The sequence below is a fragment of the Hemitrygon akajei genome, chromosome 27 (genome assembly GCF_048418815.1).
Source record: "Hemitrygon akajei chromosome 27, sHemAka1.3, whole genome shotgun sequence".
Lineage (NCBI taxonomy): Eukaryota > Metazoa > Chordata > Chondrichthyes > Myliobatiformes > Dasyatidae > Hemitrygon > Hemitrygon akajei.
The window spans coordinates 12,126,203-12,198,291 of NC_133150.1; the positions used below are offsets into that span (position 1 = coordinate 12,126,203).

At 41.8% G+C, this 72,089-nt stretch overlaps 1 long non-coding RNA gene across 1 annotated transcript; it reads right to left on the reverse strand.

Moving 5' to 3' along the window:
- Positions 1 to 550: 550 nt before the first annotated feature.
- Positions 551 to 43,914, reverse strand: LOC140717128 (uncharacterized). Its single transcript, XR_012096453.1, has 8 exons — positions 42,525 to 43,914; positions 39,429 to 39,542; positions 35,511 to 35,665; positions 23,149 to 23,267; positions 17,515 to 17,631; positions 13,499 to 13,653; positions 2,077 to 2,419; positions 551 to 1,967 (listed from the first exon to the last, which is right to left on the reverse strand). It is a non-coding gene; the product is annotated as an uncharacterized lncRNA (long non-coding RNA).
- Between the last annotated feature and the right edge of the window lie 28,175 nt (positions 43,915 to 72,089).

A 72,089-nucleotide genomic window follows, 5' to 3' on the forward strand; every position in this document is an offset into this window, starting at 1 on the left:
TGTGGCTGGTGGCCTTTTGGAGCAAAGGAAGGCTGGAGGACGACTGTAGAATATTGGGGGTAACAATTGGGCTTACAGCACTGTGTATTGTACTCGTGTTTCATGCATAATTTAGTTGGGAGTTCATGAGTCATGCTGGACTGAGGGTTGTGGGACGTGCCTTATTCTGCTTGTGGAAAGTCACTTCTGTTGTGACGTTAGTTTAGAAACTGCAGCTGGTCCTCCCATTGGATAGCTGACTGGTATCCCATTTCAAATATCCTGGGTATGTAAAATAACACGTGGAAGGGCCTTGCTCTCTCCTTCCTTTGTTTAAGACAAGATAATCACACACTTTTAACTAAATATGTCTGTTGAATATTCCAGTTTCTAGTGTCTGTAACTTGGGGGAACATTAATGTTCTGTGAAATTTTACTATTTGTAATTAAATGATTAATATACCTATTCACAGAGATTACGTTCTGTATCTGTTGCCAGACCCACAAACCTGATTCAACATTATACTGGAAGACCACAATCTGTGCAGATAGGTAATAACATCTCCTCCTCACTATCAATCAACTCTGCCGCACCTTGGGGATATGTGCTCAGCCGATTACTCTACTCTCTCCAAGGCCATGGCTATGTGGCTATGCACAGCTGAAATGCCATCCAACAACTTGCTGATAATGACAGTTTCTCAGATAGTGAAGAGAGGGAGTAGAGGAGTGAGATATACCAGCAAGTAGACTGGTGTTACAGTAACAACCTTGCACTCAACGTCGTTAAGACTAAAGTACTGATTGTGGACCTCAGAAAGGGTAAGACGAAGGCACACGAACCAATCCTTATTGAGGGATCAGAAGTGGAGAGAGTGAGCAACTTCAGGTTCCCAGTGTCAATATCTCTGAGGATATAACCTGATCTCAACATATTGATACAGCTATAATGAAGGCGAGACAGCAGCTATATTTGATTAGGAGCTATATTTGATTAGGAGTTAGGTTTGTCACCTAAAACACTCGAAAACTTCTTCAGATGTACAGTGGAGAAAATTCTGACAGGCTGCTTCAGCATCTGGTATGGGAGAGGGCTACCACACAGGATCAAAACAAGCTACAGAAAATTGTAAAATGAGTCACTCCATCATAGCTGCTAGCCTCTGTAGTTTTCCAAGACATTTTTAAGAAGTATTGCCTCTGAAAGGTGGAATCCATTTTTAAGGAACCCCATCACCCAGGCATGCCCTCTTCTCATTGTTAATGTCGACAAGGAGGTACAGAGGCCTGAAGGTACACACTCAGCCATTCAGGAACAGCTTCTTCCCCTCTGTCATCAGATTTTTAAATGTTTATTGAACCAATGAAGACTACATCACTTTTCTATTATTTCTTTCTTTGCACTATTTTAATTTAACTACTTAATATACATATATTTACTGTAATCAATTATTTTTCAATAGCTTTTATCATGTATTGCATTGTACTGCTGCCACTAAGTTAACAAATCACACGACACATGTTGGTGATGTTAAACCTGACTCTGAAACTATAAATATACCTATAACCTACTAAAACATTATGGTATGTTATGCAGGACTCGCTGTTAATATCCCTTACATACACTCCTGAGACATGCTGCCTGGACTCTGCGGGGTAGCCAAATGAGTGGCGCCCTCTCTCCTCAGTGTTTCGCTGATAGGCCCATGACATCTCCAGAAGGTTCAGCAATGAATCCTGGCGTCCCAGGCTCACCTCCTTGATGCCATTCACTCACTTGGGTGCCCAGATGGAATCCCTTCTCTACATCAAGTGCCTCTGACTACCCTTTTCAGCAGCTCTGGAGAGGTATTTCACAGCTTGTCAGTGTGTCTTCCCTCGCACTCTCAACTCCCGGAGTAGCCTCAATGTTGATCTGGCTACAAATCCTCTGCAGCCGACTTCAACCAGTTGCACCCTTGCTTTCCAGCCACGTTACTGCACATAACCTATGATAACATACATATCAATTGTATCAAAAATACTGAAACCACTGCATTATTGTCTAATGTAAGGAAACATCACTTGGATGGGAGTTTATTCCCATGTGCCTACTACCTTTGCTCTTCCACACAGGGTGGGAGCAGACTTGGGGGCTGCCGTTAGTGCAGATATTGGGTGAAGTGGCACCCTCACTCTGTGGTGTACCCCCTGGCACAGACCACAAACGACGTTGGTCCAGTCGCACTCTCCTGTTGATGCTGCAGTCTCTTCTTGAGTTTGGTGAAGACATAGATCCAGTAGCAGGCCTCTGTGCCATTGAGGGTCACCAGGTCTGTGTTTTCATTCCTGCCTTTGAATACAATAGTGAAGCAGCAGCTGGTAGGCATCTCCTTCGCATACCGCTGCATGACCTCTGACTGATGACCTGGCTTCAACTCCTGCATGTCGTAAATCAATGCTGCAGGGGTTCAGGGATGGGGTTGGGGGGGAGGAGAAAAACAACAGCAGAGATCAGAATAGGAGATTCAGGTTCATAAAGATAAGAGATTCTGCTGGTCCTGGAAATTCAGAGTAACACACTATTTGCTTATTATTTATTTAGAAATATAGCACAGAGTCGGTCCTTCTGTCCCAATGAGCAGCACTGCCCAACAGCCCACCTACTGAACTCTAGCCGAATCACTGGACAATTTACAATGACCAGTTATGTTTCTGTAGCACAAATTCTTCTCTATTCGTGATGATGAGAGTCTCTGTCAGTCAGAGTTGACCATGGATATCATGTCTTCACTATCTAGGTACAGAACTCTGGGTGGTATATGGAAAGCAGGCTGTAGCAAACTCCCCCTCTCCACGCATCTGATGAATTCAAAGGAATGGCACAGACCAATACAGTTTGGTACCAGCAGCGTCACAGGAGTTACTAGCACTGAACTCAATGGAAGACTGCCTTAGGGGAATCCTGCTCCACTTTACTCTGGCTTCTGCACACTTCCTTTTCAATTCTGACGAAGGATCTCAGCCTGAAATGTTGACTCTATATTCCAATCTACTGATGCCACCTGACCTGCTGAGTTCCTGCAGCATATGGTGTGTTATGCTTGTTTAAACAGTGATGGCTGCATTGTAAACAAATATCAAATTAGTTTACACCCAGAATCTCAGCAAACACGGAAATAAACAATCAATTCAACATAATAAACAGCAGCAAAATGACTGCCTTTGGACATCAGACCTGCTCCACCATTCCATCATGAGTAATTTATTAATCATCTCAATCCCATTCTACTGCATTCTCCCCATCACCTTGGACACCCTTACTAATCAAGAACCCATCAATCTCCACTTCAAATATTCCCAATACATCAACCTACACTACCATCTGTGGAAATGAATTCCTTCCATTCACCACCCTCTAGCTAAAGAAATTCCATTTCCTCTGTCGTAAAGGGATGTCTCTCAATTCTGAGTATGTGCCCACTTGTCCTGGTCTCTTCAAATATTGGAAACATACTCTCCACGTCCACAAGATCTAGCCTTCCAATATTCAATAGTTCTAAATAAGATACCCCCTCATTCTTCTAAACTCCAGTCAGTACAAGCCCTGAGCCATCAAGTGCTCTTCATATGTTAATCTACTCATTCCCAGGATCATTCTAGTGAACTTCCTCTCGACCCTTTCCCATGCCAGCACATTCTTACTTATATAAAGTCCCCAAAACAGCTGACAACACTCAAGAGCAGTCCGACCAATGCCTTGTGAAGCCATAGCATTACATTTATAATTTTATATTGCAGTCCTCTTGAAATGAATGCTAACATTGCATTTGCCTTCCTTACCTCTGACTCAAGTCTGCAAGTTACTGGAAGAAACTGGTCCTGGTACCTCCTCATTGAGTCATTCCCTACACAGTTGAACATGCTTACCAAAACCTGTTTCAATCAAACAAGCGTTCAGAATCCCATCAATTAGTTATCAGCTAGGTTATCACTTTGCAGTGCCAAACATCATAATTGGGGTTTGATTCCCACGAATGTCTGTAAGGATTTTGTATGACTGGAATAGTTCCTTCTGGGTGCTATTTAAACCATTTAGAAATTCTTGGACTGTGCTGGACCCTGACACAAATTCAGCCATTTCACTGACCATTTCAATGTACATGTGATAAATTAAGCTAATCTTTAAAAGGACAGCCTAGATTGCTTCACAGAGAGATAAAAAGAGAGGAGGCAGCCAAGAAAGAGATGGCAATCAGAAAGATGAATTCAGCACTACCAAAGAACAGAATCAGCGTTCATTTTTGAGTCACAGTCTTTTCTACTTAATAATACTGTTTAAACTTGAATTACACTCAATGGCCACTATATAAGGTACAGCTGCACACCTGCTTGTTAATACAACAATCTTATCAGCCAACCATGTGACAGCAAGTCAATTCATGAAAGTATGCAGACATGGTGAAGATTTCAGCTGTTATTCAGACCAAACATCAAAATGCAGGAAGAAACGTGACCTCAATGACTTTGACAGTGGAACAATTGTTGATGCCTGATGGGGTGATTTGAGTATTTCAGAAACTGATATTGTTTTGGGATTTTCACACTCACCAGTTTCGAGAGTTTACAGAAAACAATGGGATAAAGAATAAAGACATCCAGTGAGCGGCAGTTCTGTGGGCAAAAATGCCATGTGAACAAGAGAGGTCAGAGGAGAATGGCCAGATTAGTTCAAACTGTCAAGATCATGGCAGTAACTCAGATAATCATGCGTTACAAGAGTGGTGTGCAGAAATGCAAGTGTGAATGCAGAGTATGTCAGTTTGAAGTGGGTTGGTTCCAGCAGCAGAAGACTGCGAAGATATAAATTTGTGCCGATACATTAAATTTCTCAAACTCTCTCAAGTAAAAATTGAGAGATTTATTTATATAACCCTTTTTTTAACCTTCATCTACTCCATAAGAATTGGGATTCCAGCCATCTGATTTTGATGAAATATAAGGACTCATCTTCTCAATTTCTTGATTGACTGTCCTATCTTCAGACACTGGTTTTCTAACTCTGGAAGCCCCTCTGTTGCTTTTGTGTCACCCCATTCCACTTCTCTGCCTACCTTAATCTTCTTGCTTTTCGGAATCATCTTGGTTGTCCCCTTTTGCATCCTGACCACCCTCTCCTCGGTCGCTTCCACTCCCCAGCCGACCTCACCCCCACAGAGATCTTTCGCTCACTTACTGGCCTGTTGGCCACAGATTCCATTCTCCCACTCAACCACTCAATTTCTGGTCCAGCTTCCTACTTCTGGCCCTTCCTACTGAACTTCCAGCAGGTTAACCAGCCAAAGAAGATGGCAGCCACGCATGGCGACATTCCGAGGACCATCAGCGCCGTGAGTATGTGGAGTTACTTCGGTCAGATACAGAACTGCTGCCTATTTCAAGGGAATATGGTCCGAGCTTCAAACGATATTCCAGAGACAAAGTAATAAGACATCATCATCTTCAGCATAGAGGGGAATGGACTTGTCAGGTACAGTTTCCATCCTGCAGTTAATGGACTGTTGAATAGCTCCATAGTATTCTTCACAATCTACCACATTGTGATTCAGCATGTGAATACAAGAAATTGAAGCGTGTTGTGGAAACAGCTCAGCACATCATGGAAACCAACTTCCTGCAGTACAATAAAAAAGAGTTGTCACTTCACAATCTACCTCATTACAATTTCACATGTAATGGCAGGCAGTGACTAGTGGGGTACCACAAGGCTCAGTGCTGGGACCCCAGTTAGCTGTGAGGAGGATGCTAAAAGGATGCAGGGTGACTTCGATAGGTTAGGTGAGTGGGCAAATTCAAGGCAGATGCAATTTAAAGTGGATAAATGTGAGGTTATCCACTCTGGTTGCAAGAACAGGAAAACAGATTATTATATGAACGGTGGCCGATTAGGAAAAGGGGAGATGCAACGAGACCTGGGTGTCATTGAAGGTGGGCATGCAGGTACAGCAGGCGGTGAAAAAGGCAAATGGTATGTTGGCATTCATAGCAAAAGGATTTGAGTATAGGAGCAGGGAGGTTCTACTGCAGTTGTACAAGGCCTTGCTGAGACCGCACCTAGAATATTGTGTGCAGTTTTGGTCCACTAATCTGAGGAAAGACATTCTTGCCATAGAGGGATGGCAGGACTTTCATATGAAGAAAGACTGGATCGACTAGGCTTATACTCACTGGAATTTAGAAGACTGAGGGGGGATCTTATTGAAACGTATAAAATGCTAAAGGGATTGGACAGGCTAGATGCAGGAAGATTGTTTCCGATGTTGGGGAAGTCCAGAACGAGAGGTCACAGTTTAAGGATAAAGGGGAAGCTTTTTAGGACCGAGATGAGGAAAAACTTCACAGAGAATGGTGAATCTGTGGAATTCTCTGCCACAGGAAACAGTTGAGGCTGGTTCATTGGCTATATTTAAGAGGAAGTTAGATATGGCCCTTGTGGCTAAAGGGATCGGGGGTATGGAGAGAAAGCAGGTACAGGGTTCTGAGTTGGATGATCAGCCATGATCATACTGAATGGCGGTGCAGGCTCGAAGGGCCAAATGGCCTACTCCTGCACCTATTTTCTATGTTTCTATGTTTTTTTTCTATGTGACTCCATTCATTGTATCCTGTACCATGCATTTTGACTGGTTGCATAAACTTCATATATGGAGGTGCAATTGCACAGGATTGGGAAAAGTGACAGAGTGTTGTAAACTTCATAATGAGCACTAGTTTCCTTGGCATCAAGGACTTCATCAAAACGTGTTAACATTAAACTGTGGCAGCCCCATGAATCAGAATATGCCTCTTCTCATTGCTACCATCATTGAGGAGGTACATGAGACCAAAATCCCACACTCAACATTTTAGGAAGAGCTTTTTGCACTCCACCATCGGATTCATGAAAGATCTTGGAATACGACCTCACAAGGCAGTCTGCAGCAAAGCCAGTCAGCAAGTCTCAAGCTGGAGGCTGGTCCAGTTGCCTTCCCACTGACACATGTGTGTTATACTTATAAAATGTGACATGAAGGCTGCAATTACTGCGGTGGGATCATCTGCCCCTAATGACTAAATTGCAAAGAGGTGAGGATCCATGCAACATTATCTACCCCTACAACCTCCATTAAATCCCTGACACTTATCATATTTTGAAAGGAACTTCAATTCAGTTTTCTTGACAAGTCCACATTCTTATATTGCCCCATAGAATTTCAATATATTGTAGCACTTTAAAAAATATTTATGGCATGTATCTCAGAAACACTAAAAAGCTAAATTTATTTTTCTATGTATATTCAATACTGAAACTATGTTTGAAATCAAGAGCTATTTCTTCAAAAAAAAATCCCCTGCAAAATATGTCTTGTGTATCTTATAAGGCTTTTTCCTCTTTGCTTATACCTCATTTATATTCAGTCCTTTCCGACTCTACTAAATGGGTAAGTTGCTACAATCTTTTTCTTAAGCCTCTATTTTGCTTATTCTTAAAAAGAGTAAGGATCCAACTGAATGCTCTTCTTATAAACCTATTTCCTTACTTAACGTTACTAAAATTTTATCTAAACTTTTGGCTCGTAGGATTGAAAATATTTTGCCAACTATTATCTCTGATGATCAGACTGGATTTATCAAAAATCGATACACCCACTTTAATATTCATCGTTTACTGATTGTTATTTATTCTCCTTCTAAAGAGATTTTGGAATCTGTGATATCCTTAGATGCTGAGAAAGCCTTTCATCAGGGTGAATGGTATTATCTATTTAAAACTTTAGGAAAATTTAACTTTGTGCCCGAGTTTATTCAATGGATTAAATTACTTTATTTATCGGCCTCCGTTCAGGTTCTTACTAACTCTCAGTACTCTAAACCATTTAAACATCTTTATAGAACTAGAGAAGGTTGTCCTTTGATTTTTGATTTGGTTTTAGAATCTTGAGCTACTGCTTTCAGGGAATCTAATATCACTAGTATTTGAAGGAGGGGTATTACCCACAAAGTTTCGCTTTATGCTGATGGCATTTTGCTCTACATTTCTAATGTGGAGTCTTCTTTACCTTCTTTATTCTCTAGCTTTAGTCAATTAACTTTCTTAAGAGTGAACTTTATCCTTTGAATAATTTGGTATTAGTTAATACTAACCGTCCTTCTAAATTTGTAAGAAATCATATTACTTATTTGGGTGTAACAATCACTAGGAACTCTAAATTCCTTTTTAAAGAAAATTTTTTTACACTTCTGAGTTATGTTCAGAAGGTACTATCTAATTGATCACTCCTCTCTTTATCGTTGATTAGCCAAATCAATTCTATTAAAATGAATATTTTGCCTAGATTTTTATATTTATTTCAGTCCATACCTGTTTTTATTCCTAAATCCTTTTTTGATTCTTTGGATTCTATTATATCTCCTTATATAGGAAATAATAACATTTCTCAATTAAATAAAGTTCATCTGCACAAAGCTAAAAAGAATGGAGGTTTAGCCTTACCCAATGTTAGGTTTAATTACTGGGCAGTCAATATACGGAATCTTACCTTTTGGTTATATTAATCGAGAGGACTGTCCAGTCTGGGTTTCTTTGGAAGCCAACTCTGTTATAAATTTTCTATTACTTCTCTTCTTGGATCCTCAACTATTTTAAGTAAATTAAAAGATAATTTTGTAGTTAAACACACTTTGAGGATTTGGGTATAATCTAGAAAATATTTTGGTTTGTTGAGTTTTTCACTTTCCAGTCCCATTTTTCTAACTATTTATTTAAACTTTCTATGTCTGATGATGTTTTTAAAGAGTGGAATAGATTGGGTATTAAACGTTTTCATGATTTGTTTGTTGGAGATAGTCTCCCTTCATTTGAACAACTGTTACTTTAAGTGTAGTCTACCGAGAACTCACTTTTTTTGATATTTACAAATTAGGGTCTTTTTGCTTTCTCAAGTACAGATATTTCCTAAGAGTCTAGATAAAAGTTTACTTGATATGATTTTTAATTTGAAACCTTTCTATAATGCATCTATATCTAATATTTATGGTACGTTGTTGGGAATGAGAAATATTCTTTTAGATAAAATTGAAAATCTTTGCAAACAAGATTTACAGATTTCAATTTCTGAGGACACATGAAATAAAATTTTTAAGTTGGTTACGAACTGAGGAAGGAGAACGCCGTCCGCCATTTTAAGTCGGATCGCGAAGTCATCCGCTATTTTAAGTCATTGCCGTTGACACTATGTTGAGTGTTTAACTTTGTATTTGGCTTAAATTAGGAGCAGAATTAGGCTATCTGGCTGATTGTGTCTATTCCACCATTCATTCATGGCTGATTTACTTCGCTCTTTCAACCACAGTTTTCCTGCATTCTCCCCATAACCATCAATGCTTCACTAATCAGGCACTTATTAACCTCCACTTTAAAGATACCCAATGACTTAGCCTCCAGAGCTGTCTGCAGCAATGACCTTCACAGTTTAACCACCCTCTGGCTAAAGAAATTTTCCCCCTTCTCAGAATAGAAGCGGTGTCTTTCAATTCTGTGCCTGTGTCCTTTGGTCGTAGACTCCCCTACTATAAATGCCATCCTGTCGACAACCACTCCATCTTGCCTTTCAATATTTGAAAGGTTTCAAGGAGATCCCCCCTAATTTTTCTCAACTATTACGGCCCAGAGCCATCAGCCACCAATAATGTTAACCCTTTCATTCTTGGGTTTACTCCCATGTTCCTCTGGACCCTGTCCCAAGCCTACAATGCTAGCAAATCCTTTATTACCTGGGGGCCACAAAACTTCTCACAATGCCCAGAATAAGGATCAGGCTTAATATCACTGGCATATGCTGTGAAGCTTGTTAACTTTGTTATAGTAGTAGAATATTGGTAATACAGAAAGCAAACTGCTGATTACACCAAGTTTAAATATGTATACCAAATAGTTAAATTAAGTAAGTTGTGCAAAAGCATTAATCAAAAAGTAGTGAGGTAGTGTTCATAGTTTCAATGTCCATTCAGAAATTGGATGGCAGAGAGAAATAAGCTGTTCCTGAATGGCTGAGTGTGTGCCTTCAGGTTTCTGTACCTTTTGTCTGATGGTAACATGAGAAGGGGGCATCTCCTGGGTGGTGGAGGTCCTTAATGATGGACGCAGTCTTTTTGAGACACCCCTCCTTGAAGGTATTTTTAATACTATGGGGGCTCCTAGCCATGATGGAGCTGGTTCATTTTAAAACACTCTGCAGGTTACTTCAATCCTGCGGAGTAGACACACCCCGTACCAGTTCGTGATGAAGCCAATCAGAAATCTTTAAATGTTTCAGGTAACATTCCAAATCTCCTCAAATTCTGACTGAAATATAGCCATTGTTTTGCCTTCTTTATAGCTGCATTGATCTGCTGAGACAGAGGTCCTCAGAAACTTAGGAACTTGAAACTGTTCACTTTCTCTCCACTTCTGATCCCTCTATAAGGATTGCTGACTTTTCCCTCATTTCCCTCTCTGAAGAACACAATCAGCTCTTTGGACTTACTGACTTTGATTACAAGGTTGTTGCTGTGACACCACTCAACTCGCTGGTACATCTCACTCCTGTACACCTTCTCGTCACCATCTGAGATTCTGCCAACAATGGTTGTTTCATTAGCACATGTAGAGATGACATTTGATCTGTGCCCAGCCACCCAGTCAGAGGTACACAGAGAGTAAAGAAGTGGGCTAAGCCACATCCCTGAGATGCCCCAGTGTTGATTGTCAGCGAGGTGAAGATGTTGTTACCAAACTGCACAGACTGTGGCCTTCTGGTTAGGAAGTCCAGCATCCAGTTGCAGAAGGACATGCAGTATCCTCAGAACAAAAGCCAGGGTACTCAGCAGATTAACAAAGGGAGAAATTGGGGCAAAGTGAGGCATTTAGAAATAGCTCATTCATCTCAAAGGTATAATGTGACAATTCTTGTGCATGCTGATGTCCTGGGAAAACCAGCTCAAAGACTCAAGAGATGATGTAAATGCCATGTTTATCAAAGCTTCCTTGTTATAATATAGGACCTGCTTGCAAGTTTGGAACACAACCAATGCACATCCACAGTCCATTATCATTCCCTCTCCCACCTCATGGTGAAGCAGCTCACACCATCGCCTCATAGGAGGAATGTGGAAGCAATAGAGACTCTGCAGAGGAAATTTATAATGATGGTATCTGGACTAGTGTACATATGTCATGAGGATAGGTTAAGCAAGTAGGGTGTTCTCTTTGGAGCGAAGGAGGATGAGAAGAGACTTAATCGAAGTGTACAAGATGATAAGAGGCATTGATTGAGTGGATAGCCAGAGACTTTTTCCCAGGTCAAAAATGGCTAATGCTAAGGGGCATAATTTTAAGGTGATTGGAGGAAGTATAGGGTGCATGTCAGAGGTCGTTTTTTTTAAACTACACAGAACAATGAGTGCGTGGAACACACTGCCAGCAGTGGTGGTAAAGGCAGATACATTAGGGACGTTGAAGAGATCTCGTCCACATGTCACCAATCATCACAGTTCATCCTTCTTCTCACATCTCCCACCTTTCCCCTGATCATGTTCACCTCTCACCTATCAGTTTTTACTGTTCCCTCTCCTCTCATCCTCTTCTCTGGCTTTTGCTTCCTTCCTATGCCAGACAATTGAAGGGTCTTGGCCCAAAATGTCAACTGTTTATTCTAGTTTATAGATACTGCCTGACCAGTTACATTCCTCCAGTATTTTGCTATGAGCCTGTGATGCTCACCAGCTTCACCTTAAGTCTCCCTAGATTCCACCACTCACCTATCCACTAATGGCTATTGACAGTGACCAACTAACCTAAAGTCCTTGAAAGCCACCGATGTCACCAGAGACTCCTCCCACATGGGTCATTCTCTCTTCTCCCCGTTCCTGTTGGGCAGAAAATATAACCGCTCAAGAACAGAAGGACAGCTATAGAAGGATGCTATAACATTCTTGAGATGTCCTCTTATGCAATAAAAATGTACTTCAGATCTCACAATCCACATAACTTGAACTGATGCAAAATGACATATTTCACTGCATGTCTCAGTGTACATGTGACAAATACACTCCAGGGCCACTTTAATTGTTCCTGTACCCTAATAAAATGGCCACCGAGTGGACACCCATGGTCTTCTGCCACTGCAGCCCATCCACCTCACGATTCAATGTGTGGTCCACTCAGTGATACTCTTCTCATACCACTGTGGCAACGTGCTCAGTTGAGATATTGTCACCTTCAAGCAGTCCGACCATTCTTCTCTGACCTCTCTCATTAACGGGCATTTTCTCCCGCAGAACTGCTGCTCACTGGATGTTATTAGCTTTTCACATCACTCTCTGTAAACTTTAGAGACTGCTGTGCATCAACATTTAGGAGATCAGCAGCTTCAGAGATACTCAAACCACATCATCTGGCACCAACCATCACCAATGTTCAAATTTACTTAGATCACATTTCTTTCCCACAATGATGTTTGGTCTGAACAACAACTGAACCTCTTGACCATGTCTGCATGCTTTTATGCATTGAGTTGCCGCCACATGATTGGCCGATCAGTTATTTGCATTAATGAGCAGGTGTACAGGGGTGCCTAATAAAATGGCCATTGAGTGTATGTTATGCATTTTGGTATTGTTTTTCCTTTGTACGACCTCAATGTACTTACATTTTTAAATAATCTGTGCAGCTGTCAGTTGTATTCATTGTCATATGTAAAGTACATGTGTGAACAGGGGCAATGACAAACTTACTTGCAACAGCATCACAGGCTCATAGAATCAGATCAGCAGCATTCATTAGAAAATAAAATTATTTGCAACGTATTGAAAAAAGAACATAATTACAAAAAATCAAGGTCCATTTCAGTGCAAAGTGAATTATACAAAACACAGTTGTATACTGTATCTCGTCATGTGTGAGAATAATTCCCTAATTATTAATAGTGGAAGGAAACTGAAGCTCCCAGAGTAAACAGATGCAACAGGGAGAAGGTGCAAACTCCACACAGACAACATCAAAGGTCAAGGGGTGCAGTAGTTAGTGCAACACAATTACAGCTTGTGCCGTGGGTGCTTGGACCTGTAACCCGTCTGTACAGAGTTTGTACGTTCTTCCCGTCAGTGCGTGGGTTTCCTCCGGGTGCCCCAGTTTCCATCCACAGTCCAAAGACGTACTAGTTGGTAGGCTAGTTGGTCATTGTAAGTTGTGCTGTGATTATGTTAGTGTTAAATAGGTGGGTTGCTGGGCAGCACGGCTCAATGGGCCAGAAGGGCCTGTTCCACGCTGCTTCTCTAAATGAAATAAGTAAAATGTATACTGGTGCCTTGACGTAGAAACTCCACTGGCTTCAGCATGGAGCCATATCAGGAATCATGGACTCATCACAGGCAGGGTTGTTGCTCTGGACAAATACTTTTGTAAGCTTTCTTTAAACATGCTCCCTCTCCCATCATCCTTCCAAAGCTTGTCAACACTCACAGACTGATTCCTGGCCAACCAACATCAGGATCTTTTGGAAATTGTACAACACTGTCAGACAGTCATCCGGGAGTTTGTAAAAGTGGGATTTCGCCCATGAGCCAGATTTATCTTCTGCATGTGGTTACCCGTCAGCATGGCTTAATATCTTCATCCTTGATGAGGACAACAGAGACTGAGCATCAGTCAGAGATGTTGTCAGGGAAGGGGAGGGTGGGATGCAGGGTAGTGAAGAGAAAGAAGACGAGTGGGGGTTCAGATGGGGCGGGCAATTCAAGAGTGAGGAACTGATAGCCATAAGGAGTTGGGAATGAGGAAGGTAGGGGTGAGCAATGGAGAGAGAGGAAATTTGTTAATGTACGGGAAGTTGAAGAAATTACAATGAATGAGACTGAACACCACAGCAGTGTGGGCCTTTCAGCCAACAATATTCTGCAAACCACTTAAGCTGATCGAAGATCAATCTAATCTTCCCTCCTACAGTAACACTCAATGTTTCTATTTTCCATATGCCTATGAGAGTTTCTTCAAAGTACCTAATTTATCTATCTCCACCTCGATCCCTGGTGTGGTTCAGCACACATACCAGGCTCTGTAAAGAAACCCTTCTTACCTCTTTCTGCCCTGGGAAAAAGCTTCTGGATATCCACTCAATCAATGCTGGTTATGATCTTGTAACCTCTATTAAGTTACCTCTAATGCTTCTTCACCCTAAAGAGAAAAGCCTCAGCTCACTCATCCTATCCTCAGAAGACAATATGAGGATAGGTTGAACAAGTCCAGGCAGCAACCTGTTGAGCATCCACTACACAACAGATAGGAGAGAGGAGGAACAGTAACAGTTTAGTGAAAATTGTAAGCTTTTAATTGATCTTGGAGTTGGTTAATAAGTTGGCACAACATCGAGGGTCGAACGTCCTGCTGTAATGTTCTATATAAGAGTTCAGAAGAGACTCAACAGAATGATTCTGGGAGCAATTCCTGAAGTTGCAGGAGGTGAGCAGCTGGGCGACTGTCAGGAGAAATAGAAACAGGCAATTAGAGCAGAACACACCTGTGGCCATCCCCTCAAAAATAAGTATACTGCTTCGAATACTTTTGTGGGGAATGACTTCCTGGGAGAATGTCACGGTGACCAGGTCTCAGGCACTGAGCATGGGTCCGTAGTGCAGAAGGGAAAGAGAGAGAAGAAGAGAGTAGTAGCAATAGGGGACTCAATAACAAGGGGAACAGATGGGAGATTCTGTGGACATGAAAGGGGATGCAGTGGATGTGGTCTATCTGGGCTTTCAGAAGACCTTTGACAAGCTGCCACACATGATGATGTCTACCTAGTTAATAGCCCGTGGTATTCCAGTAAGGTTACTAACATTATTAGAGTATTTCCTGATTGGTAGGAGGCAGCAAGTGGGAATAAAAAGATCATTTTCAGGTTGGCTGCCAGTAACTCGTCCTGTTCTACAGGGGTCGGTATTGGGACCACTTCTTTTTATGCTGTATATAAATGATTTAGCTGATGGAATAGAAGACTTTGTTGCCAAGTTTGCAGATGATATGAAGATTGGTGGAGGCACAAGTAGTGTTGAGGAAACAGGTAGGATGCAGAAGGACTTGGACAGATTAGGAGAACAGGCAAGAAAGTGGCAAATGACATACAAAGTTAGAAAATCATGGTCATGCACTCTGGTATTGGAAATAAATGTGCAGAATATTTTCAAAATGGGGAGAAGAGCCAAAAATCTGAGTTGCAAAGGGACTTGGGAGTCCTTGTGCAGAACACCCTAAAGGTTAACTTGCAGGTAGAGTAAGTGGTGAGGAAGGCAAATTCATTGCAAAAGGTCTAGAATACAAGAGCAAGGATGCGTTGCTGAGGCTTATCAGGCATTGATGAAGCCTCAACTTGAGTATTGTGAACAGTTCTGGGCCCCTCATCTTAGAAAAGATGTGCTGGCATTGTAAAGGGTCCAGAGGAAGTTCACAAGGAAGATTCCAGGAATAAAAGGGTTATCATACTGTTACGCCTGTGGGTAACAGTAGCCCCCTCCGTTTTGAGAATCTCAAGATCGCTATTAATTCAGGTCAGGAGACCCAGGAAATGAGAGAGAGACGCAGAATCCACAGGGGGGTTTGGAATGTCCTGGCCCCTCAATGATACAAAGATACGGGAAACGGCCATTGTCTCTTGGAGACGGAATTGTGTATTGAGCACTGTGCTATTCATCGACGCCCTCAAGGAATGAGCAACGTGGGCTGGTTTGGGGGGGGGGGGGTGGCATCATCCCAACCTGATTGACATCTGAGACCCCGTGAGTAAGGATAAAAGAAGGTCTGGGGAAGAACCCCTTTTAGACACACCAGGAGAAACGCTAGAAATCCCGTGACAGCATTTAATAGCGACAGCCGGTGGAAGGTCCACGTGTGTCCTTTCCCATTGCCCGGGATTGAGGCCTTACCATGGAAGACGGCTTAGCTAAAGAAGAGATCACCACCGACGACATTTCAAAGGATCGACATCATAAAAAGGAAAACGGGCAAGTTCTAAAAACATCGTCTCTCTCTCCAACCAAAAGCTGCAGCTTGAATGAACTTGAGTGACTTTTATATTTCCATTGGACAATACATTATCCCCTAGACAACGATAGAGCTATTTCTTATTATTATTATACCCGCGCTTTTAGATTTAGTATTGACGACGTATATTATCTGTATGTTTACATTGATATTATTTTTGTGTATTTTTATCAATAAATACTGTTAAAAATAGTACCATCACACTTCAAAGGACATCTCTATCTTTGCTGGTAAGTGAGCCAGTTACGGGGTTCGTAACAATACGAGGAACGTTTCATGGCTCTGGTTCTGGAATTCAGAAGGACGAGGGGGGAAGAGATGATTGAAAGATAAGGGTGTGAAAGGAAAAGTTAGGCAGGAGCAGAGAGTAAAGTGGAGAAGGTTAAAAGCTGCAGCGGAGAGAGCAAGGAGCTGAAATACTCTCATCATATATGACAATCATATATTGACTGCTTTCACCATGTGCAGAGTCGAGCCACTAGAGGAACTCAGCAGGTCAGGTCAAATATATTCAGCAGAATGATCTCAGCCCGAATTTTCAGCCATCCATTTCTCTCCTTGGATGCTGCCTGACCTGCAGAGTACCTCTGGTTCTCCCTGTTTTCACACTCCACATCCCAGCATTTGCTGCCCCTTGTGTCTCTGTTTTGATGAAGACCATCGTGCATCATGAATAATCTGTGGTACTTTTGGCTGAATGTCATTGTCTATATGGTAACAATCAGTTACCCGAAGCCCAGCTCTCACAATTGGAAGTGAACAAGCACCAAGATATCTGGTGTCACTGAGATGGTAACGTCTCAATCCGAGGGAACACAAGGCCTTTTCAGCTCTTCTGAGACCCTGAAGGTTCTGGTCCAAACACACAGACACCATGGCTAACAAAGCCCCCCAGTACCACTCCTCCCTCTGGATGTTAAAGAAATTCAGCAAGTCCCCTTTGACCATCACCAATTTCACTCAGCACATCACGTAGAAAGAATCCTATCCGGGATGTATCACAGTTTGGTACAGCAACTGCTCTGCCAGTGAATGTAGGACACAGCAGTGAGCTGTGCACACAGCTCAACATATCACAGAAACCAGTCCATGGATTCAGCACACACTTCTCACTGCCTCAGTAGAGCAGCCAACATAATCAAAGATCCACCCACACCCAACAATCTCTCTGAAAGCATGTACCATCAGTCTCAAGAACAGTCTCACCCCCACTGTTATAAATCTACTGAACTACTACTGTACGAATTGCACATCCCCACACAACCTACCACAACATGGCCTTGCACCTACACACTTTCTCTGTAACACTTCATTCTGCATTCTCTTATTGCTTTTCCCTGGTACAACCTCAATGCACTAATGTCATAAAATGATCTACATGAATGGTGTGCAAAACAGTTTTTACCAATGCAACTTGGTACATGTAACAATAATAAACTACTTACAGTCATGGAACCGTCTCAAATTGTCGCCATTTCCAGAGAAGTGTGAGATGCCATGTGCTGTCAGTACTTTCAGTTCCCAGTCCAGGAACTTCAGTTTATGATAGAGGATGCATTCTCCTGCATGGTGGGGAAAGGAAGGGTTAAATAATGGATGGGTATGGCGATAAAGACCACTTGATTGGACACACTAGTACTGAGATATAGATCACGTTAAAGGACAGTCCACGGAAGGTGGATTTCCGCTAAGGTACAGAGTAAAATTCTGGATGATTAGAAAACAAAAAATGTTGATTTTACAGAATGTCCCAAGATTGCAAAACAAAGCACATTCAAAACAAAGGATCGGCAGTAAGGAAAGTGAATGCCCTGTTGGCATTCATTTCAAGAGGAATAGTGTATAAGAGTAAGGAGGTGTTGATAAGGCTCTATGGAGCACTTGTGAGACCCCATTTGGAATACTGTGTGCAGTTTTGGGCCCCCTATCTTAGAAAGGATGAGCTGATATTGGAGAGAGTTCAGAGAAGATTCACGCACTAGGATGATTTCTGGAATGCAGGGACTAACATATGAGGAGTGTTTGTTGGCTCTTGGATTGTATTCATTAGAGTATAGAAGAATGAGAGGGGATCTCATAGAAACATTTCAAATGTTAAAAGGCTTGGACAGAGTAGATGTGGAAATGCCGTTTCTCTTGGTGGGTGAGTCCAGGACAAGAGGTCACAGTCTTAGAATTAGAGGGTACCCATTTAAAACAGAGATGAGGAGAAATTTTTCTTAGCCAGAGGGTCGTGGATTTATGGAATTCGTTGTCTCATACACCTGTGGAGGCCCAATCATTGAGGGCGTTTGAGGAGGAGATTGATAGGTATCTAATTAGTCAAGGTATCAAGGGGTATGCGGAAAAAGCCAGAAATTGGAACTAGATGGGAGAATAGTTTAGCTCATGGTGGAGTGGCAGAGCAGACACGATGGGCTGAAAGGCCTACTTCTGTTCCTTTGTCTTGTGATCTTGTGAATTGGCTGCCATTTCGTTCAGTAGCTGTCAGTTAATGCAACACTTTACAGTGCCAACATTCTCTAAATGGGGTTCAATTCCCACCGCCGTCTGTGAGTTTATATGTTCTACCCATGACAGTGTGGGTTTCCTCCGCGTACTCCCATTTCCTCCCACATTTCAACAACAGATTATGGTCAGTACAGTCTGGGCCTGCCATGTTGGTGCTGGAAGTACGGTGACACTTGTACACTGTCCCCAGCACAGTCTTCAGACTGTGTTTATCATTGACACAAAAAACATATTTCACCGTATGTTTAGGTGAAATTGTGACAAATAAAGTCAATCATAAATCTCTCCTCTCTTACCTTAGACCTCTAGTTCCTCATTCACCAAAGCCGGGAAAAATACTGAGTACATTCACCCTATCTGTGCCCACCATGACATTTTACACCTCCATAAGATCACCCTTAGTCTCCAATGAATAACGCCCTCAGCTGACCAAAACTCAAGATCTAAGATGCAGTACAGCTTATATTTACATCTGTCTTCACTATCATTCAGCACTCTTGATTGAACTCTGATGTTTTGTAGTCACCACTGTACTTATTGCTGGAATTACTGAGCAAGCAATTTCAATGTTTTTGTCACATAAAGCAAGATGCAAATTGTACAGAGTGAACCTTAAGCATTTTCCCTTCACTGATATCAGTGGTGTTCTAGATGAAATAGCGCCAACCTAAATTTATTAAACAGAAAAAAAGATTTCATTTATTTCTGACAAATATATCAAAAAAACAGGTTTTGTATCATTTTTGTGTCAATCACCAACAGTGTGAGAATGAACTTCCTTACCACTGACTCAAACTACAAGTTACCCTTATGGAATCTTGCACGAGGTGCACAAGTCCCTTTGTAACTCTGATTTCTGTAAATACTCCCCATTTAGAAATTCCTTGAACATTACAAAGCAGGGCACTACAAGAAACTGGTACATCCTTATTGAGTCCTTCCTTAAGCTCATTTGAACTTGTTTACCAGGACAGTTTCCAAACAAACAATAGTTCAGAACTCCCCCTTCTACTGAATGGCTCGGGTATCACTATTCCATAGTCAATAGTGAAATCGCTTTGCATTGCCCACGAACATAAATAGGGCTCATTTCCCACCCATGTCTGTAAGGAGTTTGTACGACTGCATGGATTTACTCTGGGTGCTCCGGTTTCCTCCCACATTCCAAAGATGGATAGGTTCAGGTTGATGAATTATGGAATACTATGTTGTTACCAGAAGCGTGGTGACCCTTGTGGGCTGCCCACCAGCACATCCTTGGACTGTGCTGTTTGTCATTGCAAAAAGATGTATTTCACAGAAGGCTTCAATGCAAATCTGAAAAATAAAACTAATCTTTAAAAGACTGGCCTCAATTACTTCTCTGAGCAAGGTAAAAAGGGAGAAGCAGTTCGAGATTGAGATGTGTAAAGAGAAAGATAAACTCAGCATTACTCAGGAACAGGCAAGTCAGCTTCGTGAAAAATGTCAAACCTTGAAGGGATGGGCGACGGTGACAGAAGACCGTGAACCACTTCATTCGACACAGGAGACTACTGCATTGATTTCATATTAAAACTAAACTTGATGCATTTTTTCCTTGACATTTACCTGCTCACTCTCTCACGCACACAGACAGATCTATTTTACTATAATTTTTGCCTTCATCTGCTCCATAAGAGTTGGGATTAGACCACCTCTATTTTTTACTTGATCTCTTCGGGCACTGCGCCGTGTTGTTCTGTGTTTTATCTGGACCCCCAGCCTCTCTTCGTTGTTCAGCTCCTGATCATCTCCGACTCTTCCTCTGTCTTCACTTCACATTTTCACTCTCTCCTCACCAGGATCCCAGTTTCCGTCCATCCTGTTCATCTTTGGGCCAAATGCCAGTTCCTGAGGTTTGATCCCCTGCCCCTTTCCTCAGAGCCCGTCCCTGCTTCCATATTCCCGCCTGTAAATTGTGGCATCCAGGCTCCGGATCCATATCCAGATTCAGTCTCCCCTCACCCACATGCACGTTCCCAACCTCCTGATCTGATTCCCTCTCCCCTGGATCCAGGCTTCCAGCCTCCTGATTCTCCAGTCTCCCGGCTCCGCTCCCCAACCTTCCGACTAGGCCGTGCCGCCCCAGCTTGGGGTTCCCCGGTCGCATCCTCTCCCCCACGGGCATAATTCCCTCAATTCCTGACCTCTCGGCCACCGACTCCCTTCTCCTGCTCACACTCCGGCTCGGCCGCCCCAGCTTGGCGACCCTTCCTGCCCCACATCGGGCGGCCGAACAGCCGAAGCCGAGGGCGGCCCCACCGGCAGACAGTCGCAGCCGCCAGCGCTGGGGGTCTCCGGACTTCCACCGGTCGGACGGGGCCCATATCTGGGGAAATGTCCGTGTGACGGACAGCAGTTATCAGACTATTGAACCGAGTGTGGCAGACACGGAGGGTGAGGGAGTGTGGGGGGAGGATTGGGCCGGGAGAGCAGCTCACGGGGAGCGGACACAACCGGAGAGTGTCGGCTCTGGCGGTTTGCACCGCCGGCAATGTAAGTGAGGGGAGCCGATGGGAGGAAAGTGCTGGGTTTTGGCGAGGAGAAAGAGTTGGGGCTGGGCGGGTTCCTGACAGGTGCAACCCACCATCAGTACAGAAGAAGAATAGTCTATCGAGACATTCTACAGCACAACCAGATGGACTCATGGCTTCACAATCTCCCTCATTATCATCTTGTCCGTGACTACAAGACATTCAGAGGATTATGGAGACACATCACAGAAATCAATCTCCCCCTGGGAACTCTGTCTCCACTTCTCACTGCCTCGGGAAAGCAGCCAGCAAAATCAACGCTAATTTCTAAATAGAAGAATACAGAGTTCAAGAAAATACATATTATAAAACAAAAGAATGATGTAATAATACCAAATAGATTATATTTGAATCACATTAACGAATTCCTTACCCTATATTGATGTAGATTACATTAATTCATATGTTGAGATATGAATAATTTTTAATATATATAAAACAATCTATACCCACTACCAAAGCCAAAGCTGTTTGTAAAGAACAAAAAGGAGAAAAACCCTTATCAGATAATGAAATATGCTATTAACAAGCATCTGTACTTTAATGAGAAATCAAAGGTTTTGAAAATAATTCAAAAACAGCCCTCGAAAATTTTGAAAGTCTTGGTTAGATTCAGAAATTGAACAACAAATCTTTTCTAAATTTAAGTATGCCATAACATCCCGTAACCAGTGAGCGTGAGTAGGCGGAGCAGCATCCTTCCTTTTAAGCAAGAACGCCCTCCGAGACATAACAGAGATAAAAGCCAGAATGTGCTAGTCAGATGTCTTCAAAATGGTATCTTTCCCTCCAACAATACCAAATAAAGCAGTCAATGGATTAGGCTTAAATTTTACTTTAAAAAGAACAGAAAATGATTGGAAAATTTCCTTCCAATATTTTTTAAGTCTTGCCATGTTCAAAACATATGAATGAATGAAGCTTCTCCATTGTTACACCTATCTTGGTAGGGAGATATATCCATATAAAAATGAGATAGCTTATCCTTTGTCATTTAAGCCCTATGGACCACTTTAAATTGTAGGAGGGAATGACAGGCACATAACGATGAAGTATTAACCAGTTTAAAAATGTCATTCCAAGTTTCTTCAGAAATTGAAGTCTGTAAATCTTGTTCCCAAAGATTTTTGATATTATCTAAAGAATCATTTCTCATCCCCATCAGTGTATCATAAATATTGGATATTGAACCATTATAAAAAGGTTTCAAATTAAGAATTTCATCTAATAAGAAATTATCAGGACTTTTAGGAAATGTACATAATTGAGATCGCAGAAAATCTCCAATTTGTAAATATTGAAAAAAGTGGGTTTTTGGTAAACTATATTTAGTTGACAGTTGTTCGAAAGAAGAAAGACTAACTCCAACAAACAGATCCTGCAATCATTTAATACCTAATCTATCCCACTGTTTAAAAACTGCATCAGTCATAGAGGGCTTAAAAATAACTAAGAAAAATAGGATGAGAGAGGGAAAATCTCAATAAACCAAAGTGTTTTCTAAATTGTATCCAGATCCACAAGGTATGTTTAACTACCACATTTTCAGTTATTTTACTAAAAGATAAAGGAAGTGAAGATCCCAAAAGAGAGATGATAGAAAATTTATTAACAGAGTTAGCATCTGAAGAAACCCACCCCGGACAGTCCTCATGATTAATATAATTGAACCAAAACGTAAGATTCCGTATATTAACTGCCCAATAATAAAAGCTAAAATTTGGTTAAGGTAAACCTCCACTCTTTTTAACTTTCTAGAGATGAACTTTATTCAATCGAGGATGTTTATTTCTCCATACCTAAAGATAAAAGAGTCAACAGAATCAAAAAAGGATTTAGGAATAAAGACAGGTAAGGACTGGAAAAGGTATATAAATTTAGGTAAGATATTCATTTTAATAAAATTAATTCAGACAACCAATGATAACGAAAGAGGCGACTAATTTGATAATGTTCTTTTTATATAATTTTAAAAAGTTCAAAGTAAATTTATTATCAAAGTGCATATGTCACCTTATACAAACGTGAGATGTATCTTCTTACAGGCACACTCAATAAATCCAATAACCGTAACAGAATCAACGAAAGACCATGCCAGCAGGATGGACAAGCAGTATACAAATGACCACAAGCTGCAAATACAAATAAAAGAAATAATAAGATAAAATATTTATATAATTATAATAAATAAGCAATAAATATCAAGAACATGAGGGCTATGTCGGGGGAAGATTTAGATGGAACTTAAAAGGTTGTTATAGGAACGTGGTTTGAATGGTCTGTACTGTGCTGTAATGTTCTATATTTTCTTGATGGAATACAGACCTTACAATTTACCTTATTCTGATTTTGCATCTTATTGTTTAACTGCACTGCACTGCTCTATCTCTGTAGTTGTTCAACTTGCTTATTCTAAACTCGTGAAAGATCAATAATTACAAGATCCAATAGTTTTTGCCACACAATGTGGGACCGGTTACTAAAAAGAAACAGAAATCGAAGAATTCATTGGTCAAAGAAAGCAATTTTTGATGCACATCCATGAGATAAGAGAGCTTCTTCCGTTCTTGAATTATCAGAGAAATCATCCAATTCTGCTTCAGCACAGCATTTAAAGGGAGTTCATCAGTGAGAACAAAACTGTATTTTACTTTGTTTGTGGTGGATCCAGACTGGGAAATTACGAGTTGCAACTCTAATGGGCCAAGATATCAGCCTTCATAAATTTATGGGTTAAGAATAAGTTCTGTGGCTGAGAAGTGGCAGATGCAGTTTAAACAACAACACACATAAAATGCTGGTGGAACACAGCAGGCCAGGCAACATCTATAGGGAGAAGCGATGTCAACGTTTCGGCCCGAGACCCTTCGTCAGGACTAACCGAAAGGAAAGATAGTAAGAGATTTGAAAGTAGAGGGGGGAGGGGGAAATGCAAAATGATAGGAGTAGACCGGAGGGGGTGGGATGAAGCTAAGAGCGGGAAAGGTGATTGGCGAAAGTGATACAGAGCTGGAGAAGGGAAAGGATCATGGGACGGGAGGCCTCAGGAGAAAGAAAGGAGGGGGGGAGCACCAGAGGGAGATGGAGAACAGGCAAACAACTAAATATGTCAGGGATGGGGTAAGAAGGGGAGGAGGGGCATTAACAGAAGTTAGAGAAGTCAATGTTCATGCCATCAGGTTGGAGGCTACCCAGCCGGTATATAAGGTGTTGTTCCTCCAACCTGAGTTTGGATTCATTCTGACAATAGAGGAGGCCATGGATAGACATATCAGAATGGGAATGGGACGTGGAATTAAAATGTGTGGCCACTGGGAGATCCTGCTTTTTCTGGCGGACCGAGCGTAGGTGTTTCACGAAATGGTCTCCCAGTCTGCGTCGGGTCTCGCCAATATATAAAAGGCCACACCGGGAGCACTGGATGCAGTATACCACACCAGCCGACTCAGTCGATGCAGTTTAAACCAGGTAAGTGTGAAGTGGTTCATTTCAACAGGTCAAATTTGAAGACAGAATGTAATATCCATGCTAAGAATCTTGGCAGTGAAGGATCAGCGAGATTTTGGGTTCATGTCCATAGTACAAAGCTGCTGAGCAGTTGACATTGTCGTGAAGAAGGCGTACGGTGTGATTCATCAACTGTGGGATTGAGTTCAAGAGCCATGAGGTAATGATAAAGCTATATTGACTTTACTGAGGCCTCACCTGGAGTACTGTTCAGATCTGGTCACCTCAGTACAAGAAGGATGTTGTTGCTATAGACAGAGTGCAGAGGAGGTTTGCAAAGATGTTGCCTGGGGATTGGAGAGCATGCCTTATGAGAATAGGTTGAGTGAACTTGACCTTTTCTCCTTGGAGCGACTGATGATGGGAGGTGACCTGACAGAGGTGTAGAAGATGATCAGATGCACTGATTGTGTGAAAAGGCAGAGGCATTTTCCCAGGTCTGAAATGGCTAACACAAGGGGGCACAGTTTTAAGGTGCTTGGAAGTATGCACAAGGGGGATGTCAGAGGTAAGTTTTTACACGTAGAGCAGTGGGTGCATGGAATGCACTGCCAAGGACATTAATAGAGGGAGATACAATAGGATCCTTTAAGAGATTCTTAGATAGATACATGGAGCTTAGAAAAGTAGAGGACAATCCGCTAGAGAAAATTTTGGGCAGTTTCTAGAGTAGCTTACAAGGTCGGCACAAGTTGTGGGCATAAGGCCTGTAATATGCGGCAGATTTCAATGATTCTGTGAAGTGACAGCTGCTCGGTGGTCCAAGTATTCCACCGTTCTTGTGGTAACAGGGAAAACGACATCACTACTAGAACCTCTCGATCTTAAAGTTGCTGATATACACATTGTCTCAGAAATTTTGTTGATTATTGTGTGAAACTAACCCAAGTTGTTTAGTCTATTTCTCAACAGGATTCAGCTGCTTGAAGTGGTCTGTTGGAAGGAGGACACACCTTGATTCCTGGTGAGTGGGTCCGGGTCAAAAAACAATACAAGGAACCACTGGGAGCTCGGTGGGAAGGTCCTTAGCAAGTTATGTTAATTACCAATTCAGCAGTGATTGTAACGTACTACCTTATTGAATCAAAGGGAGGACTGTTGGAATTGAGTTTTTTTATACAATGCAAAGAAACAATTCGGAAGGCTAATAGAATGAACTCAGTGGAGTTCAAGTCAAGAAACATTCTCCTTCAGCTGTATAATGCATTTGTGAGGCCACACCTTGAAGGCTATGGACAATTTTCATCTCCATACTTTGTCAGGGATGTGAAGGCGCTTGTGAGAGTCCAGAGAAGGGCAACTGGACTCATTCCAGGTCTGCAGGGTATGAGCTATGAAGAAAGATTGAAAGAATTTATAGCCTAAGTAGATGTAGAATGAGAGGAGATATGATAGAAGTGTTCAAAATAATTCAGGGCAACTTCTTTAAAATTGATCCATCATCAAGGACATGGGGCTATCGGTGCAGTCTGGTTAAGTTGAGATTTCAGACTACCATCAGGCAGCATTTCTTTACACAGAGAATTGTGGACACATGGAACAAACTATTTGGTTGTGCAGTTGAGAGTAGTATTGTAGAGGCGTTCAAATCTAAACTCTGTAGTTCTTTCAACACACCATGTGAATATGAATTGGACAAACGTTGTTGAGCCAAATGCCTTGTCCTTGTCAAAAATTTGTAAACCCTTTCCTTCCCACACAGCCCTCCATTGTCCTATCATTCATGTGCCTTTTCCAAACGTTGCTAATGTATCTGCCTCTACCAGCATCCCTGGCAGGAAATGTGTGCACCACACACTCTGCTTGAAAACAAATCTACTTTGAATATCATTGTAAAATAATGTACCATTTTATTAGCCATTGTCACCTTGTGAAAAAAGCATTGGCTGTCCACTCTATGCCTGTTATCATCTTGCACACCAATATCAAGTGCTGGCTGGTGGTGTGGTGGAATCAACATGGCTATTCCAGAAGAATGATCCCAAGTTCAAATCTGGCCAGCACCCTGCACGCTTTCCATATATGCTGGGTTGAGTGTTGAGCTTGTGACCTAACCTTGTAAGAAAGTAATCGTATGCTATGCAACCGGCAAAATGCCACCCAATGTACAGAAGGCGTGAAAAGGAACAACACCACCTAGATCAAGTCTAATTCCATTCACCTTCCCTCAAAGACAAAAGCCCAAGCTCACAAAATCTTTCATCATAAAACATGATCTCTAACCTAGGCAGCATCCTGGTAAATTTCCTCTGCACCCTCTCTCGTCCTTCCGTGTGCTTCCTATAATAATGCAACTAGACCTGAAGACAATAATCTAAAGTGTTGTCTATCAAGAGTTTTATAGAGCTGCAACATCACCTCATGTCCTTAGAATTCAGTCCCTTGACAGGCCCCCTCTGTCCGCACTAATCCGGACCTTACCATCACACCCGGAGACCAAGGAGGTGCTGTGGCAAACAAGACCTCTACCTTGCTAAGGCACAGTGACAGCTCTCTGACACCTCCTTATACCTACTCCTTGAAGAGGACCTCACTGCAGACCATCAGAAAACTGCAACTCTATCACTGACCTCACCAACTGCTACCAAACTCCTAGTTCTCAGACCCTGCACTGCTTGCTTCTACTTCCTACCCCAAATCCACAAACCTGTCTGTGTAGGCCTATCTCTGCCTGTTTCTATCCCACAGAACTCTTGTCCTCTTACCTCGACTATATTCTATTCATCTTGGTTCAGTCCCTTCCCACTGACATCCACCACACTTCCCATGCTCTTCAGCTCCTCAGTATGTTCACCATGGATGTCCAGTCCCTGTATACTTCTAACCCTATCATGAAGGCCTCAAGCTCAATATAAGAACCAATCATTTCCCCTCCACCACCACTCTCCTCCATCTGGGACGTTTCCTTTGGCTCCTCCTATTTTCTCCAGACTCAAAGGAATAGTATGGGCACCTGCATGGCCCCCAGCTATATCTGCCTCTTTGTTAGTTATGTAAAACAGTGCATATTACAAGCCTTCCCTGGTAATGCTCCCCAACTCTTCCTCCGCAACATCGATAGCTGCATTGGTGCAGCATCAGACAGCCATGCTGAGCCTGTCAATTTAATCAACTTTGCCTCTAATTTCCACCCTGTCCTTAAATTCACTTGCTCCATTTAGGACACCTCAATCCCCGTTCTCGATCTCTCTTTTTCAATTTCTGGAGACAACCTGTTGATGAACATCTTTTATAAGCCAACAGACTCCCGCAGTTATCGTGACTAAACCTCTTCCCACCCTGTCTCCTGTAAAAATGCTATTCCTTATTCTCAGTTCCTCCATCTGTTCCAGGATGCAGCTTTCCTTTCCAGGACATGAGAAAAGTCCTCCTCCTTCAGAGAACGGGGTTTGCTTTCCTCCACCATTCTTGCTGCCCTCACCTGTATATCCTTCATTTTCCAAACATCCACGCTCACCCCATCTTCCCACCACCTTAACAGTGATAGAGTTTCTCCCATCCTGACCAATCACTCCATGATACTCCACATCTGATACACTATCCTCTGCAACTTCCGCCATCTCCAAGGGTTCCGATCATCAAAAATACTTTCACCTCCCACTCTCTCTGCTTTCGGCAACAATTGACTCCTCCATGATTCATTTGTCTATCCGACCCACCCCACTAATCCCCCTCCTGGTACATATCCCTGCAAGTAGCTTAAATGCTACACCTGCCCATTCACCTCCTCTCTCACCTCCACTCAGGGCTCAAAACCTGCCTCCTCTATATTGGTGAGATGGGGTACTGTTTTGTCAAGTCCTTCCATTCCATCCACCAAAAGCAGAAAATTCCCACTGGCCAAACATTTTAATTGTGATTCCCATTCCCATTGCTACATGTTGGTCCATAGGTTCCTCTTGTGGGTGGAGGAATGACACTTCATATCCAAATATACACCTTATACAGTATTCTGGGTAGCCATCAACCTGATGGCATGAAAATTGATTTCTCTAGCCAGTAAAATAATATATTTCCTACACATCCCCTCATTTTCTATTCTCCACTCTGGCATCCTCCTTCTTCTCAGCTGCCTGTCACCTCTCTCAGGGTACCCTCCTCCTTCCTGTTCTCCGATGGTCCAATCTCCTGTCCTATCAGATACCTTCCTCTCCAGTACTTTATCTTTCCTACCCACCGGGCTCCACCTATCACCTTCTAGCTATCCTTCCCCTTCCTGCAACTTTTTATTCTGGCATTTACCCCTTCCTTTCCAGTCTTGAAGAAGGCCCAATATTGTCGACTGTTTATTCATTTCATTTGATTCTGTTCTATCACTGATCGGCAGTGCAAGAAGAAAAGGCGACTTCACACAGATTCGCGAGTGAAGGTTTTTAAAAAAAAATGCTTAATGGCAGTTTCCAGAGTCTCAATTGGGCCCAAACAGTGAACAGGACTGCACGAACAGTTGACTTCATATAGGTCTGTGATTGAAGATTTTAAAAAAACAGACCTTTGTGGCAGATCAAAGTTCAAAGTTCACAGTAAACTTTATTATCGGAGTGCATATAGATCTGCACATACAACCCTGAGATTCTTCTACTGCGGGTAAATCTATACAACAGAAACTGTAAACTATAAAGAGCCTGAACTGTTAACTGTAAACCAAGAGTCCTTAAACATTTCCAACATATATGGAGAGAGCAATTTTCAGATTCAGATTCAGATTCAGTTTACTGTCATTTAGAAACCACAAATGCAATGCAGTTAAAAAATGAGACAACGTTCCTCCAGAATGATATCACAAAAGCACATGACAAAACAGACCAAACCAGAAAATCCACATAACGTTTGCCAATCCCCAATCCAGAGTCCGGAGAGGCTGCTGCATATTAATATCGTGCTACTGTCTTAGCGCATTCCCCGGAAAGGAGCTCGAAATCCATCAGACAAACAAGACCAAAAACTAAAGCTACAAGACCTGCATAAAACCACGTAGTTACAACAGTGCAAACAATAGTATAATTGATAAAAAAACAGACTATAGGCACAGTAAAAATAGTCCAAAGATGTTAAAGGACTATAAGTTCAAAAGAAATCACCACACAGTTTCCACAAGTCCCCAGGGTCCCAACAGACTCGCCATCCCACGCCGGCAGCAGAAGGGAATACACCCCCATGGACTTCCACAGTGCTGCCCGACTCAGCCTCGCAGACCCAGCAAACAACGAAAGCCCAGTCGAACCCAGCCTCGCAGACGCAGCACACACCGAAAGCGACCTGACCGCAGCGGACTCCGAGTCCATCGAACCTCCGAGCCGACGACCATCCCCTCCGGCACAGCTTCCCCGAGCACCATCCTCTGCCGAGCATGTTAAGATGGCCCCGCCAACGGCCATCAGCAATGCGACCTCGAGGACTGGGGGCCTGTTCTTCCCAGCAGAGTCCTGGACCTCACAGCAGCAGCAGCAAGGAAGTAGGTCTTCCTGGAGATTTCCCAATGTTCCTCCGTGCTCCCACGTCCATTTTCAATCGATTATGATTGCGCATGGCACCCCGCATCACAAATAACAGATAATCAGCTCCGGAGTGGCCGCTGCAAGCTGCGCCGCCATTTCCCCCCCCCCCCCCCCCCCAAATTTTCCAAAATTTATAAAATTCTACAGGGTCCAGGGGCCTTACCAGAATGCATTGAAAAAATAGCTTTATGAATTTCGGCTTCAGTAATTTGAGCATCAAGAGTTTTTTGATCCTCAACAGAAATTTCAGGAAAAGCAGTTTTTCATTAAAAAAAAACTTCCATTTTAGAAGAATCTACTGGAAATTGAGATTTATAAAGTTCAGTATAAAAATCATGAAAAATCTTATTAACTTCTTCATATTTCCAAACCAGGGTACCATATTTCCTCGGGATTTTCAAAATTTGCCTTTCGGCTCTGGTTGTTTTTAATTGAGATGCAAGCAGTTTGTTAGTTTTATCTCCAAATATATAAAATTGACTCTTAAGCTTAAGCAAGTAGCCTTCAATAGGAAGAGTTAATAATAAATTATATTGTGATTGGAGTTCCACCCTTTGTTTAAATAAATCAATATTAGGAGAGATCGCATAAATATCTAAGTCTTTAATTTGTTTTGAAATCTTACCTAATTCTACTTTAGTCTGTTTTTTAAGCTTAGCTGAAATAGAAATGATCTGACCATGTAAAAATGCTTTAAATGTATCCAATATGATTAATTTAGATGTACCCCCTATATCATTGAAAAGAAAAAATTCTTTTATCTGGGTTTCAATCAAGCTGACAAAGAGTTCTGCAATAATGTCTGAGACAAGCACCATGGTGGGCGGGCAAGAATGACATCATCAAATTCGAAAGACAAACTCTAACTGTTTATCCTAGTCCATAGATACTGCCTGAGCAGTTAAATTCCTCAAGTATTTTGCTATGAGCCTGTGATGCTCAACAGCTTCACCTTTATCCCCCTAGATTCTACCACTCACCTATCCACTAACGGCTATTCACAGTGACCAATTAACCTAAAGTCCTTTAAAGCCACCAATGTCACCAGGAACTCCTACCACACGGGTCATTCTCTCTTCTCCCCGTTCCTGTTGGGCAGATGATATAACAGCTCAAGAATAGAAGGAGAGCTATAGAACGATGCTATAAGACTCTTGAAATGTCCTCTCATGCAGTAAAAATGTACTTCAGATCTTACAATCCACATGACTGAAATGATGCAAAATGACATATTTCACTGCATGTCTCAGTGTACATGTGACAAATACACTCCAGGGCCACTTTAATTGTTCCTGTACCCTAATAAAATGGCCACCGAGTGGACACCCACGGTCTTCTGCCACTGCAGCCCATCCACCTCACAATTCAATGTGTGGTCATTCAGTGATACTCTTCTCATACCACTGTGGCAACTTGTGCTCAGTTGAGATATTGTCACCTTCAAGCAGTCCGACCATTCTTATATATAACCATATAACAATCACAGCACGGAAACAGGCCATTCCGGCCCTCCTAGTCCGTGCCGAACTCTTAATCTCATCTAGTCCCACCTACCCGCACTCAGCCCATAACCCTCCACTCCTTTCCTGTCCATATACCTATCCAATTTTACCTTAAATGACACAACTGAACTGGCCTCTACTACTTCTACAGAAAGCTCATTCCACACAGCTATCACTCTCTGAGTAAAGAAATACCCCCTCGTGTTTCCCTTAAACTTTTGCCCCCTAACTCTCAAATCATGTCCTCTCGTTTGAATCTCCCCTACTCTCAATGGAAACAGCCTATTCACGTCAACTCTATCTATCCCTCTCAACATTTTAAATACCTTGATCAAATCCCCCCTCAACCTTCTACGCTCCAATGAATAGAGACCTAACTTGTTCAACCTTTCTCTGTAACTTAAGTGCTGAAACCCAGGTAACATCCTAGTAAATCGTCTCTGCACTCTCTCTAATTTATTGATATCTTTCCTATAATTCGGTGACCAGAACTGTACACAATATTCCAAATTTGGCCTTACCAATGCCTTGTACAATTTTAACATTACATCCCAACTTCTGTACTCAATGCTCTGATTTATAAAGGCCAGCGTTCCAAAAGCCTTCTTCAACACCCTATCTGCATGAGACTCCACCTTCAGGGAACTATGCACTGTTATTCCTAGATCTCTCTGTTCCACTGCATTCCTCAATGCCCTACCATTTACCCTGTATGTTCTATTTGGATTATTCCTGCCAAAATGTAGAACCTCACACTTCTCAGCATTAAACTCCATCTGCCAACGTTCAGCCCATTCTTCTAACCGGCATAAATCTCCCTGCAAGCTTTGAAAACCCACCTCATTATCCACAACACCTCCTACCTTAGTATCATCAGCATACTTACTAATCCAATTTACCACCCCATCATCCAGATCATTTATGTATATTACAAACAACATTGGGCCCAAAACAGATCCCTGAGACACCCCGCTAGTCACCGGCCTCCATCCCAATAAACAATTATCCACTACTACTCTCTGGCATCTCCAATCTAGCCACTGTTGAATCCATTTTATTACTCCAGCATTAATACCTAACGACTGAACCTTCTTAACTAACCTTCCATGTGGAACTTTGTCAAAGGCCTTGCTGAAGTCCATATAGACTACATCCACTGCCTTACCCTCGTCAACAGTCCTCCTAACTACTTCAAAAAATTCAATAAGGTTTATCAAACATGACCTTCCACGCACAAATCCATGCTGGCTACTCCTAATCAGATCCTGTCTATCCAGATAATTATAAATACTATCTCTAAGAATACTTTCCATTAATTTACCCACCACTGATGTCAAACTGACAGGTCTATAATTGCCAGGCTTACTTCTAGAACCCTTTTTAAACAATGGAACCACATGAGCAATACGCCAATCCTCCGGCACAATCCCCGTTTCTAATGACATCTGAAAGATCTCCGTCAGAGCTCCTGCTATCTCTACACAAACTTCCCTCAAGGTCCTGGGGAATATCCGGTCAGGACCCGGAGATTTATCCACTTTTAAATTTCTTAAAAGCGCCAGTACTTCCACCTCTTTAATTGTCATAGGTTCCATAACTTCCTTACTTGTTTCCCACACCTTACACCATTCAATATCCTTCTCCTTAGTGAATACCGAAGAGAAGAAATCGTTCAAAATCTCTCCCATCTCCCTCGGCTCCACACATAGCTGACCACCCTGATTCTCTAAGGGACCAATTTTATCCCTCACTATTCTCTTGCTTTTAATATAGCTGTAGAAGCCTTTCGGATTTACTTCCACCTTATTTGCCAAACCAAACTCGTAACTTCTTTTAGCTTTTCTAATCTCTTTCTTAAGTTTCCTTTTACATTCTTTATATTCCTCGAGCAATTCCTTTACTTCATGCTGCCTATATCTATTGAAGACATCCCTCTTTTTTCGAACCAAGTTTCTAATATCCCTTGAAAACCATGGCGCTTTCAAACCTTTAACCTTTCCTTTCAACCGAACAGGAACATAAAGATTCTGTACCCTCATAATTTCACCCTTAAATGACCTCCATTTCTCTATTACATCCTTCCCATAAAACAACTTGACCCAATCCACTCTCTCTCTAAATCCCTGCACATCTCCTCAAAGTTAGCCTTTATCCAATCAAAAATCTCAACTCTAGGTCCAGTCCTGTCCTTCTCCATAATTATATTGAAGCTAATGCTATTGTGATCACTGGACCCGAAGTGCTCCCCAACACATACATCTGTCAGCTGACCTATCGCATTCCCTAACAGGAGATCCAACACTGCCCCATCTCTAGTCGGTACTTCTATGTATTGTTGCAAAAAACTATCCTGCACACATTTCACAAACTCTAAACCATCCAGCCCTTTTACAGAATGGGCTTCCCAATCTATGTGTGGAAAATTAAAATCTCCCACAATCACCACCTTGTGTTTACTACAAATATCTGCTATCTCCTTACACATTTGCTCTTCCAACTCACGCTCCCCATTAGGTGGCCTATAATACACTCCTATCAGTGTTACTACACCTTTCCCATTCCTCAATTCCACCCAAATCGCCTCCCTAGAGGAGCTCTGTAATCTATCCTTCCAAAGCACCGCCATAAGATTTTCTCGGACAAGCAATGCAATTCTTCTCTGACCTCTCTCATTAACGGGCATTTTCTCCCGCAGAACTGCTGCTCACTGGATGTTATTAGCTTTTCACATCACTCTCTGTAAACTTTAGAGACTGCTGTGCATCAACATTTAGGAGATCAGCAGCTTCAGAGATACTCAAACCACATCATCTGGCACCAACCATCACCAATGTTCAAATTTACTTAGATCACATTTCTTTCCCACAATGATGTTTGGTCTGAACAACAACTGAACCTCTTGACCATGTCTGCATGCTTTTATGCATTGAGTTGCCGCCACATGATTGGCCGATCAGTTAATTGCATTAATGAGTAGGTGTACAGGGGTGCCTAATAAAATGGCCATTGAGTGTATATTATGAATTTTGGTATTGTTTTTCCTTTGTACGACCTCAATGTACTTACATTTTTAAATAATCTGTGCAGCTGTCAGTTGTATTCATTGTCATATGTAAAGTACATGTGTGAACAGGGGCAATGAGAAACTTATTTGCAACAGCATCACAGGCTCATAGAATCAGATCAGCAGCATTCACTAGAAAATAAAATTATATGCAATGTATTGAAAAAAGAACATTATTACAAAAAAGCAAGGTCCATTTCAGTACAAAGTGATTTATGCAAAACACATTTGTACACTGTATCTCGTCATTTGTGAGAATAATACCCCAATTATTAATAAGTGGAAGGAAAGTGAAGCTCCCAGGAGAAACACATATGGCGACAGGGAGAAGGTGCAAACTCCACACAGACAGCATCAAAGGTCAAGCGGTGTAGTGGTTAGTGCAACACAATTACAGCTTGTGCCGTGGGTGCTTGGACCTGTAACCCGTCTGTACAGAGTTTGTACGTTCTTCCCATCAGTGCGTGGGTTTCCTCCGGGTGCTCCAGTTTCCATCCACAGTCCAAAGACGAACCAGTTGGTAGGCTAGTTGGTCATTGTAAGTTGTGCTGTGATTATGTTAGTGTTAAATAGGTGGGTTGCTGGGCAGCACGGCTCAATGGGCCAGAAGGGCCTGTTCCACACTGCATCTCTCAATGAAATAAGTAAAATGTATACTGGTGCCTTGACGTAGAAACTCCACTGGCTTCAGCATGGAGCCATATCAGGAATCATGGACTCATCACAGGCAGGGTTGTTGCTCTGGACAAATACTTTTGTAAGCTTTCTTTAAACATGCTCCCTCCAAAACTTGTCAATACTCACAGACTGATTCCTGGCCAACCAACATCAGGATCTTTTGGAAATTGTACAATACTGTCAGATAGTCATCCCCGAGTTTGTAAAAGTAGGACTTCATCCATGAGCCAGATTTATCTTCTGCATGTGGTTACCCGTCAGCATGGTTTAATATCTTCATCCTTGATGAGGAGAACAGAGAGGAAGCATCAGTGAAAGAGATGTTGTCAGGGAAGGGGAGGGTGGGATGCAGGGTTGTGAAGAGGAAGAAGACGAGTGGGGATTCAGGTGGGACCGGCAAGTCGAGAGTGAGGAACTGGAGAGATAGGCATAAGGAGTTGGAAATTAGGAAGGTAAGGGTGAGCAATGGAGAGAAGAGGAAATTTGTTAATGTATGGGAAGGTGAAGAAATTACAGTGAATGAGACTGAACACCACAGCAGTGTGGGCCTTTCAGCCAACAATATTGTGCAAACCACTTAAGCTGATCTAAGATCAATCTAATCTTCCCTCCTACAGTAACACTCAATGTTTCTATTATCCATATGCCTATGAGAGTTTCTTCAAAGTACCTAATTTATCTATCTCCACCTTGATCCCTGGGGTGGTTCAGCACACCGACCAGGCTCTGTAAAAAAAAAAACATTTCTTACCTCTTTCTGCCCTGGGAAAAAGCTTTTGTGTATCAACTCAATCAATGCCGGTTATGATCTTGTAAACCTCTATTAAGTTACCTCTAATGCTTCTTCACCCTAAAGAGAAAAGCCTCATCTCACTCATCCTATCCTCAGAAGACAATATGAGGACAGGTTGAACAAGTCCAGGCAGCAACCTGTTGAACATCCACTACACAACAGATAGGAGAGAGGAGGAACAGTAACAGTTTAGTGAAAATTGTAAGCTTTTAATTGATCTTGGAGTTGGTTAATAAGTTGGCACAACATCGAGGGTCGAAGGTCCTGCTCTAATGTTCTATATAAGAGTTCAGAAGAGGCTCAACAGAATGATTCTGGGAACAAATCCCAAAGTTGCAGGAGGTGAGCAGCTGGGTGACTGTCAGGAGAAATAGAAACAGGCAATTAGAGCAGAACACACCTGTGGCCATCCCCTCAAAAATAAGTATACAGCTTCGGATACTTTTGTGGGGAATGACTTCCTGGGAGAATGTCACGGTGACCAGGTTACAGGCACTGAGCATGGGTCAGTAGTGGAGCAAGGAAAGAGAGAGAAGAAGGGAGTGGTAGTGATAGGGTACTCAACCAGGGGAAAAGATGGGAGATTCTGTGGACATGAAAGGGGATGCAGTGGATGTTGTATAATCCTTTCAGAAGACCTTTGACAAGATGCCACACATGATGCTGTCTACCAAGTTAAGAGCCCATGGTATTACAGGATGGTTACTAACATGGTTAGAGCATTGCCCGATTGATTGGAGGCAGCATGTGGGAATGAAAGGATCCCTTTCTGTTTGGCTGCCAGTGACTAGTTGTGTTCTACAGGGGTCGGTGATGAGACCACTTCTTTTTATACTGTATATCAATGATTTAGCTCATGGAATAGATGGCTTTGTTGCCAAGTTTGATATGAAGTTTGGTGGAGGGGCAGGTAATGTTGAGGAAACAGGTAGGATGCAGAAGGACTTGGGACAGATTAGGAGAACAGGCAAGAAAGTGGCAAATGAAATACAAAGTTCAAAAATCATGGTCATGCACTTGGTATTAGAAATAAATGTGCAGAACATTGTCAAAACGGGGAGAAAAGCCAAAAATCTGAGATGCAAAGGGACTTGGGAGTCCTTGTTCAGAACACTCTAAAGGTCAACTTACAGGTAGAGTCGGTGGTGAGGAAGGCAAATACCATGTTAGCATTCATTTCAAGAGGTCTAGGATACAAGAGCAGGGATGTGATGCTGAGGCTTTATAAGGCACTGGTGAGGCCTCAACTTGAGTATTGTGAACAGTTTTGGGCCCCTCATCTTAGAAAAGATGTGCTGGCATTGGAGAGGGTCCAGATGAGGCTCCAGGAGTAAAAGGGTTATCATACAAGGAATGTTTGATGGCTCTGAGTCTGTACTTGCTGGAATTCAGAAGGATGAGGGGGCATCTCATTGAAACCTATCGAATGTTGAAAGGCCTAGACAGAGTAGATGTGGAAAGGATGTTTTCCATGGTGAGAGAGCCTATGACAAGAGGGCACAGCCTCAGGATAGGTGGGGGCGCCCTTTCAAAACAGAATTGTGGAGAAATCTCTTTAGCTGGAAGGTGGTGAATTTGTGGAATTTGTTGCTACATGCAGCTGTGGAGGCCAGATTGTTGGGTGTATCTAAGGCAGAGATTGATAGATTCTTGATTGGACATGGCATCAAAGGTTATGGGGAGAAAGCTGAGAACAAGGGTTGAGGAGTAGAAACAAAAGGATCGGCCATGATTGATTGGCAGAGCAGACTAGATGGGCCAGATGGTCTAATTCTGCTCCTATGTCTATGGTCAAATGGTAAACATTTGAGGAACATTGATGGATCTGGGCCCATACACACTGGACTTTAGAAGAATGAGATGATTGAATATTGAAAAGCCTACATAGCATAGATGTGGTGAGGATATCTCCTGAAGCAGAGACTCTTGAACCCGCGGGAACAGCCTCAGAATAGAGGTTAGTCCAATTATAACAGAGAGGAGGATGAGTTTCTTTTGTCAGATGGTGGTGAATCTGTTGACTTAGTTTATCACAGACAGCTGTACAGGGCAAGTCATCGGTTATAGTTAAAGCATAGTTTGACAGGTTCTTGATTAATCTATGCATCAAAGGCTCAATAATTGGGCTGAGTGATAATAAATCAGGCATGGTAGAATGGTGAAGCAGGCTTGATAAACAGAATGGCCCGATTCTGCTCCTATGCCTTATCCTTCATGGTCTAAGAAAGGTTACTGAGAAGAAGGGCAAAGATGAAGTGAAGGTGGAAGGTGGCATGAGAAAGAAGAGGGAGGGGAAGAGAAGGCCAGGAACGGCCATACATGTTGCGGGGGGTGGGGGGGGGGGGAAAGAGAAGAAGAGATGTTTGGAAGATAAGGGTGTGAAAGGAAAAGTTAGACAGGAGCAGAGAGTAAAGTGGAGAAGGGTAAAAGCTGCAGCGGAGAGAGCAGGGAGCTGAAATACTCTCATCATATATGACAATCATATATTGACTGCTTTCACCATGTGCAGAGTCGAGCCACTGGAGGAAGTCAGCAGGTCAGGTCAAATATATTCAGCAGAATGATGTCAACCCAAATTTTCAGCCATCCATTTCTCTGCTTGGATGTTCCCTGACCTGCTGTGCACCTCTGGTTCTCCCTGTTTTCACACTCCACATCCCAGCATTTGCTGCCCCTTGTGTCTCTGTTTTGATGAAGACCATCGTGTATCATGAGATAATCTGTGGTACTTTGGGCTAAGTGTCATTGTCTATATGGTAGCAATCAGTTACCCGAGCCCAGTTCTCACAATCGAAAGTGAACAAGCACCAAGATATCTGGTGTCACTGAAATGGTAACGTCTCAATCCGAGGGAACACAAGGCCCTTTTGGCTCTTCTGAGACCCTGAAGGTTCTGGTCCAAGCACACAGACACCATGGCTAACAAAGCCCATCAGCAACACTCCTCCCTCAGGATGCTAAAGAAATTGAGCAAGTCCCCTTTGAACCTCACCAATTTCACTCAGCACATCACATAGAAAGAATCCTATCCGGGATGTATCACGGTTTGGTATGGCAACTGCTCTGCCGGTGTATGTAGGAAACAGCAGTGAGCTGTGCACACAGCACAACATATCACAGAAACCAGTCTTATTGCTTTTCCCCTGTACAACTTCAATGCATTAATGTGATAAAATGATCTACATGGATAGTGTGCAAAACAAAGTTTTATCAGTGCAACGTGTTACATGTAACAATAATAAACCACTTACAGGTATTGAACTGTCTCTGGATGTCGTCATCCTGCAGCCGTGAGACGTCTTGTGCTGTCAGTACTTTCAGTTCCCAGTCCAGGAACCTAGGTTTATGATAGAGGATGCATTCTCCTGCATGGTGGGGAAAGGAAGGGTTAAATAATGGATGGGAATGGTGATAAAGACCACTTGATTGGACACCCTATTACTGAGATATAGATCACGTTAAAGGACAGTCCATGGAAGGTAACTTTCCACTAAAGTACACAGTAAAATTCTGGCAGATTAGAAAACAAAAAAATATTGGTTGTACAGGATGTCCCAAGATTGCAAAACAAAGGACACTCTTAAGAGTCAAGTACCCACTCTGCAGGGACCACGATACAGGTAATGAGAGACTCTAACCAGAGTCTGCTATCTAAAAAAACTGAACAGTACAGCACTGAAAAAGGCTCTTTGGCTCACAATACGTGGCCAAAATAATTATAACAGTAATGAATTCCTAAACTACTCTCTTCTGCCCACACAATGCCCATTTCTTTCCATTCCACACACATTCATGTACCTATCTAAGACCCTTTCAGAACACCTCCATTATAATTTCCTCTAGTTCCACCCCAGGCAGCCGCCACTCTCTCTGTGAAAAACAACTTGCACAGCACATCTCCTTTGAATTTACCCTTTCTCATTTGAACTGCTTGCTCAAAACCCTATTATCCAGTCTGAGTATACAACTCCATTCTGGAACTAATATCAACAGTGTTCTTTGGCACAACAGACATTCCCTCTTTGGCAGGTGTCCCTCGTGCAGTTAATGCTTTTCTAAGACCAACTTTCTGCTTTTGGATTCTCACCTGAACCACATCTGTCTTAAACCACATCTCTTGGAACCAGAATCAGTATCACCCCAAAGTAGCATGGATAGGGGCCCCTGTTGAAGGCAACAAATATGATGCTCATAACTGGGATAGTATTGATGGGTCAGCATGGAGATTGTGGGCCAAAGAGCCTTTTTCCCTGTTGTGGAGCTCTATGACACTTCATGGCCTGACAGATGCTTTGACCAGCTGCAGCCTCCCATCTCATTCAGTAGCTGTCAAGTTAGTGCGACGTTTGACATTTCACAGTGCCAGCATTCACTAAATGGGGTTCAATTCCCACCGCTGTCTGTGAGGAGTTTCTACATTCTCCTCATGACAGTGTGGGTTTCCTCTGCGTGCTCCCATTTCCCCCCACATTTCAACAACAGATTATGGTCATTACAATGTGGGCCTGCCATGTTGGTGCTGGAAGCATGGTGACACTTGTACACTGTCCCCAGCACAGTCTTCAGACTGTGTTTATCATTGACACAAAAAACGTATTTCACCGTCTGTTTTGGTGAAATTGTGACACATAAAGTTAATCATAAATCTCTCCTCTCTCACTTTAAACCTCTAGTTCTTCATTCACCAAAACTGGGAAAAAGACTGAGTACATTCACCCTATCTGTGCCCACCATGACATTTTACACCTTCATAAGATCACCCTTAGTCTCCAATGAATAAAGCCCTCAGCTGACCAAAACTCAAGATCTAAGATGCAGTACAGCTTATACTTACATCTGTCTTCACTGTGATTCAGCATCCTAGTTGAACTCTGATGTCTTGTACTCATCACTATATTTATTGCTGGAATTATTGAGCAAGTAATTTCATTGTTTTTGTCACATAAACCAAGATGCAAATTGTACAGAGTGAACCTCAAGCATTTTCCCTTCACAGATATCAGTGGTGTACTAGATGGTATAGTGCCAGCCTAACTTTATTAAAGACAAAAAAGATTTCCTTTATTTCTCACAAATATATCAAAAATACAGTTTTTGTATCATTTTTGTGTCAATCACCAACACAGTGTGAGGATGAACTTCCTTATCCTGCATGAGGTGCTCAAGTCCCTTTGCAACTCTGACTTCTGTGCATTCTCCCCATTTGGAAATTCCTTGAACATTACAAACCAGGGGACTAGAAGAAACTGGTGCATCCTTATTGAGTCCTTCCTTAAGCTCATTTAAACTTGCTTACCAGGACATGTTCCAAATAAGCAACAGATCAAAACTCCCTCTTATAGTGAATGACTCGGGTATCACTATTGTGCAGGCATTAGTGCAATTGCTTTGCAATGCCAACGATCACAAATGGGGTTCAATTCCCACCCATGTCTGTAAGGAGTTTGTACGACTGCATGGATTTACTGGGTGCTCCGGTTTCCCCCCACATTCCAAAGATGGATAGGCTCAGGTTGATGAATTATGGAATACTATGTTGTTACCAGAAGTGTGGTGACACCTGTGGGCTGCCCATCAGCACATCCTCGGACTGTGCTGTTTGTCGTTGCAAAAAGATGTATTTCACTGAATGCTTCAATGTACATGTGATAAATGGAGCTAATCTTTAAAAGACTGGCCTCAATTACTTCTCTGAGCAAGGTAAAAAGTGAGAATGAGGTTGCAAGTGAGATGCGAAAAGAGAAAGATGAATTCAGCATTACCTAGGAACAGGCAAGTCAGCGCCAGTATTCGAGTCAGGGTCCCCTATCTCCTTCTTAATGCTACCTAAACCCTACAAAAGTGCAAAGGATACTCGGAAGTACACTCAATGACCACGAAAGTACACTCAATGACCACTTTCTTTGGCGCACCTACTGTATATCTACACTTGCTTGTTAATGCAACTATCTAATCAGCCTATCATCTGCCGGCAACTCGATTCATTATAGCGTGGAGACGTGGTAAAGACATTCAGTTGTTGTTCAGACCGAACATCAAAATGGGGAAGAAAAGTGTGGATGATTGTTGATACCAGGCAGGGTGGTTTGAGTATCTCAAACTGCTGATCGTTCAGGCTTTTCACGCACAACAATATCTCCAGTTTACAGGGAATGGTAGGATAAACAACAAAAACAAACATCCTGAGTGGCAGTTCTCTGTGTAAAAGTGCCTTGTTAATGAGAAAGTTTGGGGGTGCATGGCCAGACTGGTTCAGGCTGACAGGAAGGAACAGAAACTCAAATAATCACTGGTTACACACACAGCGGAGTGAAAAACAGCATCTCTGCATGAAAAACATGTCAAACCTTGAAGGGATGGGCGCCGGCGACAGAAGACCGTGAACCACTTCATTCGACAGAGGAGACCACTGCGTTGATTTCATATTAAAACTAAACTTGATGCATTTTTTCCTTGACATTTACCCGCTCAAACTCTCTCACGCACACAGACAGATCTATTTTACTATAATTTTTGCCTTCATCTGCTCCATAAGAGTTGGGATTCGACCTTCTCTATTTTTTTACTTGATCTCTTCGGGCACTGTGAGTGTTGTTCTATGTTTTATCTGGTCCCCCAGTCTCTCTTCGTCGTTCAGCTCCTGATCATCTCCGACCCTTCCTCTGCCCTCACTTCACATTTTCACTCTCTCCTCACCAGGATCCCAGTTTCCGTCCATCCTGTTCATCTTTGGGCCAACTGCCACTTCCTGAGGTTTGATCCCCTGCCCCTTCCCTCAGAGCCCGTCCCCGCTTCCATATTCCCGCCTGTAAATTGTGGCATCCAGGCTCCGGATCCATATCCAGATTCAGTCTCCCCTCACCCACATGCAGGTTCCCAACCTCCTGATCTGATTCCCTCTCCCCTCGATCCAGGCTTCCAGTCTCCCGGCTCCGCTCCCCAACCTTCCGACTGGGCCGTGCCGCCCCAGCTTGGGGCTCCCCGGTCGCTTCCTCTCCCCCACGGGCATAATTCCCTCAATTCCTGACCTCTCGGCCACCGACTCCCTTCTCCGGCTCGGCCGCCCCAGCTTGGCGACCCTTCCTGCCCCACATCGGGCGGCCGAACAGCCGAAGCCGAGGGCGGCCCCGCCGGCCGACAGTCGCAGCCGCCAGCGCGGGGAGTCTGCGGACTTGCACCGGTCGGACGGGGCCCATATCTGGGGAAATGTCCGTGTGACGGACAGCAGTTATCAGACTATTGAACCGAGTGTGGGTGGCAGACACGGAGGGTGAGGGAGTGTGGGGGGAGGATTGTGCCGGGACAGCGGCTCACGGGGAGCGGACACAACCGGAGAGTGTCGGCTCTGGCGGATTGCACCGCCGGCAATGTGAGTGAGGGGAGCCGATGGGAGGAAAGTGCTGGGTTTTGGCGAGGAGAAAGAGTCGGGGCTGGGCGGGTTCCTGACAGGTGCAACCCACCATCAGTACAGAAGAAGAATAGTCTATCGAGACATTCCACAGCACAACCAGATGGACTCATGGCTTCACAATCTCCCTCATTATCATCTTGTCCGTGACTACAAGACATTCAGAGGATTATGGAGACACATCACAGAAATCAATCTCCCCCCGGGAACTCTGTCTCCACTCCTCACTGCCTCGGGAAAGCAGCCAGCAAAATCAACGCCACTCCACCCTCTCTCCTGTCCCCTCTCCATCCGACAGAGTTTACAAAAGCCCCGCCGCCATGCTGAACACAGCTGATGTCACGTGTGTTGGACAGCGTTCTGAGCATGCGCGGAAATCTGAGAAAGATCCAGAATGATCGAGAAGCATGGCGGTTTAAAACGTGGTTTGGTTGTTGTCAATAAAAGTTCCAGTTATATTCTTCCACAATATGTTTCTTTATGCGTAACCCATGGGACGTATTAATATAAAGAACACAACACTACCCCATCTGTCCTTGACAATAGGACAGGTACAGTAGGGAAAATAAAAAACTTTTAAAATTTCTTCTCCTTTTTCAATATTTTATTAATTTTTAAATAGAAGAATACAGAGTTCAAGAAAATACATATTAGAAAACAAAAGAATGATGTAATAATACCAAATAGATTATATTTGAATCACATTAACGAATTCCTTACCCTATATTGATGTAGATTACATCAATTCATATGTTGAGATATGAATAATTTTTTATATATATAAAAATCTATACCACTACCAAAGCCAAAGCTGTTTGTAAAGAAAAAAAAGGAGAAAAACCCTATCAGATAATGAAATATGCTCTTAACAAGCATCTGTACTTTAATGGGAAATCCAAGGTTTTGAAAATAATTCAAAAACAGTCCTTGCAAATTTTGAAAATCTTGGTTAGATTCATAAATTGAACAACGAATCTTTTCTAAATTTAAGCATGCCATAACATCCCGTAACCAGTGAGCGTGAGTAGGCGGAGCAGCATCCTTTCATTTCAGCAAGAACGCCCTCCGAGCCATAACAGAGATAAAAGCCAAATGTGCTAGTCAGATGTCTTCAAAATGGTATCTTTCCCTCCAACAATACCAAATAAAGCAGTCAATGGATTAGGCTTAAATTTTACTTTAAAAAGAACAGGAAATGATTGGAAAACTTCCTTCCAATATTTTTTAAGTCTTGCCATGTTCAAAACATATGAATGAATGAAGCTTCTCCATTGTTACACCTATCACAGTAGGGAGATATATCCTTCGTGAAGGAAGGGGCATGCGTAAACACGAGCAATTTGAACTACAAATCCCAGCTACGATTGGAAGTGGAAGTGAAAATGAATCCGAGGTGGATTCGGATTCTCTGGAACATACAGATAAAGATGAAGAGGCAAAAGAAGAACAACAGGAAGAGGTTGGAGCTGGAAGATCTTCTGGAGACATAAGAAAAGCTTTGGTGCAAATAATGCAGGAATTAAAAGAATTAAAAACATTAAAAAAATAAAAGAAGATATTAAAAATATGAAGACTATGTTTGATAAAATGGTGAAAAAACAGGAGAAAATGGACAAAAAAGTTAAAAAGTTGGAAGAAATAACGGAAGACACTATTGATAGAGTGAATAAAATGGAAGATAATATTCTTGCCTGGACATCAGAAAGAAAACGACTGTTGGAAAAAATAGACGTGCTTGAAAATTTTAGTAGACAAAATAATATTAAAATTGTTGGTCTTAAAGCAGGGATAGAGGGAGAGGATCCAATAAAACATTTTCAAAAATGGATCCCGGAAAATTTGGAAATGGAAGAGGGAACCCAGTTGATTGAAATCGAAAGGGCCCACGGAGCCTTAAGACCAAAACCTCAACCTGATCAAAACCCATGACCAATCTTGATAAAATGCTTAAAATATCAAGATAAAGAAAAGATCCTGAAGGCGGCTGCCCAATGTGCCAGAAAGAGAAATGAGCCATTGATGATAGAAGGGAAAGCAGTTCTTTTCTATCCTGATATAAGTTATGACCTTTTGAAGAGAAAGGAGGAATTTAATCCAGCAAAAAAAGTTTTATGGGAAAAGGGTTATAAATTTATATTGCGCCACCCGGCAACACTGATAATTTTTTTGGATGATGGAAAAAGAAGATTTTTTACTGATCGTCAGGATGCAGAGGAGTTTGCACAAGAACTCCCAAATATTCGCTAGACACAGTAAAGATTTAAAAGTGAAACAGATTAAAGATGAAGATGGGGACAGTGAAGTGAGTTGATGGACATTAAGGACAGAAGAATATTTAAATGTACTTTTAATTATATTATACAGGGGGAGAAAGGTAAAAATTTGAGAAATATTAATTGAGAGTAGTGATATTATTTTTTCTTCTCGGACATATACTTTTTTCATGCTGCGGGGGACCTGGGGGAACTTTGGATCGATCGCTACGGGATTCACGTGTGTAATCATGGCATTTGCCATGACCTGCACAACGGAGGGGGGTAATGTTGTGTTTTTTCATTCAGAACATTAGCAGGGGGTTTTTTTGTTGTTTTTTTCTTTATAATCTATTTTTCTTTTATCTTTCTTTCTTTGCCTGGATGATCGGAGGGGAGACACATAGCAACATGGAGAATTTTAAAATAATTCCCCAAGGTACTACGAGAGTTAAAATATTATGTATTATTATAGATTGGAGTAACCCCGTTAAAAATAATGACTAATTTAATGAATTTTTAAAGTTTTAATGATAATGGGCTTAATGGACCGGTGAAAAGAAAAAGAATTTTAACATACATTAAGAAAATGAAAATAGATATAGCTGTTATACAAGAAACACATTTAACAGAGATAGAACATCAGAAATTAAAGAGAGATTGGGTCGGAAATGTTATTGCAGCTTCATTTAATTCAAAAGCGAGGGGAGTTGCAATTTTGGTTAACAAAACTTTACCAATTAAAATACAAAATGTATTAACTTTTGTCTAGACCCAGTTTTAGATAGGTCAACAAAGGTTGTTACAAAACCAAAAGTAGCAAACTTAACTTTATCATTGATGAAAGATTTAAATTTGATTGATATATGGAGAAGAATTAACCCAAGAGAAACAGATTATTCATTTTATTCAAATAGACATAAAACTTATTCAAGGATAGATTTTTTCCTACTATCAGCGAATATTCAAGACAGAGTGAAAAATATGGAATATAAAGCAAGAATATTGTCAGATCACTCCCCCTTGATAATGACAATGATAATGATGGATAAGGAGGAATCGATTTACAGATGGAGATTTAATTCAATATTATTAAAACGTCAAAATTTTTGTGATTTTATGAAAAAACAGATTCAGTTTTTTTTAGATACAAACTCACATTCAGTTGATGATAAATTTATATTATGGGAAGCGATTAAGGCATATTTGAGAGGCCAGATAATAAGTTATACTTCTAAAATTAAGAAGGAATATATGGTAGAAATAGATCAATTGGAAAAAGAGATTACAAAATTAGAAAAAGAATCTCAAAGATATATGACAGAAGAAAAACAAAGACAACTTGTTAATGAGAAGCTACAATATAATACACTTCAGATATACCTAACAGAAAAAGCAATTTTGAGAATTAAAGAGAGATATTATGAACTAGGTGAAAGATCACACAAGGTTCTTGCTTGGCAGTTAAAAAAAGACAAGGCTTCCTAAACGATAAATGCAGTTAGAACAAGTGTAATTAAAATTACTTATAAACCTTTAGAAATCAATGAAACTTTAAATTTTTTTTATTCTGAACTGTATCAATCAGAATCACAAAATGATATTGTTGATAGAAAGGTTTTTATCAGAAATAACTCTCCCAAAATTGAATTCAGAAGAACAGAAGGGATTAGATGTGCCTTTTACATTAAAAGAGGTCGAAGAAGCTCTAGGATCACTTCAGAGTAATAAATCTCCAGGAGAAGATGGTTTTCCACCTGAATTTTACAAAAAGTTTAAAGATTTATTAATTCCTCCTTTTATGGAGCTAATACACCAAGCAGAAATAACGCATAAACTTCCAGAATCTTTTTCGACAGCTATTTTAATAGTATTGCCAAAAAAAGACAGAGATCTTTTAAAGCCAACATCATATAGACCTATTTCCTTGTTGAACACAGACTATAAAATAATAGCAAAGATTTTATCTAATACATTATCTAAATACTTACCAAAATTAATACACATGGACCAAACAGGATTTATTAAAAATAAACAATCGGCAGATAATGTAACTCGGTTACTTAGCATAATTCATCTGGCATAAAAGAGGGAAGAAATGAGTGTGGCAGTTGCTTTGGATGCAGAAAAAGCATTTGATAGATTGGAATGGGATTTTGTATTTAAGGTATTGGAAAAATATGGATTAGGAGTATCTTTTATAAAATGAATTAAAACCTTAAATACTAACCCCAAAGCTAAAGTGGTGACAAATGGCCAAATTTCAACATCATTTCAGTTAACAAGGTCAACTAGACAAGGTTGTCCATTATCACCTGCTTTATTTGTGTTGGCGATAGAACCATTAGCTGAATTAATTAGAACTGACTCAGATATTATGGGTTTCAGAGTTAATCAGGAGGAATATAAGATTAACTTATTTGCTGATGATGCTCTGATTTATCTAACTAACCCATTGCATTCGTTGCGTAAATTATCTTCTAGATTGGAAGAATATGGGAAAATATCAGGGTACAAAATAAATTGGGATAAAAGTGAAATTCTACCCCTTACTAAAGGAGATTACAGTTAATGTCGATTAATAACTCAATTTAGATGGCCGATAAATGGTATAAAGTATTTAGGTATAAGAGTTGATAATGATATAAAGAATTTATATAAACTAAATTATTTGCCATTATTGAAAAAGATTCAAGAGGATCTTGACAAATGGATGATGTTACCAATAACATTAGTAGGTAGAGTCAATGCTGTAAAAATGAATATATTCCCTAGATTACAATATTTATTCCAAACACTACCAATACAATTACCGCAGAAGTTTTTTCAAGAGGTAAATAAATGTGTGAGGAAGTTCCTTTGGAAAGGTAAGATGTCAAGAATATCGTTGGAAAAATTGACATGGAAATTTGACCTAGGAGGGTTACAATTACCAAATTTTAAGAATCATTACAAAGCAAATCAACTTAGATTTATTGCATCTTTTTTTGATGAAGATAAACCGGCATGGATTTGAATAGATTTAGATAAAATAGGAGAAAATATACCAGAACATTTTATATATAAATGGGAATCTAAATGGATACGGGAAAAGAAAGAATCTCCTGTACTAAAACATTTGATCGAATTATGGAATAAGATAAATGTTGATGATGAGATAAAGAAATCTTTATTAGCAAAGAGACCTTTAATTCAAAATAAACTTATTCCTTTTACAATGGATAAACAACTTTTATATAACTGGTTTCACAAAGGGATTAGATATATAGGAAACTGTTTTGAAGGAGGTATATTAATGTCATTTGACCAATTAAAGAATAAATACAAAATATCAAACAACTCTCTTTTCTGTTATTTCCAATTAAGGGCTTATTTAAGAGATAAACTAGGTCAAACAATGTTATTGCCAAAATCTAATGAAATAAACTTTAATTCATAAAGGAAAAATTTAAAAAAATATTTCTGGTATGTATAATTTGATTCAAAAACAGGCAACTAAACAAGGAATTCATAAGTCAAGACAAAAATGGGGAACTGATTTGAATATTAAAATTGATGAAACAAGTTGGTCAACATTATGTCTTGAAAGTATGACAAATACAATAAACGTTCGACTAAGATTAGTACAATATAACTTTTTACATCAATTATATATTACACCACAAAAAATTAATAGATTAAACTCAAATTTATCTGATCTGTGTTTTCGATGTAATTAAGAAATTTGTACTTTTTTACACTCTACTTGCTCTTGTTTTAAAATTCAACTTTTTAGGACAAATTTAAGAGTTTTACTGGAACAAATTATTGGAATACAACTTCCACATAATCCAACATTATTTTTACTAGGCGATATTGAAGGGATAAAATCCAAATCCAAATTGAATAAATATCAGAAAGAATTCATAAAAATTGCATTGGCAGTAGCCAAAAAGGCTATTGCAGTTACTTGGAAATTGGATTCATACTTAAGTATAGATCGTTGGAAGAATGAAATTTTAGCTGCATTCCACTTGAAAAAATTACTTATAATTTAAGAGATAAATATGAAATATTTCTGAAAATTTGGTGCCCTTATTTACAAAAGATAGGATTAAATATATGGGTGCTCTGAAGATAAAATTATTGGTTATCTGGGGAAAGAAAGAAATTTACATATTAAAGCTATTATGAACTCCATGGAGCATGTGGGGATCTTCCGATATCCAGGCATTTTCTTTCTTTTGCTTTCTTTCTTTCTTTTTTCTTCTCTTTTTTTTTCTATAGGGATATGTTAGGGGGGAGGGGTTAAGGGTTGACAATTTTTTTTCTTTCTGTAATCTATTTGAAAATTCAATAAAAAAAATTATAAAAATAAACCATAACAGAATCACGAAAGACCATGCCAGCAGGATGGACAAGCAGTATGCAAAAGACCACAAACTGCAAATACAAATAAAAGAAAAAATAAGATAAGCAACAAATTTTAAGAATATGAGGGCTATGTGGGGGGAAGATTTAGATGGAACTTAAAAGGTTGTTATAGGAACGTGGTTTGAATGGTCTGTACTGTGCTGTAATGTTCTATATTTTCCTGATGGAATGCAGACCTTACAATTTACCTTATTATGATTTTTCATCTTATTGTTTAACTGCACGGCACTGCCCTATCTCTGTAGTTGCTCAACTTGCTCATTCTAAACTCATAAAAGATCAATAATTACAAGATCCAATAGTTTTTGCCACACAATGTGGGACTGGTTACTTGAAAGAAACAGAAATCGAAGAATTCATTGGTCAAAGAAAGCAATTTTTGATGCACATCTATGAGGTAAGAGAGCTTCCTCCGTTCTTGAATTATCAGAGAAATCATCTGATTCTGCTTCAGCACAGCATTTAAAGGGAGTTCATCAGAGAGAATTAAACTGTATTTTGCTTTATTTGTGGTGGATCCCCACTAAGAAATTAAGAGTTGCAACTCTAATGGGCTAAGAAATCAGCCTTCATAAATTTATGGGTTAGGAATAAGTTCTGTGGCTGTGAAATGACAGATGCAGTTTAGAACAGGTAAGTGTGAAGTGGTTCATTTCAATAGGTCAAATTTGAAGACAGAATGTAATATCCGTGGTAAGACTCTCGGCAGTGGAGGATCAGCTAGATTTTGGGGTTCGTGTCCACAGGACACTCAAAACTGCTGCGCAGTTAACATTGTTGTGAAGAAGGCATATGGTGTGATGGCCTTCATCAACTGTGGGATTGAGTTCAAGAGCCATGAGGTAATGATAAAGCTATATTGACTTTACTTAGGCCTCACCTGGAGTACTGTGTTCAGATCTGGTCACCTCAGTACAAGAAGGATGTTGATGCTATAGACAGAGTGTAGAGGAGATTTGCAAGGATGTTGCCTGGATTGCAGAGCATGCCTCATGAGAATAGATTGAGTGAACTTGTCCTTTTCTCCTTGGAGCGACTGATGACGGGAGGTGACCTGATAGAGGTGTGTAAGATGTTGAGATGCATTGGTTGTGTGAAAAGGCAGAGGCATTTTCCCAGGGCTGAAATGGCTAACACAAGGGGGCACAGTTTTAAGGTGCTTGGAAGTAGGTACAAGGGGAATGTCAGAGGTAAGTTTTTACACGTAGAGTACACATGGGTACACGTGAGTACACGTGGGTGCATGGAATGCACTGCCAGGGACATTAATAGAGGGAGATACAATAGGATCCTTTAAGAGATTCTTAGATAGATACATGGAGCTTAGAAAAGTAGAGGACAATCCGCTAGAGAAAATTTTGGGCAGTTTCTAGAGTAGTTTACAAGGTCGGCACAAATTGTGGGCCGAAGGCCTGTAATGTGCGGCAGATTTCAATGATTCTGTGAAGTGACAGCTGCTCGGTGGTCCAAGTATTCCACTGTCCTTGTGGTAACAGGGCAGCCTACATCACGACTAGAACCTCTCGATCTTAAAGTCGCTGATATACACATTGTCTCAGAAATTTTGTTCATTATTGTGTGAAACTAACCCAAGTTGTTTAGTCTATTTCTCAACAGGATTCTGCTGCTTGAAGTGGTCTAGTGGAAGGAGGACACACCTTGATTCCTGGGAGTGGGTCCTGGTCAAAAAACAATACAAGGCACCACTGGCAGCTCGGTGGGAAGGTCCTTAGCAAGTACTGTTAATTAACAATTCAGCAGACAAGGTAGGAGGTAAAAGTAGGAGGATACACACCAGCCACTACAAGTGAGCTAAAGTGACTCCAGATTAAGACGTGCTGTGGGAAGACTTTAAGCACAAGTAATTTGTGAACTATAAATGTGCAGAACCCAAAATCGCTCTAACAAGTTCAAACTTGTGTAAGTATTCCTAATGTATGCAATCATGACATAACAGTTTCGATGTTTTTCAGAACCCGTATTCCTTTTCTTACTATACCATCAAAGTAGTTTTAATTACTCTGTAACGTAGAAACTAATAAGATTTTCTGTCTCTGAATTTTCAGATGCAGTGAGTGTAACGTACTACCTTATTGAATCAAAGGGAGGACTGTTGGAATTGAGTTTTTTTTACACAATGCACAGAAACAATTAGGAAGGCTAATAGAATGAACTCAGTGGAGTTCAAGTCAAGAAACATTCTCCTTCAGCTGTATAATGCATTTGTGAGGCCACACCTTGAAGGCTATGGACAATTTTCATCTCCATATTTTGTCAGGGACGTGAAGGCACTTGTGAGAGTCCAGAGAAGGGCAACTGGACTCATTCCAGGTCTGCAGGGTATGAGCTATGAAGAAAAATTGAAAGAATTAAACCTTTATAGCCTAAGTAGATGTAGAATGAGAGGAGATATGATAGAAGTGTTCAAAATAATTAAGGGTGTAAGTAAGGGCAACTACTTTAAAGTTAATCCATCATCAAGAACATGGGGCCATCGGTGTAGACTGGTTAAGGGGAGATTTCAGACTACCATCAGGAAGCATTTCTTTACATAAGGAACTGTGGACACATGGAACAAACTATTTGGTTGTGTAGTTGAGAGTAGTATCGTAGAGGCTTTCAAATCTAACCTCTATATAGTTATTTCAACACACCATTTGAATAGGAATTGGACAAGCGTTTTTGAGCCAAATACCCCGTCCTTGTCAAAAACTTTCTAAACCCTTTCCTTCCCACACAGTCCTCCATTGTCCTATCATTCATGTGCCTTTTTTAAATGTTGCTAATGTATCTGCCTCTACCAGCATCCCTGGCAGGAAACGTGAGCACCACACTCTCTGTTTGAAAAACACACCTACTTTGAATATCATTGTAAAAGAATGTACCATTTTATTAGCCATTGTCACCTTGTGAAAAAAGCATTGGCTGTACACTCTATGCCTTTTATCATCTTTACTTTATTGTCACCAAACAATTGATGCTAGAGCGTACGATCATCACAGCGATATTTGATTCTGCGCTTCGTGCTCCCTGAAGTACAAATCCAAGTAAATATAATAAAAAGGATTTTAAATTATAAATCATAATTAGAAAATAGAAAAGGGAAAGTAAGGTAGTGCAAATTAGGTCCGGATAGTTGAAAGGTACAGCCCAGATCTGGGTCAGGATCCACTTCTGCAGTCTTATCACATTTGGAAAGAAGCTGTTCCCAAATCTGGCCATATGAATCTTCAAGCTCCTGAACCTTCTCCCGGAGGGAAGAGGGATAAAAGGTGTATTGGCTGGGTGAGTCGTGTCCTTGATTATCCTGGCAGCACTACCCCAACAGCGTGCAGTGTAAAATGAGTCCAAGGATGGAAGATTGGTTTGTGTGATGTGCTGGGCTATGTTCACTATCTTCTGCAGCTTCTTCCGGTTTTGGACAGGACAACTTCCATACCAGGTTGTGATGCACCCTATAAAAATGCTTTCTACGGTGCATCTATAAAAATTAGTGAGGGTTTTAGGCGACAGGCCAAATTTCTTCAGCTTTCTCAGGAAGTAAAGGCGCTGGTAGGCCTTCTTGGCAGTGGACACTGCTTGGTTAGACCAAGTCAGGTCATTTGTGATATTCACACTGAGGAACTTAAAGCCTTTGACCTGTTCCACCTACACACCACCGATGTAAAAGGGGTCATGCGATCCGCTACTCCTTCTGAAGTCAACAACCAATTCCTTTGTCTTGCTGACGTTGAGGGATAGGTTATTGTCTTCGCACCATGCCACCAGGTTCTTAATTTCCTCTCTGTACTCCGACTCATCATTACCCAAGATACGGCCTACAATTGTGGTGACATCAGCAAACTTATATATTGAGTTTGATGGAAACTTGACTACACAATCATGGGTGTACAGTGAGTACAGCAGGGGGCTGAGTACACAGCCTTGTGGGACACCAGTGCTCAGAGTGATTGTAGAGGAGAGCTTGTCCCCTATCTTTACAGCCTGGGTCCTGTCTGTGAGGAAGTTGAAGATCCAGCTGCAGATCTGAATGCTAAGACACAGGTTCCAGAGCTTAGGATTCAGTTAATTTGGAATGATGGTATTAAAGGCAGAGCTGTAGTCAATGAAAAGGAGCCTTACATATGAGTCTTTATTCTCCAGGTGTTCTAAGGAGGAATGTAGTGCCAGAGAGATGGCATCTGCCGTTAACCTGTTGCTCCGGTAGGCGAATTGCAAAGTGTCGAGGTTGACCGGTAGGTTATGGTTGATCTGTGCCATAACCAATCGTTCAAAGCACTTCATAGCAATTGATGTTAGAGCCACAGGTCGATATTCATTCAGGCATGCCACCATGCTTTTCTTCAGCACAGGGATTATCGTTGCCTTCTTAAAACACGAGGGGATCTTAGACTGAAGCAGGGAGCAGTTGAAGATGTCAGCAAACATTCCAGCTAGCTCGCTTGCACACCAAAATCAAGTGCTGGCTGATGGTGTGGTGGAATCAACATGGCACTTCCAGAAGAATGATCCCAAGTTCAAATCCGGCCAGCACCCTACACGCTCTCCATACATGCTGAGCTAGCAACCTAGCCTTGTAAGAAAGTAGTCATATGCTATGGAACCGGCAAAATGCCACCCAATGTACAGAAGGTGTGAAAGCAAACACCACCACTTAGATCAAGTCTAATCTCATTCATCTTCCCTCAAAGACAAAAGCCCAAGCTCACAAAATCTTTCATCATAAGACATGCTCTCTAATCTAGACAGCATCCTGGTAAATTTCCTCTCTACCCTCTCTTGTCCTTCCGCATGCTTCCTATAATAAAACGACTAGAGCTGAAGACAATATTCTAAAGTGTGGTCTAACAAGAGTTTTATAGAGCTGCAACATCACCTCATGTCCTTAGAATTCAGTCCCTTGACTAATGAAGGCCAATAGGCCCTCCTCTCTCTCCGAACTGATTCCAACCTTACCATCACACCCGCAGACAAAGGAGGTGCTGTGGCAAACAAGACCCCGACCTTGCTAAGGCACAGTGACAGCTCCCTGACTCCTCCTTATACCTACTCCTTGAAGAGGACCTCACTGCAGACCATCAGAACACTGCAACTCTATCACTGATCTCACCAAGTGCCACCAAACTCCTACTTCTCAGACCCTGCACTGCTTGCTTCTACTTCCTACCGCAAATCCACAAACCTGTCTGGGTAGGCCTATCTCTGCCTGTTTCTATCCCACAGAACTCGTGTCCTCCTACCTCGACTATATTCTATCCACCTTGGTTCAGTCCCTTCCCACTGACATCCACCACACTTCCCATGCTCTTGAGCTCCTCAGTATGTTCACCATGGATGTCCAGTCCCCGTATACTTCTAACCCCATCATGAAGGCCTCAAGCTCAATATAAGAACCAATCAGTTCCCCTTCACCACCTCTCTCCTCCATCCGGGACGTTTCCTTTGGCTCCTCCTATTTTCTCCAGACTCAAAGGGACAGCCATTGGCACTCGCATCGCCCCCAGCTATATCTGCCTCTTTGTTAGTTATGTAAAACAGCCCATATTCCAAGCCTTCCCAGGTAACAGTCCCCAACTCTTCCTCCGCAACATCGATGGCTGTACTGGTGTAGCATCAGACAGCCATGCTGAGCCTGTCAATTTAATCAACTTTGCCTCTAATTTCCACCCTGTCCTTAAATTCACTTGCTCCATTTAGGACACCTCAATCCCCATTCTCGATCTCTCTTTTTCAATTTCTGGAGACAACCTGTTGATGAACATCTTTTATAAGCCAACAGACTCCTGCAGTTACCTTGACTAAACCTCTTCCCACCCTGTCTCCTGTAAAAATGCTATTCCTTATTCTCAGTTCCTCCATCTGTTCCAGGATGCAGCTTTCCTTTCCAGGACATGAGAAAAGTCCTCCTTCTTCAGAGAACGGGGTTTGCTTTCCTCCACCATCCTTGCTGCCCTCACCTGTATATCCTTCATTTTCCAAACATCCACGCTCACCCCATCTTCCCACTGACTTAACAGTGATAGAGTTTCTCCCATCCTGACCAATCACTCCACGATACTCCACATCTGATACACCATCCTCTGCAACTTCCACCATCTCCAAGGGTTCCAATCATCAAAAATACTTTCACCTCCCACTCTCTCTGCTTTCGGCAACAATCGACCCCTCCATGATTCATTTGTCTATCCGACCCTCCCCACTAATCCCCCTCCAGGTACACATCCCTGCAATTAGCTTAAGCGCTACACCTGCCCATTCACCTCATCTCTTACCTCCAACTCAGGGCTCCAAACCTGCCTCCTCTATATTGGTGAGATGGGGTAGAACTTTGTCAAGTCCTTCCGTTCCATTCACCAAAAGCAGAAAATTCCCGCTGGCCAAACATTTTAATTGTCATTCCCATTCCCACTGCTACATGTTGGTCCATAATATTTATATGATGGGTGCAGGACAGGTCCTCCGAGATGGTGCCACCACCTCTGATCGTCTGACGATTAATGGCTCATGAATCTCTGCTTTCCCTCACCTGAAGACTACAATCAGTTCCCCGGTGTTATTGACATAGAGTGAGAGATTGTTGTTATTGCTCCACTCAGCCAAGTTTTCTATCTCCCTCCTGTTCACTGATGCATCACACCCTTTGATACAGCCCACAACAGTGGTGTCATCAGCAAACCTGTATATGGTGTTCGAGCCGTACTTAGCCACATATTCAGAGGTGTAAAGCAAATAGGGAAGCAGCTAATTACATATTGTAGAAGTGCTCCTGTGGTGATGGAGATTGTGGAGACGTTTTTGCCAATCCAAACTGAATGGGGTCTACAAGTGAGGAAATGCAGGAACCAATTGCACAAGGGAGTACTGAAGCCCAAGTCTTGGAGTTTACTGATAAGTTTTGAGGTGATGATGAGCATAAAGAGCATTCTGATGTATGCATCTTTGCTGTTCACATATTCCACTGTTGTCTGAAGAGTCAACAACATAGCATCTGGTGTAGACCTTTCGCTTTGGTAGGCAAATTGGAATGGATCCAAGTCACCATTCAGTCAGAAGCTGATATACTTCAACACCAACCTCTCAAAACCCCTCTTCACTCTAAGTACCACTGGACAATTCTCATTTAGACAGGTTACCACGCTCTTCTTGGGCACCAGTATGATTGAAGCGTGCTTACAGGTGGGTAGCACATAATGTCAAAGCAAGGTGCTGAAGATATCCGTGAATACACCAGCCAGTTGGTCGGCACATGTCTCAGCTGTTGGCCAGGTTCTCCATCTAGAGCAGATGCTTTCCTTGGATTCCCTCTCTTGTAGGCAACCTGCACATCACCTTCAGATACTGAGACCAAAGGATTTTTGGGGGTGAGTAATGGTTCCTCCTAGTTCTAGTGGTCAAAGCAAGCATAGATGGCAGTGAGCTCAACTGGAAATGAATCTCTGCTGTCCTCTGTGTTGTAAGGTTTAACTTAGTAGGAGCTTATGGCATTCAAACCCTGCCACAGTTGTCGAACGTGCCTCATGATTCCAGTCTAGTCTGGAATCTGCATTGCCTGAGAGACAGGTTTCCGTAGATCAAACCTGCACCTCATACAATTCGTGATTTCTAGATTTGACTGCCTCTGATCTGGCTCACAGCAGGTTCTGGATTTCATGGTTTATTATGGGCTTCTGACAGGGGAAAACCCTGCATTATTTTGTGGGGACAAGGTCATCCACAGTTGTTTAAATAGGTCTGTAGTGGCCCTAGTGTAGTCATTCAGGTCCTCAAATGGGTTCTGGAACACGGCCTAGTCCACTGACAGCAACCGTTCTTCAGCACCCTGCGACCACCTTTTGGTTGTCTTGATCTCTAGAGCCTTGCTCTTTCATCTCTGCCAGTTTGCAGGAAGCAGGATTACAGCAAAATGGTCCAACCTGCCAAAATGCGGTTTGGGGAAGACACAACGGGCATTCCTACTCACAGTGTAGCAGTGGTTTAGTGTGTAGGGACCTCTGGTGCAACTGGTTATGTACTGGTGATAATTGACCAGGGTTTTCTTCAAACAAGCCTGGCTATAGTCACCAAATATGATTTGAAATGAGTCGGGATGGGCCGTTTCTTCTTTGAGTTTGCAGTTTCGTGAGTGCTTGCTTATAATTGGCCACTGGTGGTATGTAAACTGCAGTCAGGATCACAGATAAGAACTCCCGAGCCAAATGGAATGCCTCATTTAATCATCAGTTAGAAACATAGAAAACTTACAGCACAATACATGCTCTTCAGCCCACAATGCTGTGCTGAACATGTTCTTACTTTAGAAATTACCAAGGGTTACCTACAGCCCTCTATTTTTCTAAGTCCATGTACCTATCCAGGAGTCTCTTAAAAGACCCTTTTGTATCGTATCTGCCACCACCACCATCGCCAGCAGCCCATTCCATGGACTCACCTGGTGACTCCTCTGTACCTACTTACAAGCGCGTTAAAACTGTGCTCTCTCATGTTAACTATTTCAGCCCTGGGAAAAAGCCTCTGACTATCCAAATGATAAATGCCTCTCGTCATTTTATACACCTTTATCAGGTCACCTCTCATCTTCCATCGCTCCAAGGAGAAAAGGCCAAGTTCACTCAACCTATTCTCGTAAGGCATGATCCTCAATCCAGGCAACATCCTTGTAAATCTCCTCTGCACCCTTTCTATAGTTTTCACATCCTTCCTGTAGTGAGGTGACCAGAAATGAGCACCGTACTCCAAACGGGGTCTGACCAAGGTCCTACATAGCTGTAATATTGCCTCTCGCCTCTTGAACTCACTCCCACGGTTGGTGAAGGCCAATGCACCATATGCCTTCTTAACCATACAGTCAACCTGCACAGTTCCATCTGCCTCTGATACAGCAGCCTTACCTTGAGACCAGCAATTTTACTTTATTACTCATTTTTGTTGCAACACCAACAAGTTACATTTAATACAAACAGTTGCCGATTACATTTTGACTGTTTAACCCAGTCACCGCCAACCCTCATCCCCTCCACCAACCAACTGAAACAGTAGTGCATACAATGCTATTTTAATAGAAGATCTTTTAAGTTAGATATAAAATTTGCCCACACTAAGATTGTGTTTGGCCGTGCATCATTTAATCTCGCTGATGATAATTCCAGATAAGAAATGTCCAAAAAGCTCTGAAGCCATTGAGTACTTGAAATATCATGAAGAAGTTTTCAACGCTGGACTACAACCTTCTTAGCTGCAGTTAAGCCTGCCAGCCAGATTTTGCGTGTTTTTTTCTGTAAGGGATAGGTGGGAGTCATCATTTACAAGATGTACAGCATGTTCCATTGGTAATTGTATGCCCGGTAGTTCTGTAAGAGGACTGATAACCTTCCCCCACAAACCAAAAACTCCTGGTCATTCCCATACAACATGTATAAAAGAGCCAACAGTTCTGTGGGGGCAAAATGAGCAATATGGGTCAGGAACCAGTCCCATTTGATGTCTAATTCTCGGTGTTAGATGTGCTCTATGACAAAATTTCAAGTGTATATACAGATAATTTGGGTTTTTTGAAGCACGGGGAGCATTATCCCAAATTGCAACCCAGTCTAAGTCTTGTCCCAATTCAGATATATCCTTATTCCAGGCTTTCATTCCTGATGTAGGCAGATATTTCTGGGAATTTAATTTATCATCGATATATGACACTGAAGAGTGGATGGTCCTTTATATCTGACCCCCAGGGAACCCCGTAGGCTTTACAAGCTGATCTTACTCTAAAGTAGAAGAGTGTTTATCAATATTATATCAAGATACCAGTTCTTGCAAGCTAAGAATAGTACTTGCCCCATTAATATCTTGAAGAGTAGTAATACCTTTATCCTCCCAAGTTCTGTTAGTGAATGGTTTCCCTGCAGATAGAAAATGATTATTGCTCCATAATGGAGATGATTTGCACCATACATTTCCAAATTTTAGGAATTTTTCTGCTGATCTAAACACATGCTGCATGTGGGTTAAAATTGGACCGTAATACAAATCACACACCTATAAGGAGATAGTCCATCAAACTTATTGGTGCTATTAGCTCTTGTTCTATATTTTTCCATGACAAAACTTTATCATCCTCCATCAAATAGCTAAGACTTTTTAATACAAATGCCCAGTGATACAGTTTAAATTTTGCGCTCATATGTCTAAAGACAAGCTCTCTCGATCAATTTCAGATGTATCTCCTTACTGTGACAGATGTAATAATGAAGAGGCTTCATTAATTGATATGTTTTGGTCATGTTCGAGCCTTGAAGAATATTGGAAAGATGTATTCCAAACTTTTTCTGTAGTTTTTAAAGTTAGTTTTAAGCCCAATCCTTTGAGTGCCTTGTTTGGCATTTTTTTTTTGTAATTCAAATTTTTATTATTACTCTATTTGGTATTGTTGACGAAAGAGTTATAATTTTGGAGCCTTCTCATTCACGTGTACTGGCTTTTATTTCTCTTATGGCTAGGAGGGCAATCTTGCTTAAATGGAAGGAGGTTGCCCCCCCCCCCCCCCAATCATGCTCAATGGTTATGTGATGTTATGTCATGTTTAAATCTAGAGAAGATTCGTTGTTAGATTTCTGATTCTAACCAAGCTTTTCAAACGTTATGGGGACCCTTTCTGAACTAGTTTAAAAATCTTTGAATTGTGTAGGATCTGGGCTATTATTATAAAACACTATATGGTACTTTTTTCATTCCCGTTTTCTTTTTACCAACCAGCTTTGTCTTGGGAGGGGGTGTAGATTTATTTTATGATAAACTTAAACATGCTACTGTATTACATCATTCAATTTATTTTATTTGATTAATTATCAATTGGGATACAGTGATTGTATCAGTGTGATTTCTATATAGTGCATTTTGTGCTCTTATTTTGGTTTATAATAAGTATCCTTATGAATTCTGTATTTGTGTATATGAAATTTAGTAAAAATATTGGAAAAAGAAAAATAACTTTTATGCTGATTGGGTGACCAGGCGCTTTGCTCTCTCCATGAGTGTTCCACAAAGCTGCAAGGAAAGCATGAGGCCTGCAGAATGACAATTGAAATTTACATCACCTGGCCTTTCCCAACAATGACTGTGAACAAGCCATAGCCCTAACAAGTGTAACGTAGCCCGTAACTGGGTGCCTAACCAGCAGAGAAAGAAGAATTCGTTGGAGTCTGGTGGTACCAAACTAAAAGTGTTTATTAATAAAAATAAGCAAAAACCATATCAATAATGCAAATATACATATAAAACCAGTCAGCAGTAATAAACCTAAAAGTGCAGGAATAATAATAAACAAGCTCTATCGATGTCTAGGGGTAAATAAATGGTCATAGAAAAGTATAAGGTTCAGTTTAATTCATGAGTGCCGATGTAGTTATGGTTGTTGAATTGTAATCGTTCGGGAGAGAGAGAGAGCGAGCGAGCAAGCAAGATGTAACAGCTACAGTCAGGCAAACCTTCCTTTGCTTTCTTAATCCGTCGTATCAGTGTGGTCATTCAGTTATGACCTCTCCGTCCTTCTGTGGTGGACTCGTCACTCTGGCACGAGTGGACACACACACAAGTCCCCACCGGCCCTGCTTTTACAGATAGCCTTCCTGAGCGACCTTCTTGTTCGGTCTTCGAAGCCCCCACCTTTCTTGTGGGTTCCAACACTCAATCAGTGTCCACTGGCATGTCTGGAGGGTGTCTCTCCGGACCTGTCTTTTATCCCTACTCACGGGGACTCAGCTCTCCATCACTCCTGAATGACTGTGTCCATCAAATAAGGCCACTCCTGCAGTCCACTGAGGAATGTTTATGAGCAAACTATTGTCCTTGCAGCGAAACAGTAAATAATTCAAAAAAAAAGTCACAATACATTTAATCAGCAATTTTCCCCTCCCTCTTATCTGTAGCTGATATCCTTGTTTGTTTTTCCGTCTCTCTTTCTCATGGTCAGCATAGGAACAGTAATAGTTCGAAGTTCTCCGGGGGGGGGGGGGGGTTGGGAATGGTTAACTCTGTATCCCATTGTCCATCAGGTCTGTTCATCACCCATAACACAAGCTAAAGTCTGAGACCTTGGTAAAAGTTGTCTGAGAGCTCAAATCTCTTGGGATGCCCAAACTTTTGCATGGTGCTCCTCTCCTTTCTTTTCATTCTAATATTGTACAAAAAAAACACTAATATTGCTTAAAATGTAGAAAAGAATGTTTCATCTTTAATTTTATGACTTCTGGAAATCAGTTCATCTTCTACTCTCTTAACTATTCACAGTACATTAATTTTGATCAGGGGTGCCTCAATTTCCATGCCGCTGTACGATTTATATAATTGGAATATCTTGACCCTTAAAGTGCTTTCCCCACCTGACAGGGAGGGTTGGTGAAGGTGGGATGTTGAGTACAGGTACAAGGTATAAGGTGGATGGATGGCAAGCATGCACAGGAGCAGGAATCTGTGATGGCTGTGTGTATGCCAAATGGTGTTGTGAAGCTGGGCACTTGTTGGAAGCTGAATGGCACTTACTGGATATGCAGCTCCTAGGCCTCCCCATTATTCCCAGAGGGTGGCGTCCTTGATATGTGTTGTCATATGTATGCCATCTAATGCCCTGGGTGAACACCTTGCCCATGCTGGTTGGTAAGAGGGCTATTACAAAGGAAGAGTATTTTGACTGATTACCTTTCTCAGCATGGTACAGCCAGACTGGGAACTGATTCTGATGGCCTTGTATTACCTGCTCAGAAAGGAAGGTGACACTTGAACTGTTATTGGTCAAGAATGCTGCACCTACATTCCTGATGGGTAACATTACTCACCTGTGTGATCACATCTAAGAGTCAGTGTATAAGATGAAGTGAGAGACCACCTCAATGGGTATTACAAAAAAATACACTAATATTGCTTAAAATGTTGAAAAGAATGTTTCATCTTTAACTTTATGACTTCTGGAAATCAGTTCATCTTCTACTCTCTTAACTATTCACAGTACATTAATTTTGATCAGGAGTGCCTAAACTTCCATGCCGCTGTACGATTTATATAATTGGAATGTCTTGACCCTTAAAGTCAAGATGGCGGCGACCAAGATGGCCACCCCCATGTCTCGCACAAGGCCGGCAGGCAAGATGGCGGCGACCAAGATGGCCACCCCCATGCCTCGCACGAGGCGGTGGCTGGTGGCCTTTTGGAGCAAAGGAAGGCTGGAGGACGACTGTAGAATATTGGGGGTAACAATTGGGCTTACAGCACTGTGTATTGTACTTGTGTTTCATGTATAATTTAGTTGGGAGTTCATGAGATTCTTTATTATTAAGAATAATAATTCTTTAATAATAATTCTTTATTATCAGAACTCCTAGTTTTGATTAGGAGTTTGAGGACATCTGGTTTGTCACCTAAAACACTCAAAAACTTCTTCAGATTGTTATAAGTGATGAACAGACTTGATGGTCAATGGAGTGTAGAGTTAACCATTCCCAACCCCCCGTCCTGAGAACTACGAACTATTGCTGTTGCTATGCTGCTATTGAGAGAGAGAGATAAAGCCCAGGCAAGAACATCTGCTACAGATAAGAGGGGAGAGAGAGACTGTTGATTTACTGTATTATGACTCTTCTTGGATTATTTTCCTTCCACTACAAGGACTTTACTTTGCTTGTTAACATTCCTCAGGAGATAGCAGGAGTGGCCTGATTTGATGGACATGGTCATTCAGAGTTGATGGATAGCTGAGACCCCGTGAGTGGGGATAAAAGACAGGTCTGGAGAGACACCCTTCAGACACACCAGTGGACACTGAGTGTTGTGAACCCACAGAAAGGTGGGGAGATTCGGAGACTGAACCAGGAGATCGGTCAGTAGAGCTCACAGTGTTACAGCAGGGCCGGTGGGGACTTGTGTGTGTGTCCACTCATGCCAGAGTGACGAGTCCATCACAGAAGAACGGTCTAGCTGAAGACCAGAGGGATCATAACTGAATGACCACAATGACACGATGGATTAAGAAAGCCACAAAAGGTTTGCCTGCCGCAGCTGTAGCTGTCACCTCTCGCTCGCTCTCTCTCTCTCTCTCCAACGATTTCAACACAACCATAACCACCTCAGCATTTATGAACTGAACTCTATACTTTCCTATGACAATTCATTTACCCCTAGACATCGATAGAGCTTGTTTATTATTGATTATTATTATTCCTACACTTTTAGGTTTATCACTGCTAACTTGTTTTATATGTATATTTGCATTTTTGATATTGTATTGTGTAGTTTACTAATAAACACCTTTAGTTTGGTACCACCAGACTCCAATGGATTCTTCTTTCTCTGCTGGTCAGACACCCAGTTATGGGGTACGTAACAAGATGCACAGTGGAGAAAATTCTGACAGGCTGCTTCAGCATCTGGTATGGGGGAGGGCTACCACACAGGATCAAAACAAGCTACAGAAAATTGTAAAATGAGTCACTCCATCAGAGGTGCTAGCCTCTGTAGCATACCAAGACATTTTTAAGAAGCACTGCTTCAGAAAGGTGTCATCCAGTATTAAGGAACCCCATCACCCAGGCATGCCCTCTTCTCATTGTTAATGTCCACAAGGAGGTACAGAGACCTGAAGGTACACACTCAGCCATTCAGGAACAGCTTCTTCCCCTCTGCCATCAGATTTTTAAATGTTTATTGAACCAATGAAGACTACATCACTTTTTTTATTATTTGTCTTTGCATTATTTTTAAATACTTTATATATATTTACTGTAATCAATTATTTTTCGATAGCTTTTATCATGTATTGCATTGTACTGCGGCCACTAAGTTAACAAATCTCACGACACATGATAGTGATGTGAAACCTGATTCTGAAACTATAAAAACATTCCAGTATGTTATGTAGGACTAGTTGTTAATATCCCTTACTTGCACTCCTGAGACATGCTGCCTGGAATGTGCGGGGTAGCCAAGCGAGTGGTGGCATCTTCTGGGTTATCAAGTGCGTGCCCTCTTTCCTCATTGTTTCGCTTATAGGCCGACACCTCCAGAGGGTTCAGCAATGAATGCTGGCGGCCCAGGCTCACCTCCTTGATGCCACTTGGGCGCCCAGATGGAATCCCTTCTCTTCATCCAGAGCCACTGACTACCCTTTTCAGCAGCTCTAGAGAGGTATTTGACTGCCTGTCAGTGTGTCTTCCCTCACTCTCCTAACTCCCAGAGTACCCTCAATGTTGATCTGGCTACATATTCTCTGCAGCCTACTTCGACCAGTCGCACCCTTGCTTTCCAGCTGCCACGTTGCTGCATATAACCTATAACATATTAAAACATCCATATTAATTATATCAAAGATATTGACAACCACTGCATTATTGTTTTATGTAAAGAAACGTCACTTGGATGGGAGTTTATTCCCATGTGCCTACTACCTTTGCTCTTCCACACGAGGTGGGAGTAGACTGGGGGGCTGCCGTCAGTGAAGATATTGGGTGAAGTGGCACCCTCCCTCTGTGGTGTACCTGCTGGCACAGACCACAAACGACGTTAGTCCAGTCGCACTCTCCTGTTGATGTTGCAGTCTCTCTTCTTGAGTGTGGTGAAGACATAGATCCAGTGGCAGGCCTCTGTGCCATTGATGGTCACCAGGTCCATGTTTTCATTCCTGCCTTTGAAGTCAATAGTGAAGCAGCAGCTGGTGGGCATCTCCTTGGCATACCGCTGCATGACCTCCGACTGATGACCTCGCTTCAACTCCTGCATGTCGTAAATCAATGCTGCAGGGGTTCAGGGATGGGGTTGGGGGGGGGGGAGGAGAAAAACAACAGCAGAGATCAGAATAGGAGATTCAGGTTCATAAAGATAAGAGATTCTGCTGGTCCTGGAAATTCAGAGTAACACACTATTTGCTCATTATTTATTTAGAAATATAGCACGGAGTCGGTCCTTCTGTCCCAATGAGCAGCACTGCCCAACAGCCCACCTACTGAACTCTAGCTGAATCACTGGACAATTTATAATGACCAGTTATGTTTCTGCAGCACAAATCCTTCAATATTGGTGATAATAAAAGCCTCATCAGTCAGAGTTGACCATGGATATCATGTCCTCACTGTCTAGGTACACAACTCTGGGCAGTATAAGGACAGCAAACTGTAGCAAGCTCCCCCTCTCCACGCATCTGATGAATTCAAAGGAACGGCAGAGACCAATACAGTTTGGTACCAGCAATGTCACAGGACCCTCTCAATGGGTATTACACTCTAGGGTGTGGCTGGTGGCCTTTTGGAGCAAAGGAAGGCTGGAGGACGACTGTAGAATATTGGGGGTAACAATTGGGCTTACAGCACTGTGTATTGTACTCGTGTTTCATGCATAATTTAGTTGGGAGTTCATGAGTCATGCTGGACTGAGGGTTGTGGGACGTGCCTTATTCTGCTTGTGGAAAGTCACTTCTGTTGTGACGTTAGTTTAGAAACTGCAGCTGGTCCTCCCATTGGATAGCTGACTGGTATCCCATTTCAAATATCCTGGGTATGTAAAATAGCACGTGGAAGGGCCTTGCTCTCTCCTTCCTTTGTTTAAGACAAGATAATCACACACTTTTAACTAAATATGTCTGTTGAATATTCCAGTTTCTAGTGTCTGTAACTTGGGGGAACATTAATGTTCGGAGAAATTTTACTACTTGTAATTAAATGATTAATATACCTATTCACAGAGATTACGTTCTGTATCTGTTGCCAGACCCACAAACCTGATTCAACATTACACTGGAAGACCACAATCTTTGCGGATAGGTAATAACATCTTTTCCTCACTGCCAGTCAACTCTGCTGCACCTCGGGGATATGTGCTCAGCCGATTACTCTGCTCTCTCCAAGGCCATGGCTGTGTGGCTATGCACAGCTGAAATGCCATCCAACAATTTGCTGATAATGACAGTTTCTCAGATAGTGAAGAGAGGGAGTAGAGGAGTGAGATATACCAGCAAGTAGAGTGGTGTTACAGTAACAACCTTGCACTCAACGTCGGTAAGACTAAAGTACTGATTGTGGACCTCAGAAAGGGTAAGACGAAGGAACACGAACCAATCCTCATTGAGGGATCAGAAGTGGAGAGAGTGAGCAACTTCAGGTTCCCAGTGTCAATATCTCTGAGGATATAACCTGATCTCAACATATTGATACAGCTATAATGAAGGCGAGACAGCAGCTATATTAATTAGGAGTTTGAGGACATCCGGTTTGACACCTAAAACACTTGAAAACTTCTTCAGATGTACAGTGGAGAAAATTCTGACAGGCTGCTTCAGCGTCTGGTATGAGACAGGGCTACCACTCAGGATCAAAACTAGCTACAGAAAATTGTAAAATGAGTCACTCCATCATAGGTGCTAGCCTCTGTAGTTTTCCAAGACATTTTTAAGAAGTATTGCCTCTGAAAGGTGGAATCCATTTTTAAGGAACCCCATCACCCAGGCATGCCCTCTTCTCATTGTTAATGTCGACAAGGAGGTACAGAGGCCTGAAGGTACACATTCAGCCATTCAGGAACAGCTTCTTCCCCTCTGTCATCAGATTTTTAAATGTTTATTGAACCAATGAAGACTACATCACTTTTCTATTATTTCTTTCTTTGCACTATTTTAATTTAACTACTTAATATACATATATTTACTGTAATCAATTATTTTTCAATAGCTTTTATCATGTATTGCATTGTACTGCTGCCACTAAGTTAACAAATCTCATGACACATGTTGGTGATGTTAAACCTGATTCTGAAACTATAAATATACCTATAACCTACTAAAACATTATGGTATGTTATGTAGGACTCACTGTTCATATCCCTTATATACACTCCTGAGACATGCTGCCTGGACTCTGCAGGGTAGCCAAATGTGTGGCGCCCTCTCTCCTCAGTGTTTCGCTGATAGGCCCATGACATCTCCAAAAGGTTCAGCAATGAATCCTGGCGTCCCAGGCTCACCTCCTTGATGCCATTCACTCACTTGGGCGCCCAGATGGAATCCCTTCTCTACATCAAGTGCCTCTGACTACCGTTTTCAGCAGCTCTGAAGAGGTATTTGACAGCTTGTCGGTGTGTCTTCCCTCGCACTCTCAACTCCCGGAGTAGCCTCAATGTTGATCTGGCTACAAATCCTCTGCAGCCGACTTCAACCAGTTGCACCCTTGCTTTCCAGCCACGTTGCTGCACATAACCTATGAAAACATACATATCAATTATATCAAAAATACTGAAACCACTGCATTATTGTCTTATGTAAGGAAACATCACTTGGATGAGAGTTTATTCCCATGTGCCTACTACCTTTGCTCTTCCACACAGCGTGGGAGCAGACTTGGGGGCTGCCATCAGTGCAGATATTGGGTGAAGTGGCACCCTCCCTCTGTGGTGTACCCCCTGGCACAGACCACAAACGACGTTGGTCCAGTCGCACTCTCCTGTTGATGCTGCAGTCTCTCTTCTTGAGTTTGGTGAAGACATAGATCCAGTGGCAGGCCTCTGTGCCATTGAGGGTCACCAGGTCTGTGTTTTCCTTCCTGCCTTTGAAGACAATAGTGAAGCAGCAGCTGGTGGGCATCTCCTTGGCATACCGCTGCATGACCTCCGACTGATGACCTCGCTTCAACTCCTGCATGTCGTAAATCAATGCTGCAGGGGTTCAGGGATGGGGTTGGGGGGGGGGGGGAGGAGAAAAACAACAGCAGAGATCAGAATAGGAGATTCAGGTTCATAAAGACAAGAGATTCTGCTGGTCCTGGAAATTCAGAGTAACACACTATTTGCTTATTATTTATTTAGAAATATAGCACAGAGTCGGTCCTTCTGTCCCAATGAGCAGCACTGCCCAACAGCCCACCTATTGAACTCTAGCCGAATCACTGGACAATTTACAATGACCAGTTATATTTCTGTAGCACAAATTCTTCTCTATTCGTGATGATGAGAGTCTCTGTCAGTCAGAGTTGACCATGGATATCATGTCTTCACTATCTAGGTACAGAACTCTGGGTGGTATATGGAAAGCAGGCTGTAGCAAACTCCCCCTCTCCACGCATCTGATGAATTCAAAGGAACGGCAGAGACCAATACAGTTTGGTACCAGCAGCATCACAGGAGTTACCAGCACTGAACTCAATGGAAGACTCATATGGTGTGTTATGCTTTTTTAAACAGTGATGGCTGCATTGTAAACAAATATCAAATTAGTTTACACCCAGAATCTCAGCAAACACGGAAATAAACAATCAATTCAACATAATAAACAGCAGCAAAATGACTGCCATTGGCCCATCAGATCTGCTCCACCATTCCATCATGAGTAATTTATTAATCATCTCAATCCCATTCTACTGCATTCTCCCCATCACCTTGGACACCCTTACTAATCAAGAACCCATCAGTCTCCACTTCAAATATTCCCAATACATCAACCTACACTACCATCTGTGGAAATGAATTCCTTCCATTCACCACCCTCTAGCTAAAGAAATTCCATTTCCTCTGTCGTAAAGGGATGTCTCTCAATTCTGAGTATGTGCCCACTTGTCCTAGTCTCTTCAACTATTGGAAACATACTCTCCACGTCCACGAGATCTAGCCTTCCAATATTCAAGAGTTTTAAATGAAATACCCCCTCATTCTTCTAAACTCCAGTCAGTACAAGCCCTGAGCCATCAAGTGCTCTTCATATGTTAATCTACTCATTCCCAGGATCATTCTAGTGAACTTCCTCTCGACCCTTTCCCATGCCAGCACATTCTTACTTATATAAAGGCCCCAAAACAGCTCACAACACTCAAGAGCAGTCCGACCAATGCCTTGTGAAGCCATAGCATTACACTTATAATTTTATATTGCAGTCCTCTTGAAATGAATGCTAACATTGCATTTGCCTTCCTTACCTCTGACTCAAGTCTGCAAGTTACTGGAAGAAACTGGTCCTGGTACCTCCTCATTGAGTCATTCCCTACTCAGTTGAACATGCTTACCAAAACCTGTTTCAATCAAACAAGCGTTCAGAATCCCATCAATTAGTTATCAGCTGGGTTATCACTTTGCAGTGCCAAACATCATAATTGGGGTTTGATTCCCATGAATGTCTGAAAGGATTTTGTATGACTGGAATAGTTCCTTCTGGGTGCTATTTAAACCATTTAGAAATTCTCTCCTCCCTCATTTGAAAGATATCCGGGTTCAGGTTAGTGAAAGATAGGTGTACTATGTTGGTCTGAGAACTGTGGCAACAACTGTGGGATGTCCTCTGCGCGCCCACCGCCACAGCCCCTACCACATCCTTGGACTGTGCTGGACCCTGACACAAATTCAGGCATTTCACTGACCGTTTCAATGTACATGTGATAATTTAAGCTAATCTTTAAAAGGACAGCCTAGATTGCTTCACAGAGAGGTAAAAAGAGAGGAGGCAGCCAAGAAAGAGATGGCAATCAGAAAGATGAATTCAGCACTACCAAAGAACAGAATCAGCGTTCATTTTTGAGTCACAGTCTTTTCTACTTAATAATACTGTCTAAACTTGAGTTACACTCAATGGCCACTATATAAGGTACAGCTGCACACCTGCTTGTTAATACAACAATCTTATCAGCCAACCATGTGACAGCAAGTCAATTCATGAAAGCATGCAGACATGGTGAAGATTTCAGCTGTTATTCAGACCAAACATCAAAATGCAGGAAGAAACGTGACCTCAATTACTTTGACAGTGGAACAATTGTTGATGCCTGATGGGGTGATTTGAGTATTTCAGAAACTGATATTGTTTTGGGATTTTCACACTCACCAGTCTCTAGAGTTTACAGAAAACAATGGGATAAAGAATAAAGACATCCAGTGAGCGGCAGTTCTGTGGGCAAAAATGCCATGTGAACAAGAGAGGTCAGAGGAGAATGGCCAGATTAGTTCAAACTGTCAAGATCATGGCAGTAACTCAGATAATCATGCGTTACAAGAGTGGTGTGCAGAAATGCAAGTGTGAATGCAGAGTATGTCAGTTTGAAGCGGGTTGGTTCCAGCAGCAGAAGACCGCTAAGATATAAATGTGTGCCGATACATTAAATTTCTCAAACTCTCTCAAGTAAAAATTGAGAGATTTATTTATATAACCCTTTTTTTAACCTTCATCTACTCCATAAGAATTGGGATTCCAGCCATCTGATTTTGATGAAATATAAGGACTCATCTTCTCAATTTCTTGATTGACTGTCCTATCTTCAGACACTGGTTTTCTAACTCTGGAAGCCCCTCTGTTGCTTTTGTGTCACCCCATTCCACTTCTCTGTCTGCCTGAATCTTCTTGCTTTTCAGAATCATCTTGGTTGTCCCCTTTTGCATCCTGACCACCCTCTCCTCGGTCGCTTCCACTCCCCAGCCGACCTCACCCCCACAGAGATCTGTCACTCACTTACAGGCCTGTTGGCCACAGATTCCATTCTCCCACTCAACCACTCAATTTCTGGTCCAGCCTCCTACTTCTGGCCCTTCCTACTGAACTTCCAGCAGGTTAACCAGCCAAAGAAGATGGCAGCCACGCATGGCGACACTCCGAGGACCATCAGCGCCGTGAGTATGTGGAGTTACTTCAGTCAGATACAGAACTGCTGCCTATTTCAAGGGAATATGGTCCGAGCTTCAAACAATATTCCAGAGACAAAGTAATAAGACATCATCATCTTCAGCATAGAGGAGAACGGACTTGTCAGGTACAGCTTCCATCCTGCAGTTAATGGACTGTTGAATAGCTCCATAGTATTCTTCACAATCTACCACATTGTGATTCAGCATGTGAATACAAGAAA